Here is a 72,089-nt window from a genome sequence, read left to right as displayed (position 1 = left end):
TTAGTTTGGCCTACTAGATTGATCTTTCTTGCAATGGGAGAAGTGCTTAGCTTTGCGTTCAATCTTGCGGTGTCCTTTCCCAGTGACAATAGGGGCAGCAAGGCACGTATTGTATTGTTGCCATCGAGGATAAAAATATGGGGTTTATATCATATTGCTTGAGTTTATCCCTCTACATCATGTCATCTTGCTTAAAGTGTTACTCTGTTCTTATGAACTTAATACTCTAGATGCATGCTAGATAGTGGTCGATGTGTGGAGTAATAGTAGTAGATTCAGAATCGTTTCGGTCTACTTAACACGGACGTGATGCCTATATTCATAATCATTGCCTAGATATTCTCATAACTATGCGCTCTTCTATCAATTGCTCGGCAGTAATTTGTTCACCCATTGTAATACATGCTATCATGAGAGAAGCCACTAGTGAAACTTATGGCCCCCGGGTCTCTTTCTTATTATATTGCATCTATTTTTATTTACATCACATCTCATTTACTATTTTGCAATCTTTGCTTTCCAATCTATACAACAAAAAATACCAAAAATATTTATCTTACTATCTTTATCATATCTCACTTTCGCAAGTGACCATGAAGGGATTGACAACCCCATTATCGCTTTGGTTGCGAGGTTCTTGATTGTTTGTGCAGGTACTAGGTGACTTGCGTGTTATCTCCTACTAGATTGATACCTTGGTTCTAAAAAATTGAGGGAAATACTTATGCTACTTTGCTGCATCACCCTTTCCTCTTCATGGGAAAACCAACGCATCCTCAAGAGGTAGCAACTGACATCGGAGACAAGGACAACGAAGTAGGGGCCATGGCTGAGGCAAGGATGACCCGACGGTGGCCAACAGAAAGGGGAGCACTAGCTCATGCAGCTGGATAGTGCTCTTACCGCGTCCATCACTGCCGCTTGCACAAATCTGAGTCACCACCGTCGCTGGTGGTGAGGCTAGAGGAAGTGGCTGTCCTAGATGTAGTGGTGACCAGGGAATTGGGGGGGGGGGGTGAGGTTAGATTTGGCGTCGTGCCACCACGGGTTCCATCTCCCACCACCCCCTTGTTTTTGGGTTGCTCCCGCGCGGGCGAGATTGTGCCGCACTGAGCCTCGCTCGCTAGAAACTACCGATTTGAGTGTTTCCAGCGAGCCAGGCTCTGGGATGCTTTAAGATTCGTGCTCATGCGAGCCACCCACCCCATATGCAAACAAACACACATTTAGTGGCTCAACTTGGCCTGGTTGTCCCTAATCCGGGCAACCAAACACGCCCCTGATATTTCACAAATCGACATCCACCGAGAGAGGTTTGGGGAGTTTGGACATCCAAGATGATGGACTCCGACAACTCGAACCCACATAAAACCCCTCTGGTGCAGAGCATCCCACGGTCATCCCCATGGACCTACCTTCGTCTCCCTAAGTGCCAAGTGGACCGATGACATGAGCATGCACAAGAGCTCTCGTGAGCGAGGTGACATCTCTCCTCTGGAAACTCCCTTTCCAATCACATGAGTCATGGCTACTACCTCAAACGGAGACACTTTAAATACACATATGCCAAGGAACCAGCCATGGAGAAGCTAAGGAGCAAAGCCGAACGACAGAGGGAGAAGAAGACGAAGACAGAGAAGAAATGGAGCAAGACAGGACTTGCCCAGATGATCCGGACCGCTGCCTGGATGATCCAGACCAAGCCCGGATGATCTGGACCTCCTTCCGGACGATCCGGGTAATGTGCCCGAAGACCAAATCACGCCTTCGAATGAAGCCAGATCATCCGGACCCACCAGGACATTTGGACCCATGACTGCTGCGACGACACAGCCAAACAATCCGGAGGGCCGCCCGGATCATCCAGACCCCTGGGCCCGGTGATAACCAAAAAGTATAGGGGATCAATTGTAGCCTTTCTTGATAAGTAAGAGTGTCGAACCCAATGAGGAGCTAAAGGTAGAATTTATATTCTCTTCAAGTTCTATCGACCATCGATACAACTCTACGCACACTTAACGTTTCCTTTACCTAGAACAAGTATGAAAATATAAGTACTCTGTAGGTGTAATGCTAGAACTACTTTGCAAGAATAAAACTAGGGGTACTTTGTGAGGTAATAAAAGTTAGTTATTTAGTAGAAAGCTTTTTCTAACACGAGAGAAGGATTTTGTCCCTAGGAAATCGATAACTAGACCGGTATTCATTATTGCAATTTTATATGAGGCAGAGGCACAAGCTAACATACTTTCCGTACTTGGATCCTATGCTCTAGCAAGCATCTGCAACTACTAAAGATGATTAAGGTGAAACCCAGCCATAACATTAAGTAACAAGTCCTCTTTACCCCCATATGCAACAACCCCCTTACTCGGGGTATAAACTTCTGTCACTCTCACCACCCACTATAAGCGAATTATGAATGTATTGCAACACCCCACAATGCTAATCCCACACGCTTGCGCGATAGGGAGAGCACCATACGGCAACACCAAAATAAAACATACAACTCAAACCAATCACGATCATCAATCAACCCATAGGACAAAATGAATCTACTCAAACATCATAGGATGGCAACACATCATTGGATAATAATGTGTGGCTAAAGCACCATGTTTAAGTAGAGATTACATTGGGGAGAAGAGGTGTTACACCGCTGCATGGAGGGAGAGAGAGTTGGTGATGACAGCGGCGAAGTTGTTGGTATAGATCATCATCACGGGGAGACTGCCCTGGCGACGTTCCAACGCCACCGGGTGAGAGGGGGGAGAGCCCCCCTCCTCCTTCATCTTCCTTGGCCTCCCCCTCTAGATGGGAGGAGAGTTTACCTTCTGGTCCTTGGTCTCCATGGCTCCGAGAGGGCAGGAGCCCCTCCAAAATTGGATCTCTCTCTCTGTTCTCTTCTGTTTCACATTCCTATTTTCTGGCCCTTCAACGTTTCTTAAATTCCTTGAGATCCGTAAATCCGATTGGGATGAAATTATGAGGGGATTTTTATCTAGAAATTATATTTTCTGCGGCGAAAGAAGGGCACCAACTGCCTTACAAGGGCCCCACAAATCTGCCCGGCGTGACCAGGGTAGGGGGCGCATCGTCAGAGCTTGTGGACCCCTCGAGCATCATCTCGTGTTGATTCTTTTTCTCGAAAATCACATATATTCTAAAAAAAATCTACATAAAGTTTTATCTTGTTTGGACTTTGTTTGATATGATTTTTTGTGAAACAAAAAACATGCAACAAACAGGAACTGACACTGGGCACTGGAACAATATGTTAGTCCAAGAAAATCATATAAATTGTTACCAAAAGTATGTGAAAGTTATAGAATATTAGCATGGAATAATAAAAAATTATAGATACGACGGAGACGTATCGACATCCCCAAGCTTAATTCCTGCTCGTCCTCGAGTAGGTAAATGATAAAAAGATAATTTTTGAAGTGGAATGCTACCTAGCATAATCTTGATCATATATAATCTAATCATGTCATGAATTTTAAGATATGAGTGATTCAAAGCAACATTATATAATTTGATATAAAGACATTAATACTTGGGCATACCAATAAACAATCATGCCTTTCAAAATAAAATGCTAAAGAACGCTATCCCTAGCCCGTCATGCTCAATCCTTGATCCAGTCATGATGCACACAACATTAACTATACTCAATGCATCAGAATGACAATGGTGCTCTCAGGACTGGTGCTTTAATTGAGAAGGTGATGACTCAACAAAAAAATTAAATAACATAAACATAAACAGATAGGCCCTTCATAGAGGGAAGCATGGATTTGCAGAGGCGCTAGAGCTCGAAGCTTAAATGAGAGATGAATACATTTTGAGAGGTGTACTTTTCCTGTCAATGTCACGACTAAGGATTCTCAATATCTTTAATGCTAAACAAATTATCGATGGTTCCCAAGCGTAAAGGTAAAGTTTACTCCCCCTCAACCATTCAAACACAAGCCATGGCTAGCCGAATCCTTGGGTGCCCTCCATACAATCAACTTTCCGAGGGAGTTTTTTACATTTTTTTTCATTTTGATTACAGGACTGGGCATCCCAATTACCAGCCTCTCTCATGTAATGACAAGTGAATAAACACCCATCATGATAATAACCCACTTAGCATGGAAGATACTGACTTCCCCTGCCGCTCCATGAGCGGTACATGCACACAAAATAGATGCTTATTTTAATGGTTAGAGGTGGCACATGCAAATTTACTTGGAATGGCAGAGTAATACCACATATAGGTAGATTTGGTGGACTTATCTGGAACAACTTTGGTTAAATGGTTTGGATGCACAAGCAGCATTCCCGCTTGGTACAGGAGAAGGCTAGGAAATAGATTGAGAAGCGACCAACTAGAGAGCGACGGTCATACTCATGCATTACGAATAACTAACATTGGATACTAGCATCAGTAGGATATAATTTCATCGGATAACTAGAGACTATACGTGCATGCTCCAAGAATCACAAACCTTAACACCAATATTCTTACTAACCACAACCATTCACTAGCACCTCCCACATCACCATCTTAATATGGCAAAACTATTGCAAGGAATCAAACACATCATATTCAGTGATCTACAAGTTTTACGTAGGATTTTATGACTAACCATGTGAATGACCAATTCCTGTTGACTCTCTAAACAGATATAAGTGAAGAATGAGAGTTTAATTCTTTCTACAAAAGACCATGCTCTAATAAATATAAGTGAAGCAAAAGAGCATTCTACAAATAACGGTTTTCTACATGCAGAGAAACAAGCATCCAAACTTCAAATGATATAAGTGAAGGACATGAAGCATTCTATAAAGCCATACTCAAAGTATATAAGCGAGGTGCATAGAGCATTATGTAAATCAACCAAGGACCATCTCGTACCAACATGGCGCACTACTAAAATAAAAAGAAAAAGCACACGATGTTCCAAGAATTTACGAATATCATGTGAACAAAACAAAAACCAAAACATGACGATAATTGTTGAAGAAGAAAGATGGGATGCCTTCCTGAGCTTCCCCAAGCTTAGATGCTTGAGTCTCCTTGAATATTTACTTGGGGTGCCTTGGGAATCCCCAAGCTTGAACTCTTGACTATACTCATTCTTTTCACATCGATACCTCCTCGACCTTCGAACACTTCATCCACACAAAACTTAACCGAACTTTTTATTAGAAGGGTTAGTACATATAACACCCAATCCCATCATGTCCCATTGTAAACATTCTTGTATAATTATAATGAAACATTACCCACTATATGATATCACAATTCTATGGCTCTGGAGTCAACAGGGCTCAACAAGATTTCAAACATAAGTAAATAGCGAAACTATAACAACAATATATGAAAATAGGACAGTCTGTAAAGATGCAGATGGTACATATGCTTCTATAACTGAAAAAATTCTGAAACTTTAGGACAAAATAACAATTTGCATAACAGTAATGTGTAAAAAATTAAGAAACTTTTAACATTCCAGTAAAAAAAATGTAAATTCACGCACTACAACCAAAGTTTCTATTTTTGCACTACGCACACCGAAAAAGTAATTTAAACATCCTAAAGGTAAATCTTGGCACATTATTTTTATAATAAAATGGATTTTTACAAGGGGATAATTATTTTTATTCAAAAGTTTCTGTAATCAAGATTCACAAAGTTTCCATGGGCATGAACAATAGTTCAAGGGATGCTCCACTTTAACGGTGCTCGTCTTTCTCACTTTCACTTTTGTTTTTGAAAAAGTTTTAGGTTCCCCTCTATATTTTTTGTTTTTAAACTTTTTGAGAGAACACACTAGAATAAAATGACTCTCTAAAACTTCTGGGTTGTCTCCCTAGTAGCGCTTTCTTTAAAGCCATTAAGCTAGGCATAAAGAGCTCAAGTAATTAATCCACCCAGATCCCAAGGTATATCAAAGCCAATTTTAATTAATAATGATTTGTAATTTTGTAGTGAGCACAAAGCAACATATATCACATAACAACGGAGTCTAACTCTCTTCCTATGCATTGGCATGTCATAAAAGAATAATATATGCACACCAAATAAAACCTAATGCATAGTATAAACAGTTTCTTGCAATTTTATCATATTGGAAACACAGAGAGACAAAGATGTAGTTCCTCTCTCATAATAATTGCAAGTAGGATCAGCAGGCACATGCATATTATACTCACCAAAATCATCATGTGCAATAGTAAAATGCAACCCATCAATATAATCGTTAATAAGCGCAAACTTCTCCGATATAGTGTAGTTGGGAGAATTCAAAAAGATGGCAGGACTATCATGTGTGGGTGCAATACAACAATTTCATTCTTAACATAAGGAACCATGGCAAGTTTATATCCATAGGCATAATTCAAATTGGCATCTTGGCCACAAGCATTAATTTCATCAAAAAGGGATATTTCAAACAAATCTATGGGATCATAGCATTCATCCTTCGGTAAGTACGAAGGGAAATTAAACAATGTATGAGTTGAAGAGTTACTATCATTAGAATGTGGGCATGGGTAGCTAATCCGCTCTTCCTCCTTTTGTTCTTCACTCTCCTCATCTTTTTCATTTAATGAGCTCACAATTTCAGCAAGTTCTTCTTCTATAGAGTCTTGCAAAATGATAATCTCCTATTGGACAACATGGGCTTCCTGAATGTATTCCTTAACATAAGCATTAGAAGCATAGTTTTCATAGCAATGTTTAAGTATGGAAAAATTTCCAGTTTTGTAAAGAGTAGCGTCATACTTTTCAATCAAAGAAGCACTTTCATAGGCGCCCTTAAAGGAAATAAATTCTTCAATTTTTCAATATCATAGTAATTATAAATACCTTTGGCATAAGAAGATAAGATTCCATTATCCTCAAACTCACATTGGTGGGGAAGGTGTTTTTAGGGTCTTCAGAATAACAAGTAAAATCATATATTTCACATAATTTTCAAGCATAGCATTGCAAACAATTAATTTGATAAGAGTTCCCCTTTTGAGACAAGCGGTCTTGCACAAAATAAGCATGCCCATCTAATGATTTCCCCTCAACTAAGCTAGTTGGGTTTTCAACACAAGCACAAATGGATCGAAGATGATTCAAGTAGAAAGCTTTAGTAGTATGATAGATTTTGGGTGGTTATTCGACCACTGGGTTAGCAAGTATAGCTATTTTTTCTGATATTTTACATTTCCTACCAATAACTAAAGATAGAAAACAAGATCACAAAATAAAAAATACTTAGTGATAAAGCAAACAAGCACACACGAGAATATTCACCCCATGCTATTGCTCCCCGGCAATGGCAACAGAAAAAGATCTCAATAATCCACAAGTATAGGGGATCAATTGTAGTCTTTATCATTATGTAAGACTATCGAACCCAATGAGGAGCTAAAGGTATAATTTATACTCTCTTCAAGTTCTATCGACCACCGATACAAATCTATGCACACTTAACGTTTGCTTTACCTAGAACAAGTATGAAACTGGAAGTACTTTTGTAGGTGTAATGCTAGGACTACTTTGCAAGAATAAAACTAGGAGTACCTTGCGAGGTAATAAAATTTAGTTATTTAGTAGAAAGATTTTTGGAACACAAGTGAAGGATTTTGTCCCTAGGCAATCGATAACTAGAACGGTAATCATTATTGTAATTTTATATGAGGGAGAGGCATGATCTAACATATTTTTCATACTTGGATCATATGCACTTATGATTGGAACTCTAGCAAGCATCCACAACTATTAGAGATCATTAAGGTAAAACCCAACCATAGCATTAAGTAACATGTCCTCTTTACTCCCACACGCAACAACCCCCTTACTCGGGTATAAGCTTCTATCACTCTCGCCACCCACTATAAGAGAATTTTGAACATATTGCAACACCCTATAGCGGTAATCCCACACGCTTGCACGCCACGGAGGGCACCATAGGACATCACCAAAATAAAACATACAACTCAACCAATCACGATCATCAATCAACACATAGGACAAAATGAATCTACTCAAACATCATAGGATGGCAAAAAGTCATTTGGATAATAATATGTGGCATAAAGCACCATGTTTAAGTAGATATTACAACGGGGAGAAGAGGTGTAACACCGCTGCATAGAGGTGGAGAGAGTTGGTGATGACGGTGGCGAAGTTGTTGGTGTAGATCGCCGTCATGCGATGATTGCCCCGACGATGTTTCAGCACCACCAGGTGAGAGGGGGAGAGATAGCCCCTCCTTATTCTTCTTCCTTGGCCTCCTCCCCCCTTGATGGGATACCCTTTGGTCCTTGGTCTCCATGGCTACCGGAGGGCAGGAGCCCCTCCGAGATTGGATCTCTCTCTCTCTCTGTTCTCTTCTGTTTGGCGTTCCTATTTTCTGGCCCATCATCATTTCTTAAATTCTCGGAGATCCTAACTCTGATTGGGATGACATTTGAGGGGATTTTTATATGGAAAATATATTTCTTGCAGCAAAAGAAGGGCACCAACCACCTTAAAGTGGCCCCACAAGCCTGCCCGACGCGCCCAGGGTAGGGGGCGCACCGTCTGAGCTTGTGGGCCCCTCAAGCATCATCTCGTGTTGATTCTTTTTCCCAAAAATCACATATATTCCAAAATAAATCTCCATAAATTTTTATCGTATTTGGACTTTGTTTGATATGAATTTTCTGCAAAACAAAGAACATGCAACAAACATGAGCTGACACGGGGCACTGGATCAATATGTTTGTCCAAGAAAATCATATAAATTGTTGCCAAAAGTATGTGAAAGTTGTATAATATTGGCATGAAACAATCAAAAATTATATATACGATGGAGTCGTATCACCGGATCATCCGGACCACCTCCCGGATCATTCGGACTGTGCCTGCGTGCATGAGTTGGGCCGAGGCCCGTGTACCTTTATCTACCCCTAGACTATATATACTCCTCTAGCGACATTTTAGGGTTAGCAAATGATCAACTCAAGATAGAGACAAAGCTTTGCTCATCCACTTACCACTCCCATGGAGTTCAAGGCCTCCATGTGAGAAGATCCCATAAGTGGATTCAAGAACCCTTCATGGGAAGATCCTCCTAGGATTCAAGACCTCTCTCCTTCAAGTATTGTGATGAACTAGCTACCCTTTGCACCCTCTTGTCACTACTAGGGAAAACCTTATACATAGAGTCTTATCAGTAGCATGTGTTAAAGAGAGATGCTACTGCTAATTAGCAGTAGTGCTTTCTAGTTTCGAGCGCTGCTAGTAGGTGGTTAGCAGTAGCGCATTCTGGTGATCCGTGCTGCTGTTAGGGGCAGCCCGGGCCCAGGTGCCCATCCCCACTTAGCAGTAGCACATGTTCTGTACCGACGCTACAACTATGGACCTCAGTAGTAGTGTTGGGCCTAAACACACGCTAGTACTAAGCCCATGATGTCATTCTCCTCCGCGCCTGACCTCTCAGTCACCCCTCCTCACTCTCCATCTCCACTCTCTCCCCCACCCTCATCGGCGGCCTGCCCCCGCACTGCTCCGGCCGCCCTCCCCATGCGCCGGCCCCCCGATATGTTTCCCTTCCTCCCTCCGACCGTCCTCCCTCCCTAGCTCCGGCCCTCCTCCATCCCTCCCTCTCCCTCCCTTCCTCCCTCCTTTCCTACCACCATTGAGGTAGCTCCTCCTACCTCCTGACTCCTCCCTCCCCTTCCTTCCCGCCTCCTCCCTCCTCCCTCCCTCCTTCCTACCCCTCCTCCCTCCTTCCCTTCTCTCTCTGTTCTTGTAGAATGTTGGTAATTTAAATGTAGGTTTTAGAATGTAGACATTGTAGAATGTAAGTTTTTAATATAATTTTTAGGTCATTTGAGTAAATGTAAGTTTTTGTGACTATTTTAGGTGTTTTGAATATAATAGGAAATTTTAGGTCTTTTGATCATAAATTTTAGTAATATAAATTTTTAGTTGGTAGAATTTGAAAAAAATATCTATACTTGTTATATTCTGAACTTAGGGCATATTTTTAGGGTTTAGTAAAAAATAGTAATAGAAACTTTTAGGTATAGAACATTTACTCAAATCATAGAAATGTATTGGAATGCTATATGACAAATTTCTATGGTTCAAGAAGTAGACAGTAGGTAAAAAAATCAAGGCATTGAATATTTACTTCATTGCTTATAGGGTTTCACTAAGTCCTAAAATGAGGATAATAATGTTTTTGTTTATATCTTGTTTTTGCAGAAATCAAGGAGCCCTGCATCATCCCCGCCATCGTCACTGTCACCGACCCCCTTTGACCTCGAGCTGAGACCAGCCAAATCCCCATGTCCATGATGATGTAGATGTTTTGATAGATGTTGTACAGTAGTAGATGAGTTGTAACACCCCGGATGTAACTTGCCATATTTGTAACTCCGACTCTGCCATTTTCGGCATTAAGTTATGAGATTCCCTTCATGGTTGGGTTTTGTCTTTGTTTTGCATTTTGTTCATGTCATGCTTTTCATATCATGTCATCATGTGCATCTCATTTGCATACGTGTTCGTCTCATGCATCCGAGCATTTTCCCCGTTGTCCATTTCGTGATCCGACACTCCTACATGCACCGACGCGCCCCTCTTGCCTCTTTTCGTGAGCGGGTGTTAAACGTTCTCGGAATGGACTGAGATTTGCCAAGTGGCCTTGGTACACCACCGGTAGACCGCCTGTCAAATTTCATGTCATTTGGAGTCCGTTTGATGCTCCAACGGTTAACTGGGGAACCATAAAGGTCTCGTGTGTGTTGCAGCCCAACACCCCTCCAAAACGGCCCAATAACCCATCCAAACCACTACCATGTCCTCCGTCATCGGATCACGATCGCGTGGTCGAAAACTACACTCCATTTGGACACTCCTACCTCCTCCTAGGTATAAATATGTGCACCCCTCCAATAATCTCGCAGTCTAACCCTAGCCCTTTCCCCACTCCGCCGCTGGACATGTCCGGTCCGCACCGGACAGGAGCCCGCCGCCGCCCTCGGCTAATCCGCACGCGCCACGCCGCCCATGCCGCGCTCCACTTCGCCGCGCCGGCCCGCCGGGGCCCAGGCGGGGCCCTCCCCGGCCCGCGGCTCCCCTGCCCGTCCCCCGCACGCGCCCCTGCGCCTCTCCCCTCGCCGCGCCGCCGCGCCTCGCTACCACGCCATGCCGCCGCCGCGGAGCTCCGCCGTCACCGCCCGTGGCCTCCGCCTCCCTGCACCTTCCCGCCTCTTCTCCGGCCAGATCCGGCCGCGGGAGGGCCGGATCCGGCGAGTAGCAAGCTCCGGCGACCTCCCTCCTCTTCTCCGGCAAGTCCCACGCGCCAACATATGCCTCATCTTCGGCGCAAGTCCGGCGAACATCGGTTCACGTGCCGTGGTCTAACCCTAGATCTATTCTTCAGAGTGGTTGTTTTTTGGTAAGTCCCTAACATTTTGTGGCCCTGTTCTTCATGCCATAACTCCATGACCATAGCTCCATTTCATGCGCATGATATATCAAAATGTTCATTGGGAGATTCTCTTCATTTCATTCCATTGTGGAATGCTTGTTTGAGTCCATCTTGATTCCCAAATCATTAATGAAAGAGTGCTATAAATTGTTAGGTGTTGTTACTTATCAGAGTATGAGGTTTTGGCATTTTTGTCACATTTGTTGTGTGCATCATATGGGCATGAGCTCTACATGTGTTTTGATCTATGCCATGCTATCTTTACAGGGGTGCTAGCCATGTATTTTTTTGATCAATGTTGTGACTAGCACAAGCATGCAAAGTAACCTTCATGATATTTCTGATTTCAGGGACTTAGGATTTTGCCAAGTCCTTGGTCTGCTGTTATTTTTATGCCATGTAAACTAGATGCTATAGTGAGATACATGCTTGTATTGAGTTGCTTCAGTAAGGATGATTTGGGAATATGCTTATGATCTATCCATCCATTCCCCTGTTTGAAATTATGGAGTGACCTAGCATGTCTTAATATTGCTCTAGTTTTGCTATAAAATGTTCCTGGCAGATTGTTTACATGTTAATCAATTTTGCCATGGTTGTTGTAGTTGATCCATGAATGCATTGAACTTGCCCTTGCCATGGTTAGCTTCATGAACATGTATTCTTGCTGATTCTATGCTTATCTTGTCATGCAATGCCTTGTGGTGAGTGATTTGAGCTCGCAAAGATGCCTTCATAACTCTGTTTATGCCATGCTCAGTTTTCTGCTAAGTCTGAATCTGTTTATAAAACTTGCTATGTTTAGATGGGTGCCGTCATATCTTCTGTGCCTTTTTGGCTCATGATCAGTAAGGGACTTTTGTTCTATGAATTTAGTAGATTCATTCCATGCCTTTGTTAGCTATGATATGTTTCTTGTTGCATTCTAGATGGCATCGTGCTATTAATCGCAGAATTATGCCATTCTTGTTTTGCTTGCCATTTGCAAACCGTGCATCCGATTCCGGTGATCTTTATATCGATTTCGACCGAAATCATCTCATCTTTCCAGCGGCATGCTTGGTTTGCCAAGTTGATGCATGGTTCAATATTTCCCTTCCGAAGCATGCATATGCATTGCATATCACATTCCGCATGTCATGCCATGTTTTGCATCATGTTGTTTGTGCATTGCACCGTGATTGATTGTTGGTCCTTTGCTTGTGTTCTTGCTTTGGGTAGATCCAGGAGACGTGTATGTGATTGAGGAACCTGTTGAGTACGCTAACGAGGATCAAGCTTTCGTCAACTCTGAGAACATTGCAGGCAAGATGACCATACCCTAGAAATCACTTCTATCTTTGCTTGCTAGTTGTTCGCTCTATTGCTGTGCCGCGATACCTACCACTTGCTATATAATGCCTCCCATATTGCCATGTCAAGCCTCTAACCCACCTTTCCTAGCAAACCGTTGTTTGGCTATGTTACCGCTTTGCTCAGCCCCTCTTATAGCGTTCCTAGTTGCAGGTGAAGATGAAGTTTGTTCCATGTTGGAACATGGATATTGTTGGGATATCGTTATTATATCTTGTTTACTTTAATGCATCTATATACTTGGTAAAGGGTGGAAGGCTCGGCCTTATGCCTGGTGTTTTGTTCCACTCTTGCCGCCCTAGTTTCCGTCATACCGGTGTTATGTTCCTTGATTTTGCGTTCCTTACGCGGTTGGGTGTTATGGGAACCCCTTGACAGTTTGCCTTGAATAAAACTCCTCCAGTAAGGCCCAACCTTGGTTTACCATTTGCCTACCTACCACCATATACCTTCCCTTGGGTTTTGTAGACCCAAGGGTCATCTTTATTTTAACCCCCCCCCCCGGGCCAGTGCTCCTCTGAGTGTTGGTCCGAACTAGAGTCCTTTGCAGCACCACCTCAGGGAAACTCAAGGGTTGGTTTTAGTTGTATGGAGTGCTCATCTGGTGTGCCCCGAGAACGAGATACGTGCGACTCCTATCGGGATTTGTCGGCACATCGGGCGGCTTTGCTGGTCTTGTTTTACCATTGTCGAAATGTCTTGTAACCGGGATTCCGAGACTGATCGGGTCTTGCCGCGAGAAGGAATATCCTTCATTGACCGTGAGAGCTTGTGATGGGCTAAGTTGGGACACCCCTGCAGGGTTTTGAACTTTCAAAATCCATGCCTGCGGTTATGGGCAGATGGGAATTTGTTAATATCCGGTTGTAGATAATTTGACACTTAACTTAATTAAAATGTATCAACCGCGTGTGTAGCCGTGATGGTCTCTTTTCGGCGGGGTCCGGGAAGAGAACACGGTCTCGTGTTATGCTTGAACGTAAGTAGCTTCAGGATCACTTCTTGATCAATATTAGCTTCTCGACCGTGCTTTGCTTCTCTTCTCGCTCTCTTTTGCGTAAGTTAGCCACCATATATGCTAGTGCTTGCTGCAGCTCCACCTCACTACCTTTTCCTACCCCTTAAGCTTAAATAGTCTAGATCTCGCGGGTGTGAGATTCCTGAGTCCCCATGACTCAGATACTTCCAAACATATGCAGGTGCCGATGATGCCAGTGCAGGGGACGCTACCGAACTCAAGTGGGAATTCGACGAGGATTCGGGCCATTTCTATGTTTCTTTTCCGGATGATCAGTAGCGGAGCCCAGTTGGGGCGATCGGGGATCTAGCATTTGGGGTTGCCTTTCTTTATTTTGGTTCCATAGTCGAACCTTGATTGTATTCTGGATGATGTATGATATATTGAAGTATTATGTGAAGTGGCGATTGTAAGCCAACTCTTTATCCCATTCTTATTCAGTACATGGGATGTGTAAAGATTACCCCTCTTGCGACATGCCTACCATGCAGCTATGCCTCTAAGTTGTGCCCCGACAAGTTGGAGATATAGCCGCATTGTGGGTGTTACAAGTTGGTAATCAGAGCCTTCCCCGACTTAGGAGCCCCCTGCTTGATCGAATCGTTGACGTTGTTGAGTCTAGAAGGAAATGTTTTGAGTCTTAGGATTATATATATCGAGAGTAGGATTCTTTTTACTCCTCAGTCCCTTCGTCGCTCTGGTGAGGCCCCCTGACGTAGAGTTTTGACTCTTCTCTCCTCAAATTTCACGATTTTTTTAGGATCACGCGGGTATCTTGGAATCGTTCTGATGGTTTTGTGATGAGAACATTGTTCTTGGTGCCTCCTGACATTTAGGGGTTGTGGCAGTGTCCCAGGGAGTTGAGCTCCGAGGTGTTGTCGTCACAATTTTATCGTTGCAGTTCTGGAAAACCTGAGTTCGCCGACATCGAAAATCTCTTTTATGCAATTGTTGGTGAGATAACCTCGACGCCACCTAGTACTGGGGCGGGAGTTCGGGAGTATTGCCATAACTCGTATAACGGATGCTTTTCGAAGGTTGAGGTAAATGATTTCCGAAGGTTTCTTGGTTATGTGTTGAAGGATGGATACAGCTGCATGTAGGATTTGCTAGTTATGGGTGAGGTATTATGCTTCCCCTGTATCCCCAACACCTGATTGCATAACCATAAAGTTTCGGGAGTTTTATAGGTGGGAATTCATGTAGCTCTAGTATTTCTTCCCGCAGATACTTGGTTTGTGATTGGGTAATCCTTACTAATTATTCGTTCATATCCGTACCTTGTTGATTTATTTATCTACCTTTATCCAAGTGGTTTCTCAACTTTATGGAAGTGTGATGATTTAGTTTGGAATTCATTCGTTCATTCTTGTTCGAATGTTAAGGCTTTATGTTGCAATTTCAATCTATTGATTCAGCTTGAATATATGTCTTTTAAGATGCTAATGGATGTCAACCTCTTCAGGATGGCTCCTCCAACGCGTCTGAATCTGGACCGCAATGATGGGGAACAGTCGAACCCTCCGCCACCACCTCCACCTCTGGAGGCATGGCAAGCTGTCATGGCAGCCACCAACACCAACACTCAGATGCTTTTGCAACTCTTGCAAGAGCGCAACCAAGGGCAAGGCAACCAATGAAATCAAGGCCAAGGCAGCAATCAGCCTCAGTTTGCTACCCTCAATAAGTTCCTCGCAAACTAGCCGAAGTCCTTCAGTAACTGTGTCGAGGCCACAGACGCCGATGATTGGCTCGTGGATATCTGCAAACATTTTGAGTGTAGCAATGTCAGGCCTGAGGATTTTGTCAAGTTTTCTTCGTTTCAACTCAAAGACCAAGCTGCTGAGTGGTATCAACAATACAGAGATTCCAGAGGAGGTCGTGTGATTACCTGGGATGATTTCCGTCAAGACTTTAAAGCTCACCATATTCCACAAAGTGTTGCTGAGAGTAAGCACGAGGAGTTCCGCAATCTCAAGCAAGGCAGCATGTCTGTTTACTAATACAATATCCTGTTTCAGAGGCTCGCTCGCTTCGCTAAACAAGACGTCCCTGATGAAAAGAGCATGATTTATCAATTCAGATGTGGCCTTAGAGAAGATATGCAATTAGCTCTCGTGCTTCTTGAGCCGACTAAGTATGATGAATTCTACAACATGGCACTAAAGCAAGAGGCTGCTCAGCTCGTGTGATGCTTCTAAGAAGAGAGTCAGGGATGCAGCTCAATCCTCTTCAACTCAAGTAGCAGCTAAGCAATAGAAGTTCTAGTTGCCTCCTCCTCCTCCGTTTCGTCAGTCTTACCAGCAGAAGAGTAAATGTGGTAATGGATCTTCCCACCCACGCAACCCAGGCTATCAGAGCAAAGTGCAGACTCATACTCCAAGGTCAAGTGCTCCTTATCACCATCCGCTCTCAGAGGTTACTTGCAACAAGTGTCAGCAAAAAGGGCACTATGCAAACAAATGCTTCAACCAAAGGCGCCTTCCGCCTCCTCCTCCCGTGAGATCTGCCAGCAATGCAGTGGTCAAGCATAATCCCAAGCATGCTAAGGTCAACATGATGAACGCAGCTCAGGCAGAGGATTCTTCAGAAGTGATCATGGGTAACCTTCCAGTTAACTCCATTCCTGCTAAAGTCTTATTTGATACTGGTGCATTGCATTGTTTCATTTCAAAACCTTTTGCATCAAAGTATGAGTGGGGTTATCAAGAATTGCCTAGAACTTTATCAATTGCGTCCCCAGGTAAGCAAATGTCAGCTAATAATTGCATCCCGGATGTTTCTATCAAGATGGGCGACTACAAATTTCTAGCTTCTCCCATTGTTCTTGGCGACTCTGATATTGATCTAATTCTCGAGATGGACTGGCTTTCTAAACACAAGGCTCTGCTTGATTGTGCTGCCAGAGAAATTCAATTGACACACTCTTCTGAGGAAGTGATCATCTATGCCGCTCGTGATGAAACCATTCAGTTGTTTTCTCTCAATGAGAAGGGCGAGTTGAATGCCATCTCTCAGATTCTAGTCATTTGTGAATATCAAGATGTCTTTCCAGAAGAGCTTCCAGGAATGCCTCCTCACCGTCCAGTTGAATTCGTTATCGATCTTGAGCCTGGCACGGAACCTGTTTGCAAACGTCCTTACAAGCTTGGACCAAAGGAATTGAAGAAACAACTCGATGAACAAGAACATCTGGGTCTGATCAGACTGAGTTCTTCTCCATGGGGGTGTGGTGTTCTTTTTGTGCAGAAGAAGGATGACACGGACCGACTTTGTGTCAACTACCTCCCATTGAACAAGAAGACAATAAAGAACAAGTACCCACTTCCCAACATCAATGAGCTTTTTGAGCAACTTAAGGGTGCTCAAGTTTTCTCCAAGCTTGACCTCCGTATGGTTTATCATCAGATTTGCATTCGTGAACAAGATATCCCCAAGACAGCTTTCAGAACAAGCTATGGTTCTTATGAATATACTGTCATGTCTTTTGGCCTTGTCAATGCTCCTCCAACGTTCTCTCGCATGATGAACTTCATCTTCATCCCTTACACAAATGATTTCATCCTGGTGTATCTCGATGATATTTTGGTCTTTTCCAAGAATAAGGAGGATCATGCCAAGCATTTGAGATTGGTACTCGACAAACTCAGAGAACATCAATTCTATGCGGAGTTTTCCAAGTGTGAGTTCTGGCTTGATGAGGTTCTCTACCTTGGACATATCATCTCCGCCAAGGGCATTGCTGTTAATCCCGAGAAGGTTTCTGCAATTGTGAATTGGGAGCCTCCTCAGAATGTGAAGCAGCTCCGCAGTTTTCTTGGGCTTGCAAGATATTGTTGAATATTCGTTGAGAATTTCTCTAAGATTGCAAAGCCTCTTTCCAACCTCCTCAAGAAACATGTCAAGTATGTTTGGACGCCTGAATGTGACGTGGCTTTCAACACCGTGAAAGAGAAGCTAGTTACAACTCATGTTTTGACTCCTCCTGATGAATCCAAACCATTCGAAGTTTTCTGTGATGCCTCCCTGCAAGGTCTCGGTGCTGTGTTAATGCAAGAGAAGAAAGTTGTGGCCTATACCTCTCGCCAGTCAAATCCCAACGAAAAGAACTACCCCACTCATGACCTCGAGTTAGCGGCAGACTACAGAAAGGCAAATGTGGATGCACTAGAGAAAGCCCGGTTTGGCGACACCTGACCAACTTAATGACAGAATTTATCCCCCAAAATATAACTGTGGTAACTGATACTCCGATATCAACTATTAAACTATAATCCAATTCATAGCAATATCCAACAAATAATCCAAACATAATATCATCATCTCAAAATACCCCAAGGGTAGCACAACACTACTGTCATGATGAATCCAAAAACAATACTCCTACTACTCCAATAACAAGAATAAAACTATTCAGCTAAGATCCACATGTAAACATCGTTTCCGAAAATAATACTCCAAGCAACAGAACATCAACTAGCATCATGAAAATAATCATACTAACCACTAATAATCCAAAGGCAGCATGATACCCAAACCAATACTCCAAAATATAATAACAGGTATCATCATGAAAATAATCATACTAACCACTAATAATCCAAAGGCAGCATGACATCCAAAGTAATACTCCAAAATATATTAACACATATCATCATGAAAATAATCATACTAACCACTAATAATCCAAAGGCAGCATGATATCCAAAGTAACACTCCAAAATATATTAACAGATATCGTCATGAAAATAATCATACTAACCACTAATAATCCAAAGGCAGCATGATATCCAAAGTAATACTCCAAAATATATTAACAAATATCATCATGAAAATAATCATACTAACCACTAATAATCCAAAGGCAGCATGATATCCAAAGTAATACTCCAAAATATATTAACAGATATCAACATGAAAATAATCATACTAACCACTAATAATCCAAAGGCAACATGATATCCAAAGTAATACTCCAAAATATATTAACAGATATCATCATAAAAATAATCATAACATAAGCCACTAATAATCCAATGGCAACATGTCAACCACATAAGCTGCAAAATATAAGTCCTAGAACTCCAAGCAACATCATGGCAATAACAAGATCAAAATACAACTGCGAGAAATTGCCATGCACAAAGTCATGTAGCTAAAGCAATATTTTAAACAAGTTCAAATAATTTAAACCATGTCACTGCATTGCAATCATGCAAATGGAGGGTGTGGCTTTCCTGGGGTGGAAGAAATCACCGGGACAAAGTGCGAGAAACTCGCGGAAATGATCGCCGGAAAACGTTCATTCTCGGAGGGGGCTGATTAAGCTCAAGGGCAAAATGGTCATTTTCAGAATGTTGAAACATGGTGAAAATGATACCAACAGAATGGGCTCGACGAAACGAAGAAGTGGGCTTTGGATTCACCTCATTTGGATTTGGGAGTAAAACGATATAGCCCGACAAAGTTCAGGGACTAATCTATAAAGATTTCTCCACAAACATGTCCCTGGACTGAAAAACAGAAAATGTATTTCAGACAATACACTTTCAGAACAGGAAAGCGTATTCTTGGCCGCAACAGAGGGAAATACGCCTTCCTTAAGAGAAAACGCATTTCTGTTAGAAGCAAAGCAAAAATACGTTTATGGGCAAAGGAAGACGTATCTAGTGGAATACGCTTCCACTTACCACGTGGCCAGGGGTGGGGTCAACGGCTGTGCGGCTGCCAGGTGGGGTCCGTGGGGCCTACAGCCAGCTGAAAGGGCGACCCGGTCGTCTCCTTGTCCATCGCGCTCGCCGCGAGACAGAGGGAGGCCGCCGGCGTCAGGCGGCGATTGCCCGCGCCACAGAGGGCCTCCATTGTCGCTCCGCCTACCGACGAGTTCAGGGCGACGAGGCGCTCCTGCCTGGGCCCTTCACTCTTGCCGAGGTGCACCAGAGAGAGAGCAGCTTTGGCCAGGGTGGACGGGGCTCTACGGGCTCCAGCGAACTCGTGGCCAGAGGCCACCAGAGAAGGAATGGGGCACTGGGGTGGATCTAGCGTGGATGAGGAGGCCTCTGGTGATGCTATAACGGAGGGAGAGAGCTCGACTCCCTCGGATTTAGGCCGGAGGGTGGCGGCGGCCATGGCGGCGATGGAGACTCCAGAGAGCTCCTTGGGCTCGAGGGGATGGCTAGGCGGGGTTCTCAGAGTGGAGTGAGGCTGCTAGTGAGGAGAAAAGCACCCGAGACGGGCTTATATAGCCGCGGGGCGAGGAGGCCGAGCTGGCGTCACCGCGGACGCGTGCCTGCGTGCATGAACTTGGGGGGTAGATGACGGAGAGGAGCAGCGGGCATGCTCACGGGACGGAGGAGGCCAAGGGGGCGCTGGGAGGAAGAAGACGGCGAAGAACCGCGCCAAAATGCCACGGTGCGCTCATGGGCACGCGGCGGCTTGCGTCGGTGAGGAAGCTGTCGGAGGGGGAGCGGGGTCCAGGTGATCAGCAACGATGAGAGGAAGACAATGGACATGCTCACGCGCGCTAAGACGACGAGGGGGATGGGGCCCAAGCAAGAATCCATCCTGGGCGCGGCCAATGATAGCAGAGCGTGCCCACAGGCTTGCCATTAACGCGGCCACCGTGTGCACTGGCATGTAGCCGGGGTGATGGGCTTGGACATGTTGTCTAGTGGGTAGTTCATCTAAGGTAGGTCTCAACTATGGTGGTAGTTCGGTTAAAAGTGTTCTAGTTAAACGGTGAGAACCCTTTGAAGTTTACTGCAGTAAACTTGGGTGAGCACTAGTGATCAACAGGAAGGGTTTTGGATCCAATGGATTTGTCTGCGAGGTTGAGGTAAAGAAGGACTTTCATCCTGGTAACTTGGAGAAGAATTGGCTCAAGATAAATCATAGTTTCTTTGCAACTAACCAAAATGGTCCAGAAACTTGATCAGGATGGTGCACTCAAATGGGGTCGCCACTTGAGCTCAAGTTTGGCAAGGCTTCATGATTTGATCATATAAAGATGTTGTATAAGTTTCATACCAATTGGATTCACCAAAATGGTACTTTCTTCACAAACATCCTTGCTGACCAGAAACTTGCAAAAATTCTAGAGGAAAAGTGGCTTGATGAAACATGCCCAAAATGGGTTGAGGTAGGTTATATGGATAATAGAAGGCCTAGAAAAATTGGCAGCCATAATGGAGCAAGATAAAGTATACTTGCTTCACAAGCTGAAAGTTTGGGCAGAATCAAAGAATTGAAGATGATCTCACATGGAGGCATAACATGAACTCTACTTTGGTGGAGGGCTATTATATGATGATATGAGGGATCATGCAAAATGGAAACTCATTTGGATATGCCTAGCTTGTACTTCCTTCACAACTAGTTCCCACAGACATGAACTTTGGAAAATCATAATTAAATAATTACTAGGCAAACGAGGTTGCATTTTGGCATGTGGCAATGATATGGACAGAGAAAGGTGTCCAAGGAGTTTGAGGTCAATTGGGAAAAGATAAATGGCACTTGCTTCACATTCTACCATTTAGGGAAGAATAGGAAATGAATTATTTGAGCAAGATGATAAACATGACAAATGAAATATTTTGCCATATTAGAGAAAGATATGACCCAAACAATTTATGAGAATAATTTGGGAATTTTAGGAGTGATGGAAATAAAGGTTGCTTCACAACCTAGGGCAGACAGGGTTATTCCTTTAATAGAAAAAAGAATATTCCCGAGAAAAAGAATTTAGGGTTTGGTCAAGCAGTGAAGTGACAAGATCTTGGTAGGGTTTTGAGAATGATGAGCCACTTGGGAAGGAAAAAGAGGATGATTTCCCAGGTGGCAAGGCCACAGAATCACTCCAAAAAGAAAAATAGAGAAAAACAAATAAATCAAAAAGAAAAAAGAAAAGAGCCAAAATCCAGGCTGTTACAACTCTTCCCCCTTAAAGAAATCTCGTCCTTGAGATTTAGTTGCTCTGGGAACAAGTATGACTTGATGATACCATTTCCAACTCGGGCATCCTTTTTCCTTTATTTATTGTTCCCCCAAGAATTTCAGATGATCAACTTACCTTGCTCTGGGGTGGCTTTTCCCAAATTTTGATGGGCCTTTGCTCATATACCAAATCCTTTTGCTGACGTTAATTTTATCATATCTGCGGTGATGTCCGATGGATCTGATCATAAATTTCTTTTTGGTCATGAAAACCTTTTTATTTCTGTCATGGGGTTGCTGCAAATAAATGCAAGCCTTCTGGGTTCAATAAATACTTAGAATTAATCATGGCCATCTTCTGACGGGGTCTGACTGCTCAAAGGTGGTACTGATTTTGATTTATTTCTTTGGCTCGAGCATGAGATATGTACCAAAGATCTAACTGCCTTTTGTCAGGAGCAATATAACAGTGTATGGAGTTATAGTTATGTCATACCCCAAACATTTACATTTGGAGACTTTGCCGGACAGGGGCTGACGGACAAATGCTTTTCCTGACAGACTGACCGGGTACTTGATTTCATCGGCGAGTACACCGAGTCAAAGCTGATTATTCGGCTTTTGACTTTCTCATTTTATCGGTATACCCATTTTTGGAAATACGCGGTGGTATGGTTTAACATTGCCGCTGAGGTCAAACTGTTGAGGTTGCAAAGGAATATTGGATCTGACATAACAGTCTTGGATATTCCACACTAACCATGTCAAGCAGGTCAGTGGGATATGAAAATCCTTGTAAATAGAGTAGGCCGCTGAAGATGTATGTCTGTGTGGATCCATATGGAATTATGGCCTCCAACTGACTTGGGGTATCCGGACCCTGATGGTCGTGCAAAATCATCATACCTTTGTTGTCAGTCTCACCCTTTAATGGTCATGATTTTCTTTGTCAGGATACCTTACTGAAATAACTTGGCCACACATGTCCTTGATTCTTCGTATGACCCTGACTGTGGCTAGTGCAATATTGTTGGCATTATTCCTTCTGCTTATTTTCTGACCTGTGTTCGCACATATATGACATATACTCGGGGTTTGTAGCTGTACGGAGCTCATTGCTTCCTTAGGTATATCTGCTGGATCAGTGTCGTATCCCGTATAAGTGACCGATCTGACCTGGGATACATGCGTACCATATGTATAATTATCGTATGCAACTGAATACCATATTATTGCGGCAGGCATATGTTTTGACTAAATTGTTCCTCTGGCAAAATTATTGCAAATTTGATCCTTGAGAGGTACTGCCATATACTGCCAACTCATCATGTAATCTCTGAGGACGGTGCATAGTATGGTACTGACATGGACTGGGTGGCTTACAAGGGAAGCCATCCAAGTAGCTTGCTGAGGAAGACTCTTAGATTCTGCTCGAGGCTTTTGTCTAGGTAGCATGCAAAATAAATCTCTATAACTTACACACGAAGCTTGGTCGGATTATTGTGCTGGAGAAACTTGAGTTCCGTACTTGAGAAGCTTCCCCTCGGGTTTGCTTGTTGAGAAAATTCATTTTCGTCTGTCATAAGCTTTTACCGAGGTATCTTGTTGAGAAAGACCAGTTACCCTGGGCCGGAAAATTTTCACATATCATGCTGAGGAAAAATTTGAGGAGCCTTGCCACATAAATTTCTTCTGATAGCATGTGGAATAATGTTGGGTTTCTTATGTCCAAAACTTCATACTGATATGCAGACTGAAATCCATGCACACTTCCATAATATTTTGCGGCTGATTATTTGCATGAGAAACTTTGTTTGACTGTCTTCCTTGAACATATCACATCCCGACTTCCTCTTGGAGTATAACATATTTCAAGTATCATTGATTGCTGAGCCAAAACTTTGCCTATGATCCATACCTTTGACTAAAAAGTATACCGTTGGTATTGCATCTGACTTGTCTTTCTGCTAGCTGTAACATTACTGCTGTAGAATTGATGCGGATAATCAACCCAAGACACAATTGGCATTCTGAGCAGATATTCCTTATATCATGCGGTTGACTAAGAAGGCCATAATTTTTAGCTAAGTTTCTTCCAAATATTTGAAATACTTATTACTTCTTAGAGTCCGGTGTCAGTTGATGAGCAACTCTTTATAGGGGAAAATAATGTAACACCGGGGCCCAAAAAGGAAGAAGCAAAAGAAAAATCAACTAAACAAAAACACACAACAACAATCCATTCACACAGAATCAATGTCACATATCACTGCTAGTCACACAATATGCATGCCTACTTAAGCACACAAATTTCATGGGATCTCTGGTTCTACGATCTAGCATGTTGTGACGATGTGCACGAGGATGAATAAATGTGTGGAAAAGTTGGTGTAAACAGCGCTACACCAAGTGCTAGCTTAGCCAGGTAGCAACTTGGACTTGCTCAGAGGCGAGGACGCATTCGGCAATCATGTAGTAGGACACAAAGGTCGAAACCACAATATTTTAAAGCGGACGGGAAAAGATCCGTACTCGTCCAAGAAATAGGATAGCGGGGAAAAACTGAGGCTGCTGACATTGCCCTTTCTTGATAACTATGATCATTAAGGGTTGCCAAAATGACAAGAAGAAGGACGTTCCGTGATCAAGGTTGGAAAAAGCGGTAGGCGTAAGCGAGGCGGTTGGCCTTCGCCTAGTGCCTAGGCGGTGCAATATGTTTAGGGCATATAAATATATATTAGTTTAGGGCATATAAATAAGTTAATTACCATCTACTGCCATTGGAATATGACCCATTTGGCACATCAGTGCAGTATGTGGCATGATTTCTTGCTTGGGTAGGCAATTCCTTGCTTGCCCTGCATAGACCTCCATTTATGCCCTAGGCGAGGCGTTTGGCCATTGCCTAGCGCCTAGGCGTGCCTAAGCGCCTCCTAGGCACTGCCTTTTCCAATAGAGGCGGCAGTTGTCTATGCATTATTAACGTGGAGACATCTCTTGTTGGGAAGGAAAGTGGACATCTTCACTGATCATAAGAGCCTCAAGTACATCTTCACTTAGCCCAACCTCAACCTCAGGTAGACTCGTTGGGTCGAAATGATTCAAGAATACAACCCGAGTATCGAATATACTCTAGGCAAGGCCAATGCCATTGCAGATGCTTTGAGCAGGAAGGCTTACTGCAACAGCTTAATTCTCAAGCCCTTCCAACCGGACCTTTGTGAAGCTTTCCGCAAACTTAGTCTCCAAGTTGTTCCTCAAGGCTTCCTTACCAACCTCCAAGTCTCTCCTACTTTGGAAGATCAAATTCATGAGGCACAACTTCTTGATGCCATGGTGAAGAAGGTGAAAAATGGGATTGCCAAGAGCCAACCCAAGTACAAGTGTTATTGCCTTGATGACAAAGACACTCTATTCTTCGAGGATCGAATTGTGGTTCCTAAAGGCAATATAAGGAAAGTCATTATGAACGAGGCTCACAATTCCCTTCTATCCATTCATCCTGGAAGTACGAAGATGTACCATGACCTCAAGCAGTCGTATTGGTGGACTCGAATGAAGCGAGAAATTGCTCAATTCACGAATGAATATGATGTCTGCAGAAGGGTGAAAGCAGAACACCAACGGCCAGCTGGTCTCCTTCAACCTCTTGCTATTCTAGAATGGAAGTTTGACCATATTGAAATGGACTTTGTCACTGGATTTCCCAAGTCCAAATGTGGAAATGATGCTATCTTCGTTGTCATCGACAAGCTTACTAAAGTGGCTCATTTCCTTCCAATCAAGGAATCTATCACAGCAGCTCAGCTGGCGGAGCTATACACCTCCAGGATTGTCTCCTTGCACGGCATTCCGCAATTGATATCTTCATATCGTGGAAGCATCTTTACTTCTAAGTTCTGGGACTCCTTCCAGAAGGCCATGGGCACCAACATTCGCTTCAGCACAACCTTCCATCCTCAAACTAGTGGACAAGTCGAGCGAGTCAATCAAATCCTTGAAGATATGCTCAGGGCTTGTGTCATTTCCTTCTGTATGAAGTGGGAAGATTGTCTTCCATATGCCGAGTTCTCCTACAACAACAGCTTCCAAGCGAGTTCAGGCAAGGCCCCATTCAAGATTCTCTATGGCAGAAAGTGCCGTACTCCTCTTAATTGGTCAGAGACTGGTGAACGCCAACTTATTGGCAATGACTTGATCACAGAGGCTGAAGAAATGTGTAAAGTCATCCGTGAAAATCTCAAAGCTGCGCAATCGTGCCAGAAGAGTTACTATGATAGCAAGCACCGTGACTGGGCTTTCGAGATCGGAGACCATGTCTACCTCCGCGTCTCTCCAATGAAAGGCACTCGTCGCTTCGGTATCAAAGGGAAGCTTGCCCCTAGATACGTCGGTCCTTTCAAGATCATTGGCAAAAGAGGCGATCTCGCTTATCAACTTGAGCTTCCGTCCAACTTCACAAATGTGCACGACGTGTTTCACGTGTCACAGCTTCACAAGTGCTTCAAGACTCCTGAGCGAACCATCAACTTCGAAGAGATTGATCTCCAAGAAGACCTGTCTTATCATGAGCATCCCGTTGCTATTCTTGAAGAAACCGAGCACAAGACTCGCAACAACTCTATCAAATTCCTGAAAGTGAAGTGGTCACATCATTCCGACCGAGAAGACACCTGGGAATGCAAGGATCACCTCCGTTCCGAATATCCGGAGTTCTTTCAGTCCTAGATCTCGAGATGAGATCCTTTCGTAGTGGTGGAGTGTTGTAACACCCCGGATGTAACTTGCCATATCTGTAACTCCGACTATGCCATTTTCGGCATTAAGTTATGAGATTCCCTTCATGGTTGGTTTTTTGTCTTCGTTTTGCACTTTGTTCATGTCATGCTTTTCAAATCATGTCATCATGTGCATCTCATTTGCATACGTTTTCGTCTCATGCATCCGAGCATTATCCCCGTTGTCTGTTTCGCTATCCGACACTCCTACATGCACCGGCGCGCCCCTCTTGCCTCTTTTCCTGAGCGGGTGTTAAACGTTCTCAGAATGAACCAAGATTTTCCAAGTGGCCTTGGTAAACCACCGGTAGACCGCTTGTCAAATTTCGTGTCATTTGGAGTTTGTTTGATGCTCCAACGGTAAACCGGGGAACCGTAAAGGCCGTGTGTGTGTTGCAGCCCAACACCCCACCAAAACAGCCCAATAACCCATCCAAACCACTCCCATGTCCTTCGTCGTCGGATCACGATCGCGTGGTCGAAAACTACACTCCATTTGGACACTCCTACCTCCTCCTAGGTATAAATATGTGCACCCTAGCCCTTTCCCCACTCCGCCGTCGGACATGTCCGGTCCGCACCGGACAGGAGCCCGCCGCCGCCCGCGGCCAATCCGCACGCGCCACGTCGCCCATGCCGCGCCCCACTTCGCCGCGTCGGCCCGCCGGGGCCCAGGCCGGGCCCTCCCCGGCCCGCGGCTCCTCCGCCCGTCCGCCGCCCGCGCCCCAGCGCCTCTCCCCTCGCCGCGCCTCGCCACCGCGCCACACCGCCACCGCAGAGCTCCGCCGCCGCCGCCGCTCGTGGCCTCCGCCTCCCCGCACCTTCCGCCTCTTCTCTGGCCATATCCGGCCGCAGGAGGGCCGGATCCGGCGAGTAGCAAGCTCCGGCGACCTCCCTCCTCTTCTCCGGCAAGTCCCATGCGCCAATGTCTCCCTCGTCTCTGGCGCAAGTCCGGCGAACATTGGTTCGCGTGCCGCGGTCTAACCCTAGATCTATTCTTCAGAGAGGTTGTTTTCTGCTAAGTCCCTAACATTTTGTGTCCCTGTTCTTCATGCCATAACTCCATGACCGTAGCTCCATTTCATGCGCATGATATATCAAAATGTTCAATGGGAGATGCTCTTCATTTCATTCCATTGTGGAATGCTTGTTTGAGTCCATCTTGATGCCCAAATCATTGATGAAAGATTTATATAAATTGTTAGGTGTTGTTACTTATCAGAGTATGAGGTTTTGGCATTTTTGTCACATTTATTGTGTGCATCATATGGGCATGAGATCTACATGTGTTTTGATCTATGACATGCTATCTTTACAGGGGTGCTAGCCATGTATTTTTTTGATCAATGTGGTGACTAGCACAAGCATGCAAAGTTGCCTTCATGATATTGCTGATTTGAGGGACTTCGGATTTTGCCAAGTCCTTGGTCTGCTGTTATTTTTATGCCATGTAAACTAGATGCTATAGTGAGATACATGCTTGTATTGAGTTGCTTCAGTAAGGATGATTTGGGAATATGCTTATGATCTATCCATCCATTCCCCTGTTTGAAATTATGGAGTGACCTAGCATGTCTTAATATTGCTCTAGTTTTGCTATAAAATGTTCCTGGCAGATTGTTTACATGTTAATCAATTTTGCCATGGTTGTTGTAGTTGATCCATGAATGCATTGAACTTGCCCTTGCCATGGTTAGCTTCATGAACATGTATTCTTGCTGATTCTATGCTTATCTTGTCATGCAATGCCTTGTGGTGAGTGATTTGAGCTCGCAAAGATGCCTTCATAACTCTGTTTATGCCATGCTCAGTTTTCTGCTAAGTCTGAATCTGTTTATAAAACTTGCTATGTTTAGATGGGTGCCGTCATATCTTATGTGCCTTTTTGGCTCATGATCAGTAAGGCACTTTTGTTCTATGCATTTTGTAGATTCATTCCATGCCTTTGATTTCTATGATATGTTTCTGTAGTATGCTGTTCGCTTGCTCTAAACATTACTTCCTGATTTTATTCCTGGCATGTTAGTATTTTCACTAAGTCTGTGAAGCTGATATCTTTTGCACTTTTTCCATGCTTGTTTGAACCTGCTCTTCTGTGATTTAGCCATAGTACAGTGTTCATGTTTTGTCAAGCATCTTAAGTAGATTACTGCCATGTGCTTTATTGCTATGTTGGAGTGCAGTAGCGTAGTTTCTTGTTGCATTCTAGATGGCATCGTGCTGTTAATCACAGAATTATGCCATTCTTGTTTTGCTTGCCATTTGCAAACCGTGCATCCGATTCTGGTGATCTTTATATCGATTTCGACCGGAATCATCTCATCTTTCCAGCGGCATTCTTGGTTTGCCAAGTTGATGCCTGGTTCAATCTTTCCCTTTCGAAGCACGCATTTGCATTGCATATCACATTCCGCATGTCATGCCATGTTTTGCATCATGTTGTTTGTGCATTGCACCGTGATTGATTGTTGGTCCTTTGCTTGTGTTCTTGCTTTGGGTAGAGCCGGGAGATGAGTACATGATTGAGGAACCTGTTGAGTACGCTAATGAGGATCAAGCTTTCATCAACTCTGAGTACATTGCATGCAAGATGACCATACCCTCGAAATCACTTCTATCTTTGCTTGCTAGTTGTTCGCTCTATTGTTGTGCCGTGATACCTACCACTGGTGAAAGTGCAACTATCCCTAGGTGGTTTTTGTAATTCCTAACAACATATAGCTCATTGAGCTAATGCTATTCCAAGATTAATATTTCAGGAAAAGCTCAATGAATGGCATGGCATGGATGAGGAATGCGGACCCCTCAAAATACCAAGGACAAAAAGATTGGCTCAAGCTCAAAGCTCAAGACTCTACATTTTATATTTTAGTGATCCAAGATCACATTGAGTCTATAGGAAAAGCCAATACTATCAAGGACGGATGAGGTGTTGTTTAATGAGGTTCTTGCTTCATAGTGCTTAGTGATATGCTCCAAAACCCTCAACAACGTTCCCACATCCACATATGACCTAAAACCAAAGTCAAACTTGGCCCCACCGATTCTTTCTATCCGGCGCCACCGAGTTCAAATGTCATAGCCACAGCCACAAACCCTAGGCAAATCGGTCTCACCGATAGGGATTTCGGTCACACCGAGATGGGGTTGTAATCTCTCCGTTTCCCTTCGTAATGTTTCGGTCCTACCGAGATGAGCGATCGGTCCCACCGAGATTGCAATGTAAACTCTCTGTTTTCCCTTTGTAACGTTTCGGTCTCACCCAAATGAGCGATCGGTCCCACCGAGTTTACCTGACCAACTCTCTGGTTATCTTATTACCAAAATCGGTCCCACCGAGTTTGTGTAATCGGTCACACCGAGATTACGTTATGCCCTAACCCTAACCATATCGGTCCTACCGAATTGCATCTTAGTCCCACCAAAAATCCTAACAGTCACTAGGTTTGCTAAATCGGTCCGACCGAGTTTCTCAATTCGGTCTCACCGAGATTGGTAAATTGTGTGTAACGGTTAGTTTTTGTGTGGAGGCTATATATACCCCTCCACCCACTCTTCATTCGTGGATAGAGCCATCAGAACATACCTACACTTCCAATACACATTTTCTGAGAGAGAACCACCTACTCATGTGTTGAGACCAAGATATTCCATTCCTACCATATGAATCTTGATCTCTAGCCTTCCCAAGTTGCTTTCCACTCAAATCTTCTTTCCACCAAATTCATATCCTATGAGAGAGAGTTGAGTGTTGGGGAGACTATCATTTGAAGCACAAGAGCAAGGAGTTCATCATCAACACACCATTTGTTACTTCTTGGAGAGTGGTGTCTTCTAGATTGGCTAGGTGTCACTTGGGAGCCTCCAACAAAGATTGTGGAGTTGAACCAAGGAGTTGGTAAGGGCAAGGAGATCGCCTACTTCGTGAAGATCTACCGCTAGTGAGGCAAGTCCTTCGTGGGCGATGGCCATGATGGGATAGTCAAGGTTGCTTCTTCGTGGACCGTTCGTGGGTGGAGCCCTCCGTGGACTCGCACAACCGTTACCCTCCGTGGGTTGAAGTCTCCATCAACGTGGATGTACGATAGCACCACCTATCAGAACCACGACAAAAACATCCGTGTCTCCAATTGCGTTTGAATTCTCCAAACCCTTCCCTTTACATTCTTACAAGTTGCATGCTTTACTTTCCGCTGATCATAGACTCTTTGCATGCTTGCTTGAATTGTGTTAAGATTGCTTGACTTGTGCTAAGATAGCTAAAATCTGCCAAAGACTAAAATTGGGAAAAGGATAGATTTTTATTTGGTCAAGTAGTCTAATCACCCCTCCTCTAGACATACTTCGATCCTACAAGTGGTATCAGAGCTTTGGTCTCCATTTGCTTTGAATTCCATAGCTTTTGGTGGTCATAGCCTTGGTTTCACAACCTAGGAGAGTATGGCATCTAGCGAGGGAAATTATCACCGTAGAGGTCCTTACTTTGATGGTACTAATTTTGCTAGTTGGAAGCATAAGATGAAAATGCATATTCTTGGACATAACCCCGCCGTTTGGGCTATTGTGTGTGTTGGCTTGCAAGGTGAATTCTTTGATGGGAAAGAACCGAATCGTGAAGCTACCGCGGATGAGTTGAAGATGCTACAATACAATGCTCAAGCTTATGATATCCTCTTAATGGATTGTGCCCCGAAGAATTCAACAAAATCAGCCATCTTAAGAATGCAAAGGAAATTTGGGATACTTTGATTGATATGCACGAAAGTACCGACTCCGTCAAGGAATCCAAGTTGGATGTGCTTCAAAGTCAACTTGAGAAGTTCAAAATGAAGGATGGTGAAGGTGTCACTGAAATGTACTCTAGGCTTGCTCTTATCACAAATGAGATTGCCGGCTTAGGAAGTGAAGAGATGATCGACAAATTCATCATCAAGAAGATCCTAAGAGCCTTGGTTGGAAAATACGATACCATATGCACATTGATCCAAATGATGCCAAATTACAAAGATCTCAAGCCTACAGAAGTCATTGGAAGAATTGTTGCTCATTATATGTCACTCAAGGATAAGGAGGAGCTCCATAACAAGTCAAGTGGTGCTTACAAAGCCTCATGTGAAGCCCCCACATCATCAAGTGAGAAACAAACCTTCAATGAAGAATTGAGCCTAATGGTGAAGAACTTCAACAAGTTCTACAAGAGTAGAAGCAAGGAGAGAAGTTCCAAGCCAAGGTCCTACAATGACAAAAGATCTTCTAGTCGAGAGCGAAACTGCTACAATTGTGGAAGACCCGGACACTACTCCAATGAGTGTACGGCTCCCCACAAGAGAAGAGAAGATTCTCCCAAAAGAAGAAGTATAAGAGAAGAATCACCATCAAGGGAGAGAAGGAGTAGGGATGATTGATATGAACGAAGACTGAGGGAGTCCTGGATTAAGGGGTCTCCGGACAGCCGGACTATATCCTTTGGCCGGACTGTTAGACTATGAAGATACAAGATTGAAGACTTCGTCTCGTGTCCGGATGAGACTCTACTTGGCGTGGAAGGCAAGCTAGGCAATACAGATATGTATATCTCCTCCTTTGTAACCAACCTTGTGTAACCCTAGCCCTTTCCGGTGTCTATATAAACCGGAGGGTTTTAGTCCGTAGGACAATGTACAATCATACCATAGGCTAGCTTCTAGGGTTTAGCCTCTCTGATCTCGTGGTAGATCTACTCTTGTACTACCCATATCATCAATATTAATCAAGCAGGACGTAGGGTTTTACCTCCATCAAGAGGGCGCAAACCTGGGTAAAACATCATGCTCCCTGCTTCCTGTTACCATCCGCCTTAGACGCACAGTTCGGGACCCCCTACCCGAGATCCGCCGGTTTTGACACCGACATTGGTGCTTTCATTGAGAGTTCTTCTATGCCGCCGCTAGAAGGAAGGATGTCTCGTCTCGTCTTTAAAGATGGTACCACTATTGGGGGAGCTTTGGCTGTCGGCCCAACTCTCCGGCTAGGCGGTTTCATCATGACCGCCTGTTCGGGCGCCGTGCCGATGATGACTTCTCGGGTCATCGAAAACAGCCTCCACGTCAAATCGGCACTCGCTGAACAGACGGATCCAATGGAACTCGCCTCCTTAAACGATCTCTTGGATCGCATTGCCGCCTTGGGAGTCGCTACAGACTATGATCGGATTGGGCTTAAACCTGATCAAAGGGAGATTAACTCTCCACCGGTCACCCATCATATTGCAGTGGTGGAGGAATAATGCGGCAACCTTTCCTCTATCTTGAGGACCAACTATGTTCGGATTCCCGAGCTCTCTGAGCCGGACGCCCATTCATGGGAGGACAACATCCAATCCCTGAACTTAGAGTCAGGCAGCGGGCCAGGATTATCGGGTAGCACCCCGGAACCGGAACTTCCAAAATTGGAAACTCCTCGGCCCCTGGATCTCAGATCGGGTAAGGGTTCAGATTCAATTCCACCCACCCACCCAAACATAAACGATCTTTTCCACATCAGGCAAGAGCCCCATGAAACAGTACATCATTACTGGGCCAGATTCCTCCTTGTATTGAACAAGGTTAAGGACTATCACGAGGAAGATGCGGTCTGACTTTTTTGCAATAATTGCACGAACAAGGGAATCCTTAATGCCCTAAGTCACCGTGACATATCACGCTTCGCTGACTTGGCGTCCATAGTACGAAAGTACTGTGCGATGGAAAGCGCCTGGAAAACCGAAACAAAATTTTGGGATAATCAGGCTCTGAATATACACCCAGTCCGAAGTAAAAGGGTGCACTATCGTAAGACACCCAAGCCAGTTGTAAAGAAACAAAAACCCTCTACAGGGCATGGAACCGTACTGGAGGGATGGCTCAACGGACCCTGCAAAATTCATAGCACAGCGGATATAATACCAACGCACAGCCTTAGAGCATGTTGGATACTCCGGCAGGTGGCCAAAAGTGGTGAGGATCTTCTTATCCCAAATACCACAGAGCACCATCCTGTGGATAACAATACGGTGTTAACAGTGTTTGAGACCTTCGCGTCAAATAATAGGCGCAAGCGAACACTCCGCAGCATGGCCGAAATCTGCCACGTAGCAGCAATAAATCCATGGAGTGACACGGCTATTACCTTCAATGCCAGTGACGAACCTAAATTCCGAACAGCCCGAGCACCAGCCGCACTGGTCCTCAGTCCAATCGTGGACGGCTTTCGACTCACCAAAGTACTCATGGACGGCGGCAGCGGACTATACCTCATCTATGAGGAAACTCTTCAAAAGATGGAAATAGACTGGAACCGCATCGAGCAAAGTAGCACAACCTTCAGAGGAATTATCCCCAGTCGGGAAGCACGCTATGCTGGGAAAATCACACTAGATGTGGTATTTGGCACGCCGGACAATTACAGGTCCGGAGTAATTACATTCCAAGTGGCCCCGTTAAGCAGTGGCTATCACGCTCTTTTAGGACGGGAGGCGTTTACAATCATCCAAGCCGTACCCCATTACGGGTACATGAAGCTTAAAATGCCCGGGCCCAACAGAATCATCACTCTCGCCAGTGATCCGGACACAGCACTCCGTGCCGAAAACAAAGCAGCCTCATTGGCCCTCGAGGCATTATCCAAAGCCCTCTCGGTCGAGGAATTAACCATGCTACGCTCCACAGTGGACAGGGACGACGTGATACTCGACAAGAGATCCAAATCCACCTCTTTTAAACCAGCGGATGAAATAGTCAAATTCCAAGTCCACCCAACGGACCCTACAAAGACAGCCTCCATCGGGGCACAGTTAAACCCCGCTACGGATGCTGCACTACGAGAGTTCCTGCGCGAGAATTGGTACATATTCGCCTGGCATCCCTCAGACATGCCAGGAATCCCACGCAGGCTGGCCGAGCATAGCCTCAATATCCTAAAGGGATTCAAGCTGGTCAAGCAAGCTCTTCGGCGTTTCTCCGAACCTAAGAGACATGCCATGGGAGAAGAACTAGCCAAGTTATTGGAGGCCAGATTCATCAGAGAAATAAAACATCCGGACTGGCTAGCAAACCTGGTGATGGTACCAAAGAAGGACAAATCATGGCATCTTTGTGTCAATTTCAAAGACCTCAATAAAGCTTGCCCAAAGGATCCCTTCCCCCTCCCACACATCGATCAAATCATTGATGCTACCGCAGGACATGAGTCATTGTGTTTCCTCGATGCATACTCCGGTTACCACCAAATCAAGATGGCGGAGTCCGACCAAGCCGCAACGGCATTCATCACACCATACGGTCCCTTCTGTTTTAACACAATGCCTTTTGGGCTCAAAAATGCCGGCGCAACATATCAGCGCATGATTCAGACATGTCTAGAGAAACAAATCGGCAAAATAGTAGAGGCATACGTAGACGATGTGGTTGTCAAAACCAAACACGTCGACTCTTTGATAGACGACTTGAGGCTCACATTCGACAACCTCCGAACATACGACATCAAGCTCAATCCGGAAAAATGCGTTTTCGGCGTACCAGCCGGAAAGCTCCTGGGTTTCATTGTCTCCAGTAGAGGTATTGAAGCTAATCCGGCCAAAATCCGAGCTTTGTCACAGTTGGCTACCCCAACAGACCTCAAACAAATCCAGAAGTTAACTGGATGCGTGGCGGCTCTAAGCCGCTTTATCTCCCGCTTAGGAGAAAAGGCGTTACCCCTTTATCGCCTCCTTCGGCGCACCGAACACTTCGAGTGGACGGACGCGGCCACAGCCGGATTGGAAGAAATAAAGGCCATCTTGGCAACCAACCCAATCCTGGCTGCGCCAAACATCGGCGAACCAATGCTGTTGTACATTGCGGCAACTCATCAAGTTGTAAGCGCGGTGCTCGTTGTCGAACGGGAAGCGGACGGACATAAATTCCCTCTTCAACAGCCGGTATACTATGTATCCACTGTCCTCACTCCATGCAAATCACGGTACCCGCATTACCAAAAGATAGCATATGCGGTATTCATGGCATCGCGGAAGCTGCAACACTACTTTCAGGAGTGTTCGATTACAGTAGCCTCGGAAGTGCCACTTAATGATATCATAAACAACCGCGCCGCTACGGGCCGGATTGCCAAATGGGCAATTGAGCTCCTCCCGTTCGACATAACATACAAACCTCGACGAGCCATTAAGTCGCAAGTATTGACCGACTTCATCGCGGAATGGACGGAGGCTGAACTCCCTAAAGAGTACGGCGCATACTCTAATTGGATCATGCACTTCGACGGTTCTAAAATGCTGGCCGGTCTAGGGGCTGGCGTCATCCTGACGTCCCCAACCGGAGATACCGTTCGGTACGTACTGCAAATATTGTATACAGACTCCAACAATGCAGCCGAATACGAAGCTCTGTTGCATGGTCTTCGGATGGCAGTCTCCATGGGCATTCAACGCCTGGAGGTACGTGGGGTTTCAATCCTCGCAATATCCCAAATAAATGGAGACTTTGACGCCAAGGATCCGAAAATGGCGGCCTATCAAAACGCCATCCTAAAAATGTCAGCTTGGTTCGAGGGGCTCGAATTTCACCATGTGGCTCGGGAAAACAATCAGGCGCCAGATATCCTCGCCCGCATCGGTGCAAAACGTGATGCGGTCCCCCCAACATAATTTTGGAAAGGCTGTTCAAGCCATCCGTAGTATGGGAAGGGGACACCGGTAATAATAGTCCAGACCCGGCCACAATACCTGATACCGAACTCTCTGACACAATCGGAGGCTCCCCCACCGAAATAACACCTTCCGCCCACGAAATAATGGCTATTATTGCCCCGTGGACAGAACCATTCCTAGCCTACCTAACTAGACAGGAACTTCCGGAGGACCAGAATGAGGCACGCTGCATAGTGCAGCGATCCAAGGCCTACAGGGTCCATGAGGGAGAATTGTACAAAAAAAGCACTACCGGAGTCCTTCAAAGGTGCATCTCCGAAGAGGAAGGGCGGAACCTTCTGGCAGAAATTCACGCCGGACTCGGCGGTCATCACGCCGCAGCCCGGGCTCTTGTAAGCAAGGCCTTCCGTACATGATTCTATTGGCCAATGTCCCGGGCAGATGCACAGGACTTGGTCCAACATTGCGTCGGTTGCCAGCTCTTTGCAAATCAAAGCCACATGCCACCCACCGCCGTCCAAACAATCCCCATTACATGGCCCTTTGCGGTCTGGGGGCTTGACATGGTTGGACCCCTTAAAGGGGGAACCCACAAGAAAAAATACTTATTGGTCATGATGGATAAATTCACCAAATGGATAGAGGCCAAACCTGTTAAAATAGCCGAATCTGGACCGGTGATAGACTTCATATCCGGGGTTGTACACCGTTATGGCGTCCCCCACAGCATCATCACTGATAATGGCACGAACTTCACGGCCGATGAGGTAAAACTCTGGTGCAGCAAAATGGGCATCAAGCTCGATTATGCTTCAATCTATCACCCACAAACCAATGGTCAAGTCGAGCGAGCAAACGGTCTTATAATGAGCAGCATCAAACCCAGATTAGTGCGCTCCTTAATAGAGTCTAACATGCACTGGGTAGAGGAGCTCGACTCCGTACTCTGGGGGCTGCGGACCACGCCGAATCGTAGTACCGGATATACACCCTTCTTTATGGTGTACGGTGCAGAGGCAGTCTTGCCCTGTGACATAATTCATGACTCACCTCGAGTGCGCCTGTACGAAGAAAGAGAAGCCGAGCTCGATCGGCAGGACAGTCCTGACACCCTGGAGGAGGAGCGCGACGTAGCCAAAGCCCGTTCCACATTTTATCAGCAACAGGCTCGCAGATACCAAAGCAGAGAAGTACGGGCCAAAACTTATAACGTTGGCAAACTAGTTCTACGCCTGCCGGATAAGAAAAAGAACAAGCTCGAGCCCAAATGGGAAGGTCCCTTCATTATTGACCAAGTTCTGACCGGTGGAGCGTACCGACTGCGGGATGCATCGACTAGTTGACTCGAGCCGAACCCATGGAACGCGGCCAGACTCCGAAGATTCTACGCCTAGCACCAGACTCTATGTTAGTCCCGTCCCTTTGTCCATTTTTCCATATATATTATCTGTCTTGTTTCTCTTTCTTTCTTTTTTTCTTTTATTATTTCTCTAGGCCTTCAAGGGTCACCTTGTGCCTTGCTCGTGCATTACAGATGCGCTAGCCTCACTCTTCATACCTGGGGGCTTCTTTCACAGAAGCTTAAATTATTTATCTGGGCCTCATGCCCAACACATGTGTTATACTTCCGCATGTACCTTTTTTCACCATTATATGCATCGATATGACTTAAGTTTTGGCCAAGCTGGGTTGCCTAGCTCTTGTATTTATGCCCTACGATCCCGTTAATTCGGCTAGGGCATAAGGGGAGCACCTCTGCGATTGGTACTGCCGGGTCAGCCGGATGTGTACCTCAGACTGGGTGAAGCCGAAAGCTAGCGTTCTTAAGGGAATATTCGGCCGGTGAACAAAAGATGATTTTTATTTATTGTCCATATCTGCCCCTAGATGTTTTTCCTGCATTTCCTATCGTAGTCCGGACATGCATTTTAGGGCATGCTTACCCAGGGAAAGGAACCCTTAACGAAACTATTCTCCCTGGAAGATGTTTCTTACTACCCATGTAATATAACATAACTAGTTGGGCACTTGTATGATAAAGCACTAAGGACCCCTACGCCTGGTCTCCATGCATACCCCGGTTCTTATATAACTGAGCGGGTATTCGGATACACTCCGGACTATTGGGCCCGGAGGTTGAAGCGAAAAGGTCCGCAACGACAAATGATCTACAATCCGGCTAGAAGGAATTATACATGTCACTTTAATTACATAGTCATGCAGACTGGCTAAATTCCTCTTCTATACCATCCAACAGGCGGTCTAGCTTACAATACTGTTGGGAATACTTTGCGGCTAATTCTACTTGCCCATAAACTAAGCTAACGGGGATCTCTTTTCCGTCGGGCCCCACAGGTCCGACCTCGGCCATGTGATTGGGGTCTGCCTTGGTATAACATGTCTTCACCATGGCCTAGGCTTCTCTGGCACCCTGTCGGCAGGCTAATATCTTCCATAATCGGAAGCGCCGCTGTGCTCCCTTGAGCTTCTCCGCAAGCTCCGCAACGCCCTCTGGCAGGGAGACGGACGGCCACAAAGCCTGGGCAACACCCTGCATCACCTGCCGAACTTGTTCGTGCAGTTGTGACAGCTCGGATAGAAGATCACCCGCAGACCCGGGCATTTCCTCCGTGGGACGACTCGTCAACATACCTACAGACATAACGCTATTAGTTGGCTTCTTCGCCGAACTCCTTTAAAAGGATTCGTTCAAGCACTTACTGAAAATGCCGTGCCGAAGCCGCTTATTCTCCTTCTTGGAGTCTGCAAGCTGGCCCCGAACGTCTTTTAGTTCCACGTTCAGCTTTATATTGGCGTCTTGGAGATTGTTTTTCTCCCGCCTAACCTCAGTCAGCACGCGTTTTCCAGCCTCTAGCTATCGCATAGCATGCTGGTCCCCCAGATTTTCTCCGGATTCATCTACAAAATCTATTGTTAGATCTGCAGCCACGCCGCACACTATATGGTAACCATCATTCTTTAAAGTAAGTGTTACCAGCGGGAGGCTTTTTCTGTTCCTGCAATGCGGCAACAGCGGCCCGCAGTTGGGTCTTGCATTCCTCCAGCTCCTGGGACAGCCTAGTATTCTTCTCTGTAAGAACCTGCACAATAAAGATGATCCTTAAATCAGTTCTGCTAACTGTTTCAAGTCTGAGGGGCTACTGATACATATAACTCGTCAGATTTACTCACCCGTACATCCTTTACATACTGATCCGTGGCTCTGGCTAGACCATCTTGAGTAGCACGGAGGTACGCTTCTCCAGAATTGAAGGTGTCAAATGCCTCTGGTGAGAAACAAGCGTCACGGAGTACGACCCGACGGCGCCTATGATTCATGGCGCTTTCCACTTCTGAGTTTGTAGCAGATAATCTATCCGCATCCTCTGTCGGGGGATTATCCGGCGCCTGCTCCATATTGGCTTCTGCCTCCATGTCCGGTCCTGGCGCCCGACTGGTGGAAGCGTGATTGGTAATATCGCCAGACATATTCCGGCGAGTGTTTTTCCTGTTAAAGAAATGCGGACGTCATTACATTTTGAGAAAGACGACAACCACGGAGCGGGGTTTTTCTTATACCTTTGCACTGGCGTCTCCGTCCTGACCGCCTTCCTTTTTGGCCTACCCGGCCTCGATGCCTCTTGTTGGCGAGTTGTTGCGGGATCAGCTGGGCGTCCCAAATGCCTTCCCTGTAAAAGATGCCATGTGTATATGGTGGGTGAAGTGCCTAAAAAGGAGATCCTATTTGGGAGTTGGGATTTTTGGTTTTTTCTTACTTGCGATGCAGGGAGCAGTCCGGGATAGTCGGCCGTAATGGCCACCATGGCATCATCGCAGCTTAACTGATAGAACTGCCGGTCTATCAGCTCCACGAATATAATCGAATCTTCTACAAGTCCGGAGTCGAGGGCCCGGTCAGGGTCCTCTGGTTGTGGAGAAGGGCTGCTGACCTCCTTTATGGCTTTTCGCAGTTCCTGCTGCAAAGTGTCAAGGTGAATACTTACGACAAAGAGTGCGGGAAAATGGGAGCAGGGAGATATAACTTACCCAGCTTGGAGGATTGTACATGGAGAATCCATCCCGTGGCTTGATGCGGGTAAACTCCTCTTCCTCACCTTTGAACAATTCGGACAGAATCTTTGCTAAAGCGGCAACATTGTCCGGACCCTTACGCCCGTAGCGGGTGGCGTCATCTGCCCCGTTATAACACCACAAGGGGTGCCTACGGTATTGAAGTGTTGCACTCCCCGCATTATGCAAATCGACATGACTTCGATTATTGTCAATCCTGATTGAGCCAGTGCTTTGTCCGGTTCATCAGATAGAGGACTTCTCTGTTGTCTTCCGCCTGGGGGCTCCGTGGGCGCCAACTTCGGTGCTTCTTCAGAGGAGCATTGTTGAACTCAGGAAGACCCCACCGAACAGGGTCCGAAAGAGGAACGTCCTCCATGTAAAACCATTCTGAAGGCCAGTCTTTAGACGACTTCTTCGGGGTACCGGACAAGTATCTGGTATCGGCGATGCGCCATATTTTGGCTCCGCCCACTTGATAAAGTGATCTCCCCTGAATGCGAGGGACGAGGCAAAATAGCCTTTTCCATAGCTCGAAGTGAGCCTCGCAGCCCCGGAACAACTCGCAGAGAGGAACATAGCCGGTGATATGTAGAATGGAGGCAGGGGTGAGATTGTGTAATTGGAGGCCGTAGAACTCCAGGAGCCCGCGAAGGAACAGATGAATTGGAAATCTGAGTCCCCTTAGTAAATAAGGAACAAGGCAGACCCGTTCCCCCATGGAGGGACAGGGAAAGCTCTCAGCTTGCTCCCGCCATTATAGGTGGCAAGCCCGGCTCGAACGGGCACCATATACGCCGGAGGGAGAAATCCCTTAGTCTCAGTTCGACCAATCGACTGTGCAGGACTGAACACCTCTCCCAATCACCAGGCTTAGAGCTACGGCAGCGAGAGGAGGAGCTGCAGAGGTCGGCCATGCTAGAATGGATCTTTCCGAAATGCGCTCTAATGGACTCTCGTTGGGGGAGGATGGTATGGATCGGATCTAAGAATCCCCATCCCTTCAATAGACAATTTATTTATCTGGCTAGGGGGGCGAATGTAAAAACGCCCTGGCGCCTCGTATTCATTCGACGCGTGGGAGAAAGCCCTTATTGGGCACAGAAGCCAAGAGGTTCAACATTTATGGAGCCGGACACTGCTTACGAACACTTGAAGATTGGAGAAGAACCCGCCTTGCAATGCCGAAGACAACACTGCACGCCAGACTCATCATCATTGAAGCTTGGTTCGGGGGCTACTGAGGGAGTCCTGGATTAGGGGGTCTTCGGACAGCCGGACTATATCCTTTGGCCGGACTGTTAGACTATGAAGATACAAGATTGAAGACATCGTCTCATGTCCGGATGAGACTCTACTTGGCGTGGAAGGCAAGCTAGGCAATACGGATATGTATATCTCCTCCTTTGTAACCGACCTTGTGTAACCCTAGCCCTTTCCGGTGTCTATATAAACCGGAGGGTTTTAGTCCGTAGGACAACGTACAATCATACCATAGGCTAGCTTCTAGGGTTTAGCCTCTCTGATCTAGTGGTAGATCTACTCTTGCACTACCCATATCATCAATATTAATCAAGCAGGACGTAGGGTTTTACCTCCATCAAGAGGGCCCAAACCTGGGTAAAACATCATGTTCCCTGCTTCCTGTTACCATCCGCCTTAGATGCACAGTTCGGGACCCCCTACTTGATATCCGTCGGTTTTGACACCGACAAGGACCCTCACGGAGAAGCAAGGATTCGGAAAGGAAGGACAAGTCATCAAGGAGCTACACAAAACGAAGACATCAAGCTCATGTTGGTGAATGGGTATCCGGCTCCGACTCCGACAATGACTCTGAGAGAAGCTATCACTCCGACTCCAAATATACTCAACATGAAGGTGTTGCCAGACTAGCACTTGTGTCAACCAACTCCTACGACATATTTGATTCACCAAATGAAGGAATTGGAAGATGCTTCATGGCCAAAGGTCCAAAGGTATCACACCCCGAGTATGTTGATTTCAATAGTGATGAAGATGACTTGTTAGGTGATGATGAGTTACTTGTTGACAATATAGTGAAGAATACTATAATGAAACGAATGACAATGATAAGGAGAATATTGAGTCTCTAACTAAAGAACTAAACACTCTTAAGTTAGCTCATGAAACTATCTTAGGAGATCATCGAGAACTTTTAAGGACTCATGAGAAATTACGTTTTGAGAAGCTCAATCTTGAGCAAGGGCATGAGTTCTTAAAGGCAATCAATGATGATCTTTGCAAGAAAAGTTCTTCTTACATTGCCAAGCATTTACTCTTATCCACTTATATGCCTCAAGTCAAGTCTAGTAACAAGAACAAGAAGGATTCTTCTTCTAGTAGTAACAATAATCATGCTAAATCCAATATTGTTGCTTCTAGTAGTTCTCTTGATTCCACTAATGATTCTCTTAGCCAAGTTACACTTGAGCAAGAAAATAGCTTATTTAAGGGAATTATGGAGAAAGGTGTTTACAAGAGCCTTGCCGGGAGTAAGCAATTCGAGGAAATTGTACGCAAGCAAGGAAGGCACCGGAAGAATCAAGGTGTTGGTTTTGAACGAAAGTTCAACGCCAATGGAGTTGAGTGGGAAGAAGATCAATACCCCAAGACGAAGTTTGTTCCTCAAAAAGAGAAGTATGATCCTACTTCTTCCAAAAGGACACAAGCTCAAGATGATCTTCCACCACAAGACCACAAGCAAAAAGGCAAGGACAAGCTTCAAGAGGAAATTGACGCATTTGAAGAAGCTCCTAAGGCCTTGGTCAAGTGGGTTCCCAAGACTACATCAAGTTCCACTTCATCAAGTACAACTGCAACTCCGAGGATTCCCATCAAGATGGTGTGGATCCCGAAGAAGAAGAACTAGAGAGTTCTTGAGGGTGACTCCACCAACATACTTCACTATTATCATTTTGGCAAGAACAAGTGCAATCAACTTCCACATCTTGCACTAGTTCAAGGAGTCACAAACCCTCTTGTTGGCAAGACAAGGGACAAGGTAACCTAAAGCTTTCATAGACATCATCTTGTGTGTGCATCACTCTATGTCTATGGATATCCTTGTTTGTTCCTTGTGGGACTAACCCGTGTAGGTATTGAAAGTGCAACTCACTCCAAAGGATAGCTCCAAATGATCTACATCAACATAGAGCATCCACATCTTCAACACCTACCTGAAGTCATCATCGACAAAACCCAAGGTTAGTTTATCCCTCTTAGGGGGGATCTCACATCTAGGGGAGCTTTACTCTAACAATTGAGTTAAAGCAACTCTAATGGTGTGAACACAACAATGCTTTATGTAAAAGTGGTAACCCCACTTGTGCTTAAACGATGAGTATGACCTATAATCAAATGTTCTCATTTGACTCATAAGTCAATATACTCATATATAGATGACCTAGTCACCGCCAATTGCTTGATAGATGCTAGAATTGTTTGTGCATGCTTTGCCACATATTTCAATTGCCATTTTGTTGTGTGAGCATGTTGGTTGCATAATTTACTCATTCGAGGACATCCACTTGTTGTTTTGATTGATTGGTTTCCTTTTCTTTTGGCCAAGTGGATGGACAAGAATGCCTAAGAACCTTCTCTAGCTATCTATGCTTTTGTCGTCTCAAACTCTATTCATGATGCATCACAAAATTTGATCAAGTCAGATTCGAACCACTCTGTGTGAGGAGCACTCGGAGTCCCCAATTCGTCATAGACTTAAACTTCCAAAACTTCTTTGTGCATTTTGGTCTGACTGATTCACCCATTTCGGTCATACCGAGATCACTAAGTCGATCTAGGTTTTCAATCTCGGTGCAACCAATTTGAACTTTTCGATCACACCGAGTTGCAGTAACTGCTTGCAGTTATGCATCTCGGTGCCACCGAGTTGTTCCACTCGGTCACACCGACAGGGTCGGGCTATATATATCCACGGGTCATATTTTGGAAAACTTTCTGAACCTCCTCGACCCGCGCTTAGCCCGCTCTGCCTCCAGGGTCTCCGGATCCTCCTCCTCGTCGCCAGCCGCCTCCTGCCACTGGTCTCCGCCGCCGTCAACGGGAATCAACCCCGCCGTTGCCGCCGTAGCGAGTTCATCGCCGAACTAGGGTATGAACTCAATCACTATGCTATCCTTATCTGATTCCTAGCACATTGTGTTCGCCATGTATCTTGCCACGATTGAGATCATTCTTATCCAGTCAAAACACTCCGTAGTTTAGTCGTGAATTGAAAATTTAGGGTTAGGTTTCCGCCGAAACCATCTCAGACCCACCGAGTTGTGGAACTCGGTACCACCGATTCGGCTCAGGCCATTTCACATGTGATTCTCGGTCTGACCGAGAATTGCAAATCGGTGTGACCGAGTTCAGGACTTTGTGAAACCCTAGCAGTCCCGGTGCCACCAAACTATGACTCGGTCTGACCGAGTCCACTAGTTTAGGTTCCAACAGCTGCTTCGGTATCACCGAGTTTACAAATCGGTAGATCCGAAATTCTTTCTGTGGAAAACTAAAACTAAGTTTTTGACTCATTCTTTTGCAAAAACCTCTGCATTTTGTGATGCTTATCCACTCTATCTCATCTATATCTATTCACAGGGCCTGCTGTCAGTGTTTGCAATATGTCTGATCAGAGTGACAGCCAGAACATGTTCACTTGAGTGAGGGCACTAGTCCCTCTATAAGCTCAGATGATGGCAGCAGGAGCACACCAAGCAATCTGCCAAAGGCTACCACCAGGGCCAGCAAGAAAAGAACTTCATAGTCAAAGGATGAGGACTATGTGGCTGAGGAAGAAGAAACCACCTCAAAGAGAAAAGTCCTGAAGAAGGAATATGGCACAACTGCTGCCACCAAGCCAAGCATGAAGCAAAAGGTTCCTGCCAAGAGAATTCCAATGTCTAAGGCCAGAGCATCTACTCAAGAGACTTTGGGATCTGCACCCAAAGAGCAGGTTGTGGCAGAGAAGAAGAGGAAAGAGAGGGTCAAGAAGACCACTGCCAAAGTGCTTGGGTGATCCTCAATCATGAGAGATTCTGAAGAGGAAGAGGAAGAAGATGCTGCACCAGCACCCAAAGCTCAGAAGCTTATGGGTGATGCCATCAGGGCAGGGGCTGTTCCATCTAAGCCTAAGACTGCTCCAAAGGCTGCTGCTCCAGCTCCAAAGCCAAAACCAAAGAGGAGCGCCAGGAACATCCCTGATGAGGAAAAGAACAAGGACCCAGTGCCTGAAGCTAAAATGGAAGAAGAAGATGATGAGTCACATGTCTTGAGGAAGTTGAAGCCAAAAATTCCAGATCACAATGATGCTCATGCAGTTGCAGAGAACATGAAGATCAGGAAGGACTCAGGTCTGAGGCTATGGAGAGAGTCTGATCCATATGCCACCAGGAGAAGGACTGCTGTGGACTACATGTTCCATACAAAGGAACATCAGGACTTCTATGAGACAGTCTTGCTTGACAAGAAGCCCATAGTGTGTGACATGAGATGGGTCGACTAGGACTACATCAAGGAAAATGAGGATCACTATCCAGGTGTATATGACAGTTTCAAGGCTTGTGGAGTTGATCAGTTTGTGGCTCAGAACCTCACAAAATGGAATGATGAGCTTATCATGCATTTCTACTCCACAGCTCACTTCTACCCAGATGGAAGGATTGTCTGGATGTCTGAAGGTACTAGGTAACAGTCCACAGTTGCTGAATGGGCGAAGTTGATCAATGCTCCAAAAGAGAGTGAAGATGACTTGGATGTCTATGCCAACAAGAAGAAGGATCACAACTCCATGGAACACATGTACAAGGAGATCCCAGATGCTGCTCTTGAGACATAAAAGTTTGGATCTGTACATTACCTGCTGTCAAGACTGCCTACTATCAACTGGATCCTCAGGCACACTCTCTTGCCAAATTCAGGTGATCACAAGATGATCAGAGGCCATGCGATAAACTTGCTGCACATTTTTGATGTCCCACAGAAGTTCAAAGTCATGAGCCTTATAGTTGAAACTATCAAGAGGACAGCTGCAGATCAGAAGAGGAGTTGTGGGTATGCCCCACAGATCCAGGAGCTGATTAACTCCAAGATGGGCACTGGTACATATCTGCAGGACAAGGCGCACATGCCTATCTACCCAGAATTTGAGGACAACACTGTGATGATGGATGAAAATGAACCATCTTCTGTGCACGCACAAGCCAAGAAGGAGAAGGCAAAGGCTGAAAAGGCTGCAAGGATGCCAACTACTGAAGAAGCATCTCAGTATCTTCTGAAGAGCAAGCAAGATCAGCTTGGCTACTTGATTGCATCCACTCTAAGGATTGAGAAAGGGCTGGCCACCCTGACTCAAAACCAGGAGAGCTTGGAAAGGATCGTAGAGCAAAAGTTCTATGACTTGGATGTGAAGGTAACTGAGATTGAGTCTGCTGTGAAGCAACTTCAGGATGATATGCAGGAGAGGAAGGGCAAGACAACCACTGATGCATTTGCTAGAGTGCCTAGAGCTCAGAGATCTGCTGTAGTGCCAGTTCCAGACACCAGAGCCACTTCATTTGCACCAGCTACAGCTTCAGTGCCACCAGCTTCAGCACCTACTCCATCAGCTCCATCTACTTCGACTGAAGCCTTCATTCTTGGAGTTATCCGGACACCACCACCTGAAGACCAAGCCTAAGAGACGATTTAGTGCTATGCATTTTCTAGGAACTTTTTGGTAACTTGTTGCCAAAGGGGGAGAAAAATGTATAGATCATAGGCTTCGAGAGAGAGCGTTGCTTTTTATTCTCTCTTGCTTTGGTGGTTGAACTTTATTCGCTTTGCTTGTTTGAGATACTTTCTGTCTGTGTGATTCTTGGATGATCATGTGTTTGATCATATGCTACTTTAATGCTTGTTGGATGACATTATCATTTTATCCCTATATGATCATTCACTTTGCTTGGTGATGAGTGCATGTATTTAATTATTATCATTTTGAGCGCTCCACCAAGATGTATGTGACATGGAAGAGTAACCCATGAGCCAAACTCTTTGTGCATTTGCAGTCCAACGCAAATCATAAACTATGCACAAATTTAGGGGGAGCTCTTGTTTTTCACATACTTCTCAAAGTGACAATGTTTTTCACTCTTATTATCATTTGTCGAAGCTTTGATCTATATGTTGTCATCAATTACCAAAAAGGGGGAGATTGAAAGTGCAACTATCCCTAGGTGGTTTTGGTAATTCCTAACAACATATAGCTCATTGAGCTAATGCTATTCCAAGATTAATATTTCAGGAAAAGCTCAATGAATGGCATGGCATGGATGAGGAATGTGGACCCCTCAAAATACTAAGGACAAAAAGATTGGCTCAAGCTCAAAGCTCAAGACTCTACATTTTATATTTTAGTGATCCAAGATCACATTGAGTCTATAGGAAAAGCCAATACTATCAAGGAGGGATGAGGTGTTGTTTAATGAGGTTCTTTCTTCATAGTTCTTAGTGATATGCTCCAAAACCCTCAACTACCTTCCCACATCCACATATGACCTAAACGCAAAGTCAAACTCGGCCCCACCGATTCTTTCTATCCGGCGCCATCGAGTTCAAATGTCTTAGCCACAACCACAAACCCTAGGCAAATCGGTCTCACCGATAGGGATTTCGGTCACACCGAGATGGGGTTGTAATCTCTCTGTTTCCCTTCGTAACGTTTCGGTTCTACCGAGATGAGTGATCGGTCCCACTGAGATTGCAATGTAAATTCTCTGTTTTCCCTTCGTAACGTTTCAGTCTCACCGAAATGAGCGACCGGTCCCACCGAGTTTACCTGACCAACTCTCTCGTTATCTTATTACCAAAATTGGTCCCACCGAGTTTGTGTAATCGGTCACACCGAGATTATGTTATGCCCTAACCCTAACCATATCGGTCCTACAGAATTGCATCTTAGTCCCACCGAAAAACCTAACGGTCACTAGGTTTGCTAAATCGGTCCGACCGAGTTTCTCTATTCGGTCTCACCGAGATTGGTAAATTGTGTGTAACGGTTAGTTTTTGTGTGGAGGCTGTATATACCCCTCCACCCACTCTTCATTCATGGATAGAGCCGTCAGAACATACCTACACTTCCAATACACATTTTCTGAGAGAGAACCACCTACTCATGTGTTGAGGCCAAGATATTCCATTCCTACCATATGAATCTTGATCTCTAGCCTTCTCAAGTGCTTTCCACTCAAATCTTCTTTCCACCAAATGCATATCCTGTGAGAGAGAGTTGAGTGTTGGGGAGACTATCATTTGAAGCACAAGAGCAAGGAGTTCATCATCAACACACCATTTGTTACTTCTTGGAGAGCGGTGTCTCCTAGATTGGCTAGGTGTCACTTGGGAGCCTCCGACAAAGATTGTGGAGTTGAACCAAGGAGTTTGTAAGGGCAAGGAGATCGCCTACTTCGTGAAGATCTACCGCTAGTGAGGCAAGTCCTTCGTGGGCGATGGCCATGATGGGATAGACAAGGTTGCTTCTTCGTGGACCCCTCGTGGGTGGAGCCCTCCTTGGACTCGCGCAACCGTTACCCTCCGTGGGTTGAAGTCTCCATCAACGTGGATGTACGATAGCACCACCTATCGGAACCACGACAAAAACATCTGTGTCTCCAATTGCATTTGAATTCTCCAAACCCTTCCCTTTACAGTCTTGCAAGTTGCATGCTTTACTTTCCGCTGCTCATAGACTCTTTGCATGCTTGCTTGAATTCTGTTAACATTGCTTGACTTGTGCTAAGATAGCTAAAATCTACCAAAGACTAAAATTGGGAAAAGGATAGATTTTTATTTGGTCAAGTAGTCTAATCACCCCCCTCTAGACATACTTTCGATCCTACAACTTGCTATATCATGCCTCCCATATTGCCATGTCAAGCCTCTAACCCACCTTTCCTAGCAAACCGTTGTTTGGCTATGTTACCGCTTTGCTCAGCCCCTCTTATAGCGTTCCTAGTTGCAGTCGAAGATGAAGTTTGTTCCATGTTGGAACATGGATATTGTTGGGATATCATTATTATATCTTGTTTACTTTAATGCATCTATATACTTGGTAAAGGGTGGAAGGCTCGGCCTTATGCCTGGTGTTTTGTTCCACTCTTGCCTCCCTAGTTTCCGTCATACCGGTGTTATGTTCCTTGATTTTGCGTTCCTTACGCGGTTGGGTGTTATGGGAACCCCTTGACAGTTCGCCTTGAATAAAACTCCTCCAGCAAGGCCCAACCTTGGTTTTACCATTTGCCTACCTACCACCATATACCTTCCCTTGGGTTCTGCAGACCCAAGAGTCATCTTTATTTTAAACCCCCCCAGCCAATGCTCCTCTGAGTGTTGGTCCGAACTAGTGTCCTTTGCAGCGCCACCTTGGGGAAACTCGAGGGTTGATTTTAGTTGTACGGAGTGCTCATCTGGTGTGCCCTGAGAACAAGATATGTGCGACTCCTATCGGGATTTGTCGGCACATTGGGCAGCTTTGCTGGTCTTGTTTTACCATTGTCGAAATGTCTTGTAACCGGGATTCCGAGACTGATCGGGTCTTGCCGCGAGAAGGAATATCCTTCGTTGACCGTGAGAGCTTGTGATGGACTAAGTTGGGACACCCTACAGGGTTTTGAACTTTCGAAAGCCCTGCCCGCGGTTATGAGCAGATGGGAATTTGTTAATATCCGGTTGTAGAGAACGTGACACTTAACTTAATTAAAATGTATCAACCGCATGTGTAGCCGTGATGGTCTGTTTTCGGCGGGGTCCGGGAAGAGAACATGGTCTCGTGTTATGCTTGAATGTAAGTAGCTTCAGGATCACTTCTTGATCACTATTAGCTTCTCGACCATGCTTTGCTTCTCTTCTCTCTCTCTTTTGCGTAAGTTAGCCAACATATATGCTAGTGCTTGCTGCAGCTCCACCTCACTACCTTTTCCTACCCCCTAAGCTTAAATAGTCTTGATCTCGCGGGTGTGAGATTGCTGAGTCCCCATGACTCACAGATACTTCCAAACAGATGCAGGTGCCGATGATGCCAGTGTAGGGGACGCTACTGAACTCAAGTGGGAGTTCGACGAGGATTCGGGCCGGATGATCAGTAGTGGAGCCCACTTGGGGCGATCGGGGATCTAGCATTTGGGGTTGCCTTTCTTTATATTGGTTCTGTAGTCGGACCTTGATTATATTCTGGATGATGTATGATATATTTATGTATTGTGTGAAGTGGTGATTGTAAGCCAACTCTTTATCCTGTTCTTATTCAGTACATGGGATGTGTAAAGATTACCCCTCTCGCGACATGCCTACCATGCGGATATGCCTCTAAGTCGTGCCCCGACATGTGGGAGATATAGTTGCATTGTGGGTGTTACAGAGTAGCTGTGACAATTTCCATGGAATAGAAAATTTTCAATGTAGGTCTTTCAAATATGATGGATATTTAGACATGTGATATGTAGTGTTGTGTACTACTAGTGCTGAAGGAAATAGGCCCTAGAGGCAATAATAAAGTTGTTATTTATATTTCCTTATATCATGATAAATGTTTATTATTCATGCTAGAATTGTATTAACCGGAAACTTAGTACATGTGTGAATACATAGACAAACATAGTGTCCCTAGTATGCCTCTACTAGACTAGCTCGTTAATCAAAGATGGTTAAGTTTCCTAACCATAGACATGTGTTGTCATTTGATGAACGGGATCACATCATTAGAGAATGATGTGATGGACAAGACCCATCCATTATCTTAGCATAATGATCGTTTAGTTTTATTGCTATTGCTTTCATCATGACTTATACATGTTCCTCTGACTATGAGATTATGCAACTCCCGAATACCGGATGAAAACTTTGTGTGCTAGCAAATGTCACAACGTAAATGGGTGATTATAAAGATGCTCTACAGGAGTCTCCGATGGTGTTTGTTGAGTTGGCATAAATCGAGATTAGGATTTGTCACTCCGTGTATCAGAGGGGTATCTCCGGACCCTCTCGGTAATGCACATCACTATGAGCCTTGCAAGCAATGTGACTAATGAGTTAGTTACGTGATGATGCATTATGGAACGAGTAAAGAGACTTGCCGGTGACGAGATTAAACTAGGTATGATGATACTGACGATTGAATCTCAGGCAAGTAACATACCGATGACAAAGGGAACAACGTATGCTGTTATGCGGTTTGACCGATAGAGATCTTCGTAGAATATGTAGGAACCAATATGAGCATCCAGGTTCCGCTATTGGTTATTGACCGGATAAGTGTCTCGGTCATGTCTACATAGTTCTCGAACCCGTAGGGTCTGCACGCTTAATGTTCGATGACGATTTGTATTATGAGCTATGTGATTTGATGATCGAAGTTTGTTCGGAGTCCCGGATGAGATCACAGACATGACGAGGAGTCACGAAATGGTAGAGAGGTAAAGATCGATATATTGGAAGGTTATATCCAGACATCGGAATGGTCCTGAAGTGTTTCGGGTAATTTTCAGAGTACCGGGAGGTTACCGGAACCCCCCGGGGAAGTAGTGGGCCTTAATGGGCTTTAGTGGAAGGGACAGAAGGGCCTCAAGGGGTGGCCGCGTGCCCCCCATGGCTGGTCCGAATTGGACTAGGAGGGGGCGGTGCCCCCCTCTTCCCTTCTCCCCTCTTCCTCCTTACTTCCTTCCCCTTGTTGGAATAGGAATGGGGCGGGGGGCGAATCGTACTTGGGCCGGGAGTCCAAGTAGGACTCCTGCGCTTGGCGCGCCCCCCTTGGGCCGACCTGATCTTCCCCCTCCTTTATATACGTGGGAGGGGGGCACCCCAAAGTCACACCAAGTCTTCTCTTAGCCGTGTGAGGTGCCCCCCTCCACAGTTACACACCTCGATCATATCGTCGTAGTGCTTAGGCGAAGCCCTGTGCTGGTAACTTCATCATCACCATCGCCACGCCATCATGCTGACGGAACTGTTCCTCGTCCTCAAATGGATCAAGAGCTCAAGGGACGTCATCATGCTGAACGTGTGCAGAACACGGAGGTGCCGTACGTTCGGTACTTGGATCGGTTGGATCATGAAGACATTTGACTACATCAACCGCGTTACTAAACGCTTCCGCTTTCGGTCTAAATCTATTGAGACGACACCATATGAACTATGGTTTGGCAAGAAACCTAAGCTGTCGTTTCTTAGAGTTTGGGGCTGCGATGCTTATGTGAAAAAGCTTCAACCTCATAAGCTCGAACCCAAATCGGAGAAATGTGTCTTCATAGGATACCCAAAGGAAACTGTTGGGTCCACCTTCTATCACAGATCTGAAGGCAAGATATTCGTTGCTAAGAATGGATCCTTTCTAGAGAAGGAGTTTCTCTCGAAATAAGTGAGTGGGAGGAAAGTAGAACTTGATGAGGTAATTGTACCTTCTCCCAAATTGGAAAGTAGTTCATCACAGAGATCAGTTCCAGTGATTTCTACACCAATCAGTGAGGAAGCTAATGATGATGACCATGAAACTTCAGATCAAGTTACTACTAAACCTCGTAGGTCAACCAGAGTACGATCCACACCAGATTGGTACGGTAATCCGGTTCAGGAGGTCATGTTACTTGACCATGACGAACCTACGAACTATGAGGAAGCGATGATGAGCCCAGATTCCGCGAAATGGCTTGAGGCCATGAAATCTGAGATGGGATCCATGCATGAGAAGAAAATTTGGACTTTGGTTGACTTGCCCGATGATCGGCAAGCCATAGAGAATAAATGGATCTTCAAGAACAAGACTGACGCCGATGGTAATGTTACTGTCTACAAAGCTCGACTTGTTGCGAAAGGTTTTTGAAAAGTTCAAGGAGTTGACTATGATGAGACCTTCTCACCCGTAGCGATGCTTAAGTCTGTCCAAATCATGTTAGCAATTGACACATTTTATGATTATGAAATTTGGAAAATGGATGTCAAAACTGCATTCCTTAATGTATATCTTAAAGGAGAGTTGTATATGATGCAACCAGAATGTTTTTCGATCCAAAAGGTGCTAACAAAGTGTGCAAGCTCCATCGATCCATTTATGGACTGGTGCAAGCCTCTCGGAGTTGGAGTATACGCTTTGATAGTGTGATCAAAGCATATGGTTTATACAAACTTCTGGAGAAGCCTGTATTTACAAGAAAGTGAGTGGGAGCTCTGCAGCATTTCTAATATTATATGTGGATGACATATTGTTGATTAGAAATAATACCAAATTTCTGGATAGCATAAACAGATACTTGAATAAGAATTTTTCAATGAAAGACCTCAGTGAAGCTGCTTATATATTGGGCATCAAGATCTATAGAGATAGATCAAGACGCTTAATTGGACTTTCACAAAGCACATACCTTGATAAAGTTTTGCAGAAGTTCAAAATGGATCAGTCAAAGAAAGGGTTCCTGACTATGTTACAAGGTGTGAAGTTGAGTCAGAATCAATGCCCGACCACTGCAGAAGTTAGAGAGAAAACGAAAGTCATTCCCTATGCCTCAGCCATAGGTTCTATCATGTATGCAATGCTGTGTACCGGACCTGATGTGTGCCTTGCTATAAGTTTAGCAGGGAGGTACCAAAGTAATCCAGGAGTGGATCACTGGACAGTAGTCAAGAACATCCTGAAATACCTGAAAAGGACTAAGGATATGTTTCTTGTTTATGGAGGTGACAAAGAGCTCGTCGTAAATGGTTACGTCGATGCAAGCTTTGACACTGATCCGGATGACTCTAAGTCACAAACCGGGTACGTATTTATATTGAATGGTGGTGCTGTCAGTTGTGCAGTTCCAAGCAGAGCGACGTGGCAGGATCTACATGTGAAGCGGAGTACATAGCTGCTTCAGAAGCAGCAAATGAAGGAGTCTGAATGATGGAGTTCATATCCGATCTAGGTGTCATACCTAGTGCATCGGGTCTAATGAAAATCTTTTCTGACAATACTGGAGCAATTGCCTTGGCGAAGGAATCTAGATTTCACAAGAGAACCATACACATCAAGAGACACTTCATTTCCATCCGCGATCAAGTCAAGGAGGGAGACATAGAGATTTGCAAGATACATATGGATTTGAATATTGCAGACCGGTTGACTAAGCATCTCTCATGAGCAAAACATGATCCGCACCAAGACTCCATGGGTGTTAGAATCATTACTATGCAATCTAGATTATTGACTCTAGTACAAGTGGGAGACTGAAGGAAATATTCCCTAGAGGCAATAATAAAGTTGTTATTTATATTTCCTTATATCATGATAAATGTTTATTATTCATGCTAGAATTGTATTAACCGGAAACTTAGTACATGTGTGAATACATAGACAAACATAGTGTCCCTAGTATGCCTCTACTAGACTAGCTCGTTAATCAAAGATGGTTAAGTTTCCTAACCATAGACATGTGTTGTCATTTGATGAACAGGGTCACATAATTAGAGAATGATGTGATGGACAAGACCCATCCGCTAGCTTAGCATAATGATCGTTTAGTTTTATTGCTATTGCTTTCATCATGACTTATACATGTTCCTCTGACTATGGGATTATGCAACTCCCGAATACCGGAGGAACACTTTGTGTTCTATCAAACGTCACAACATAAATGGGTGATTATAAAGATGCTCTACAGGTGTCTACGATGGTGTTTGTTGAGTTGGCATAGGTCAAGATTAGGACTTGTCACTCCGTGTATCGGAGGGGTATATCTAGGCCCTCTCGGTAATGCACATCACTATGAGCCTTGCAAGCAATGTGACTAATGAGTTAGTTACGGGATGATGCATTACGGAATGAGTAAAGAGACTTGCCGGTGACGAGACTGAACTAGGTATGATGATACCGACGATCGAATCTCGGGAAAGCACTACAGTAGGTTGCTGCTAATGCGACACTACGATCAGAGACCCTTCGACGAAACTCTGTGTGATGCCATAATCTCAAACGGTGGTGTAAAAAACCAGTCAAAAAAGGTGCAAAACATTTGCGATGGAGGATGCATCAAACACGGCTCAGATTTTAGTTGCGTGTGCGATGCAGGGCATACGGTTCAACTCAATTAACTGTTTGCGATGAGGAGGAACCAAAGAAACGGGCAGCCAGATGAAGGTGTGTGCGATGTACAACATACAGTTCACTCGGATGAACTATTTGTGATTAGGCAACACAAAAGAAACGGTCAACCAGATCAAAGGTGTGTGCGATATACGACATGCGGTTCACTCGGATGAACTGTTTGCGTTGAGACATGAGAGCGGAAACGGTTCAAGTGAACAAGATGTGTGTGATACGAGGCAAACAGGTCTGTAACTGGAAACGTGTGCGAAGACCGATAACAACACAGACGATTACTGCTAACAAGCTGCGTGTGTTGTGAGCAAATGATTGCTGGTATATAATTGTGAGTGATTGATGAAAACATCACCGACGGGTTCCATTGTTTAGTCCGTGTGCGATGTGATTTTCTTTGTCCGCACAACATCTACGCTCTGTGTCACACCCTAGCTAGTTCATGCATTAGAGTGTTGCATCATGTCTACTCTTCCAGAAAACTGAAATGGGGATGATAGAACCCCCAGCATCCCCTGGAAATAACTAGGGTTTACTAAAATCTTTTTCAATGAACCTGACATGCCCTTCTAAAAAGTCCACCTTTTTTGTTTTGGGTTAGAACCTCTGACAAAATGGGTTCACATTTTTTCCAGGACACATAAGGTCATTGGATTAAATCATTACTATTTGCATTTTGGGCAATTTAAATCCTATAAATATTTTAAAATGCCCAAATAATATTGAAGGTATTTTTAGGCTGTTGAGAATAATTTCAAATGTGCCTCTGAATATTTTCAGGTTTTTCCTAAATGGAATAGTATTTTTACGATTTCAAAACACAGAACAGGAACAAAGAAAAAAGAAAAACAAAAGCAGAGAGTAGAGGACTTACCTGGCGCTCACCTAGCAGGCCCACCTAGCCGGCCCAGCCCAGCAACCGCTCTAGCGAGCTGCTTGACTCGGCCAGGCAGGCAAGCAGGTGCTCAACTCCGGCACCAGTGCGCGCCACGCAGCTGCCTGCCGCCCTGCTTCCTCCCCTCGCTGTTTTGCTGGCCTAGGTGGATCACCCATTCCTCCCCCGAGCTCACAGACACACTCCTTCCTCCCCACCTCCTCTCCCTCGCTCTCCCGCACCATGGCCGACACTGCCGCGCCCACGCCACCGTGAAACCCGGGTCCGCCGTCATCCCTGTGCCGAGCTACCGTGTCCGTTCGCTCTGCAGTCATCGTCCACGTCGAGCAGGCCGAGCCCCAAGCGCTCACCCGCTCTAGAGTCGCCCCTGACCCCATCTTCCCCAACTTCGGCCGCCGAGATCGCCATCATCGCCCCGCTCAGCTCCGGCCTTCCCCGAGCCCGCTTCGACGCTTACTACGGTCGCCATGAGCCCTGCTCCGTCCTCCCCCTCTCCGTTACCTCTCTCATGCACCGTGTGCACCGCACCATGCTCACCCGCACCCGCCACTGCCGAGCTCGTCGCCGACGTGACTCCGGCCACCCACCGGCCACACCACTGTGACCAACACACTCACCGCACTCGCAGGAACCCGTAGCACTACTCCACACGCCTCGCCGTGTCTCGTAGCCGCGGGTTTGACCACACCCGAGCTCCGGCAGCCGCACAGCTCATCGCCGGCGACGTTTCCGGCCACCCCGAGCTCCACCACTGCCACCAAACAACGCGGCTTGCTCCTAGCTACGTGTAGATGCTCTCCGCCACCCATTTGGTCGCCAGAGCACGAAACCCGCACCGCTCCGCCGCGTCTGGCCTCGCCGGCGGCTAAACGCTGGCAAGTTTGACCTCGTTTGACCCTGGTTGACCCCGTGTGGGCCCAGGTTGACTCCCCCAGAGTCTATGACAAGTGGGACCGCTTTGCTAATTAACTTAGATTAGCACTAACTAAATTTAGTTACTTAATTAACTACTGACATGCGGGTCCCACTAGTCAGGTTTGACCTGGACCTGCTCCATTGACCACTGACGTCACCCTGACGCAATGCTGACGCATTAATTCAATTACTGGAATTATTCTTATACAGGAAATTCCAGAAAATACTACAAACTTAAAAAATTCATAACTTTTAATCTGTAACTCCAAATGCAAAGATTTATATATGAAATTTGATCAAAAAAATTCAATCTTTCCATCTGTAATGGTTTCATGCATGAAAAAAACACTTTAACCTTGATGTTTAGGTGAAAAAAGAAAATGCACTTATATGACTTAATAACATAAGCTTCCATTTGAACCTTTGATTCAAATGGACTCAAACCAACTTGTTTCACAATGCATTAGCCAGGACACCTCATATTGCCATGTCATAGCATGCATCATATTGTTGCATATTCCCATGTGATGATTGTGTTCTGTGATGTCTTTTGTGGTAGGTTCTGCCTCCGAGGATATTCTTGAGTATCCAACTGAAAGGCAGTACCCTACTACTACTCCATCAGGCAAGCAACCCCATTGATCATATCGATACAATCCCATGTTCTTGCTCCTGCTCTCATTTACTTCATTAAGACAACAATGTTTCAAACTGCTGTGTGCTGTGGTAGTTGAACACTTATCCTCTGCATGACCTGTCATTGCCACAGTAACTAGATGAAACCCACTAGCATGTGTAGGAGTTGATTGAGCCATGTATGTGTTTCCTACCTTGCTATGCCTACTATGCTTAGAGTTGTGTCAGGTCTGGTTCATCTGGGTGATGGGCTAGAGTGAAATGATTACGTCGGTAATGTGAGGGATGTGTTGAACATGTTTTGGTAAAGGTATCGATGAGAGGCCATGTAGGAGTATATGGTGGGTTGTTTCACTGAGGCCGTCCTTAAGAACTGAGATCTGTATGTGTGATTTAAGAATCAGTTACTACCATGCATTGGGATCCTTAATTGACCCTCTCGGCTTCTTAACCACCCTAGTACTCTGTCCAGGAGCTGCAACTAGTTTCTGGTGTTTGTAGGTTATGTTTTGGCGGTCGTGCGTAGCACTGACCCTAGGGGTGGGCTATGATGCGGTAGATACACCATGGCACGATGTACCGAGTCAACCGTTTGGTGTCTCGGGAACCCTGTTCACATCGTTCGGGGCCGTATGTGGAAACCTCGGCCGGACTCCCCGCGGATGGAACCTGAATAGGTGATAAACCTGGACTAGAGACTTGAGTGTTTAGGTAGGCCGTGGCGAACACCCTTGTTGGGCTTCCACTTGAAGGTTGCGGAGTACATGTTATGTAAACGACGGTAAGTGGTGAGAGCGTGTATGAAGAAGTACACCCCTGCAGGGTTAACATCATCTATTCGAATAGCCGCCTACGCGGTAAAGGACTACTTGGTTGCCTATACAGTTCATAGACAAGTTAATGGTTACTACTAAAAGACTCAAGATAAGTGTGAGTATCGCGGATGGCCCTCTCATAGGATGACGAGGGAGGATCCACAGTGGAGTATTGTGTTGGTGATTAGTGGAATCATGTGCGAAACTATTTTACAAGTGGTGTCTCGTAGGATAGCTTAGCCAAGAGTCAAAGCTGGCTTGCTGCAACAACTCCACCACCTTCTTGAGAATGAGCATGTATAGTAGGATCTGTTGTAAGACTTGCTGAGTACCTTTGTACTCATGTTGCTTTAATTACCGTTTTCAGACGACAACACCGCCCCCTCCGACGGGTTTTACGTAGACCTCGACGTCGATGAGTGACTTGCCACCCAGGTGGTGATTCTGGCCATGGAGGGCCCTATGTAGATAGACAGGCTTCGTCAAGCCTTCTTTCTTTCTAGTGTCTGTACTCAGACTAGTTTGCTTCCGCATGTGCTTGTATGCTTGTATGACTTGAGTGTCGGGTCATGTGACCCCTACCTGTATGAACATGTTATGTATGGCTCTCTGGAGCCTTTAAATAAAGTACTTTGAGTTGTAGAATTTTGTTGTGATGCCATGTTGTATTTACACATATCAAGCATATTATGTGTATGATTGAAATACTTGGTATGTGTGGGATCCGACAATCTAGTTGTTTATCCTTGGCAGCCTCTCTTATGGGGAAATGTATTCTAGTGCTTCCATGAGCCATAGTAGTCCGCTACAGCCCGGTTCACCGAAGTCCTGCTTGCCCAGCACTACTGCTCAGGACACTTGACTGGTCAGCATGTGTTTCAGTTCGTTCCTGTGTCTGTCCCTTCGGGGAAATGTCACGTGGTGACATCCAGAGTCCTGCCTAGCCTACTACAGCCCGGGTTCCCAGAGTCCTGTTAGCCCAGTGCTACAGCCCGGATTCACACGCTGCTGATCGACATGCTCGATGTGATTCATGTATGCCTGTCCCCATAGGTTAGTGCCGCTTTGGGTTCACGACTAGCCATGTTGGCACGGGTTCTCTGTCATATGGATGCTAGCGACACTATCATATACGTGAGCCAAAAGGCGCAAATGGTCCCGAGCCATGGTAAGGCGACACCCGTGGGAATACCGTGCGTGAGGCCGCAAAGTGATATGAAGTGTTACAGGCTAGATCGTTGTGACTTGGAATCGGGGTCCTGACACTCTGTCTACACAGCATCAACATATATACTTAAAAATACAGCATTGCATAACCAAATTAAGCTTACAATTACACAAGTTACTACACACATAACATTTCCACACACCAAAGTAAGCAATTACATGCATACTGAAGTAGGAGAAACGAGGATCTAATCATCTACTTATTGTTGCGACGACGCCTGCCATTGCTCTGCTTCCGGCTGGATCCCTGGTCGTTTTGGGGAAGGAGGCACTTCCTCATGTCAATGATCCGCCTGTACATGTCGTAGCTCGTGTACGCCTCCTTGGCCGCGTACACGACGTGAGCTTTGTCGAGTTTCTCCATCCAGGCCAAGTGCCAGGCACGCTTGTCCATGTTGCACGGATCCTTCATGTCTCTGTAGTAGGGGTCGATGATGGCCTCGGCGAGGTGAACCAGTGAGTCCTTCTCATGCTCCTTGCTGCCCCAGATCTTGTATTGGCCCTGGATGTCGACAAAATTCTGGCAGGCGATGCCCGAATTCTCGAGCGCCTTTACATCATTGGTGATGTCCATCGTAGCGAACATGTAGTGGGGGCTGTTGACAAACCTGGCGAAATGCTCTCAAGGCCTTGTGGCCAGGCAGTAGTGGTAGACAAGGACATGGTGGCGCATGCACGTCTGGGCGACGGTGACCTTGGGACGAGACCTGGCACGAGCACGGGTGTACTCGAGGTCGAACCCGACCACCTTGTACTTTTCCGCGGCAAGCAATAGCTCCATGATGTGGATGGAGTGCTCCACCCAGACCAGGTCGTTGGTGTACACCACCGAGAGGTCCATGAACCTTCTATGCGTGTCCACCATGACACGCCTGGTGAACTGCTGCTCGTCGTCGGTAGCCGCTCAAAGCGCCATTGGAGCTGCCAGGATACCCTCTAAGAATTTCTCGTGGTGGGTGTGCTTCTTGCAATGGTGGGGCATGATCAAAAGGTTGAAGAGACACAAGGGTTAAATGGCTACTGTAAAAAATGGGAGCCGGCCGGCCTGTAGTAGTCACGTCTTGTCATGGCGTTCATAGCGGAGGATTGCAGAGCACGCTTGACAATACCGCACCGCACGCGTGGGCTCTAGGAGGCGCCAAATGTATCGTCGGTGAGCCTGTTCCCGCGCTACTGTGCTGTTTACCATGCAAGCTTCCCATCCAGCTAGTTTGGCCACGCGTCGGCTAGAAGAGGGACAAATCATGGGCGTTTATTAGCAAAAAGTTTTGTAAAAACGAAGTGTGTGGAATGACTTCGATCATAAGTTTACCCGTGGGTGATGAGGTCAAAGTTACACAGAAGGGTGATGATGGACACTCGAGTGTGATAATTAATTCTACGCTCTACAATGCACACAGTGGAAGAAACCAACTGTGTGCAATAATGTCGAAGACTGCAGTCGATTTAGCGATACAGATTGTGTGCTGTGAGATCAACAAGGTAAACTGATTCGAGAATGGTTAATAAAATCTAAGTCCATTTCATACTAAGGTCAAAATAGTGTTAGAAATATACGAGTCTCATACGATGCAATTTCAACGATTGTACCACAAAATCTTGAAATGTTACAAGGTTCAAATTCCAGAGTTATATGGCTCAAATTCGAAGATTACAAGGTTCAAACTGATATTAGAAGTGAAATTCAGCTCATCAGCTACAAACGCTCGCGCTGATTTGCTGAACATGGATATCAGAGAGGTTCAAACTAATATCACCGCTTCTATGTCTGGTTTCGAAACCTCACAATTTTTGCAAAGGGGTCAGCCATTGAGGAGTCATGTATGGGGTTGACACGATGACTACCGATTACTCTGTCATCTGAAGTTCCAAAATGAGATTTAGCATTTTTGGAGCCTACTCCATTCTGCCGCAGGTGCCGGCGCTGATCAACAAACCATTCATTTTTGCGAAATAAATGTAGGGCAAACCTCATTTCCTTCAGCACCCTTGCTCTGAGAACAAAGAACTTGGCGAATATAATCTCCGGTAAGGCCCCCCGGTAGGAGTTGAAAGTAATTTCTGAGAGATGCAGATCTAGGCATTCGACATGATTGTTATATTGTATCACATTATCCACCACTGGGCCTAATCTTATCTGCAAAAGAAGAAAACGTGTTAGTGCCTACATGCAGTTTTGAACATTACTACATGCCTATTTGGTTTGCAGGATTTGTAAAATGCACTAACATGCCATCTTTGATCTGACATAATTAACATGGGCATTTGATTACATTCTAGAAAAATGTAGCCTTCTTCATAAGAGATTGGAGTGGATGAAAAGTTCCCTAAGAAAACTTGAACTCCCTTATGGTTAACAGTTAACAGGAAAGGAACATCACCTCGATATATAGCTTCTCCAGGCACAAAAAGCATCTCAGGAAACTAACAACTTGCTCCAGGTTGGGGCCGATAGATTCTAGTGCCAAGACCTTCATTGCGCGCAGTTTCGGGGTCAAGTTTGTCGGAATCATTTTATGAATGACAAACGAACAAACATATTAAAAATTAGAAATAATGTTAATTTGTAGAAGGAGAGGTAGAAGGCGGCTGTTGTACCTGAACAGGTGTGGACCCAATAACAAGTTCGGAGTATTTGTGAGATGAGTAGCCCACCACTGTCAATTACGGCGCAGAAATGACATTGATTTTTGTTGGACCTTCTTGATCAACTATAAGTAATCTCTCAAGTGCAGGTGTGTCCTCAATGACCATACCGTGGTACACATCTTGTGATGTCTTCCTGCCGCACTAGCAACACACATAAATAGTACGGAGAGTCATGGAGGTGACGTGGAAGGTACTCAACCCATTGATCGCCTGAAGACGAAGGTACTCGCGTGTAGTATAGCTACAGAGCAGGTGCTCCATGTCACCGTTTGAGAGGCAGACGGCGACGAGCTCGCGGTGCTTCAGTCGTGGTAGAATAAGAGCGGGCGCGCCATTAAGGGGGTATGACAGTTCCTGAACTTGGCGACGCGCAGCGTGGGCGCAAGGCGGAGTGCGGACATTGGCAACGACCGCATATGCCCATCATCAAAAGTGAGCTCCTCGAGATGATTTAGGGCGGGGGATCAGAACCAGTCGCCAAGCTTGGCTCGGTCCTTGCCTTTGGAATGGAATTTGCCCATTCTAAGGCCTTTGGTTGGGCCAAGGTGACTGCCGAGGACTTGGAGAACACATCCAAGCTTTTGCGATAGCCATGGTAGAGCTCGTGGGTGTCGATGAGGTCTAGAGGGCTGGAGTTCCGTAGGGGGTGGCACCGCCGGGAAAGGACCGTTGTCCGCGCCCCATATTTGATTGGGAGGAGGGAGATGATGACTCTCAACATATCATCGGGGAGGCTGCTGATGAAGTCTAGGCCTGCTGGAGTCGCTTGCGGTTCTAGCTCGCCCCGCCTCCGCTTGTTGGCAGTCCCGTTCTCCACCTCCAGAGTCTCCTTGTCAGCAGCGCTTTCTGATAGAAATGGGAGTACACATAATATTTAGTGAAAACATGGCAATAGAAAAGTGTATTGGTAACTAGAAGTTATTAGGTAGGAATATAGTAAGAAAAGGGAATAACAATTGGTTGCTTAAATACTACACAATTCATTTGACATTGCTGGGTAAGTCAACATGCAGATAGTTGAAAAGAAAACTTACTTCGGACAAAGTTTGGACAGATGATTTTGTCGGGGAAGTTAGCATATATCTCATAACCAGGCCCTTTTATGTGCAGTGCAATTTTATGCCAGCTTTCAGTACATAAAACTTTGCAATTTCTTTCCAAAAGCCTGTGCCAAAATAGGAGTCACCATGTTCATAAAGTCTTATAGTAGCAACGGTTGTAAATCCATGGTTTGTGTGCAGTATGACATTCGTGGAGCCTTCATCTATGTAAAGGGAAAAATTGTGCACTACATAATCTGTTGCATAGCAAGGGATGTTCTGCAGAAAATGGTAGGATTGTTAAAGAAAATATGGTAACATGCAAATATGGGCCCAAATTGAAAGAACTGTACAACAGTTGAAATTGAAGGACAAAAATCTATAATTAAACAGATAGGGTAAACATGATGTCATGGAAATATGAGAGTAATCGAAAGAACAATACATCATTAATTTGCCTAATATAGAAAAAAGTGGGGAAAAAATCCCCTTTGACGTATATGGTGCATGTGGCACCTTTTATCCAAATGTAGCAATATTTAGAATATGTTCAGGAAAGTAGGCCATGCCAACCGATTTAGGGTGAGATTGAACATACCATGCGCGTCCTCAAGTTATCTGGTACGGTGAGATGGAATCTCTGGCGGAGGTCGCAAAGGCCTGAAGTTTTGGGGCATTTTACATTCTATGAATGAAAGAAAACCCTCAAATCAGCTTGAATAAAAACGAATTCACGGCGATTTCCGCCAGTTGATTAAAGGAGGCAGAGGAACTGGGATAAGAGATGAGATAATATCTCGTTAAATTAGTTTCCTTATCGTCCTTGAGAAAGAATCCTCAGTACGGTAGATTCCCCAATCGAGCGGAGCTGGGTCGACCGCGAGCAGCGTCGAGAAAGTCGATGGCGATAGGCGGCGGCAAGCGAAAGTGGCGAAATGCGGTGGGCTTTGCTGGTAGCCTAGCGAAGGCTGCATGCCTCATGCTAAGTGTTTAACGCCGCGATAGGCGGTGCCATGGCATAGACGCGGAGGAGCTTGTGCAGGTGTGAACGGGGAATGTACCAGAGGGGGAAAGGGGGTGGCGGGTGGGGTGAGGGTTTTTGTGACGTGGGGATGGTGAGGGTTTTCTTTTTCTTTTTTGAATTGGGTGGTGAGGGTTTTTTGTCCCACAAAGAATTTTGGGGGTGACGGTTTGCTAGAGTGAATCGTGTGTGATTGACGCAACAGGCAAAATGAAAGTCATTGCACACGGTTCCAATTTTGGGAACTGTGTGTGATTGACGTACTACCTCCATCCTGGTTTATTGGTCCCCCTTTGTAATTTTTACCAAATTCTGAACAAATATTTGACATACTCAGACATAGATAATGAGCGTACACGTACATAAGCATAGTTCAACCATAAGTACATAGTTCAACCGCATTAAGCAAACTCAAGCGTACATAGTTCGATCCATCCCACATCTCATCTCACATGCGGCCGACACGATCCTGAAGCTTCTCTAGGTACTCAGCGTACGCACCATGCGCCACCCTGCGAGAATACTTCTGCTTGAAGGAGCCAACGACCCGTCCTCTTGCATGTGCCAGAGCACTTAGATACGCGTCATGAAGCTTCTGGTTGCAAAATGGGCATCCGTAGCCGCCGTTCCAGGTCCTAATACTCCTGTTATGCATTCCCGCATAAAGCTCCCTTAGGATTTGCCTCTTGTGCCTCCCATGGCCATCTTCATCCTCGCTATCTACATTGTCAGACATCACCTATACAAATAGTAAAACAAATTTGGCATCAAATCAATGATTACATACCATGAAGTAGGATTAGGAATTTATGGCTATTTATTAATACATATCCAGAGATTATGGTGCGATTTTTAAGCACAATCCTCTATGTACAGATGAATCTTGAAGAAAATAATGGCACAAACATATGTAGGTCATTCAAAATCAATTTTCAGCCCTGGCTAGGAATTATTAGCACGAACAATAAGCCTAGCAGAAATCATTTGCACAGATGAAACAACTGATCACTTATCACCTGTACCATTCAAACAATTAATATACAACACGGATCTAACGAAACTTACTCAGATTTCATGCATTGGGAGAACATAACCATAGGATTTCTATTCCAAAAAGGGGGAGGCAGGAGTAACCAGAGAAACCCTATAATCTATTTGACACATAAATGGGTATAGATGACTAACCAGCTATCCGTCATCGTCGTCGGAGTGGTCGTCGAAGTCGTCGCTGGAGTGGTCGTTGGAGTCCGTGTGGAACTCCGCCTCCGGCTGTGGAAGCTCGACGCTGTCGACGATGTCAGGGTGCAGCGATAACTCGCCGGTGGTGACGGAAAGCTCTGTCTCCATCTCCACGTCGTGCTTCGGTGCTTTAGCAGCCCCCACGTTGCCACTCCCTCCGATGGGGCGCTTTGGCGCATCCTCATACACTGACGGCTTTGAGGACTGAGAGTGGCATCGAGGATGCAAGCGGAGAGAGAGGATTGTGTGTGTAGCAAGGATGGGGGTGCGGCCGCTCGGGCACACCATTAATACGGAGTAGTGGGAGTTGTGGGAGAGAGGCGGGCGACGGTGAAACTGATGGCTTGCCTCCCGGTGAGCCTGCGCACCGGACTTCTGGCATGCCTACCAAAGTTTCATACAGCTACTCGCACGCCTCTCGATGACACTGCGCAGCGAGCACGCCTCCAGCAATTCACACACCTGCACGCACGCCTCCCTGTCTACCTGCGCGGCGGACTGGTCGCATGCATCCCTTCAACTCACGCCTGCTCACACGACACACGGGTCGTGCGGCAGCACATATATTGTTTTTCTATTTGGATGATTAATGCTTCCGCTTTATTGTTTAACCGAAGCATGGCACGCATCCATTGTTGGTCTAATGCTCACGGTTCGAATAAATAATCCATTTGGGATATTGGTTCCCAATTATTAATAATCTCCCGTCTGTAATTAGATAAAGATTACATAAAAAATGGTCTCAAATTTGACAAAAAAAGTACAATGCCACTTTGTATCGGTGTCCATATGACAATACGATAAGTTTCATGAACTTCAAATAAGTTTTGGATGTACTAGAATTTAAAAATCAAGATTCTCAATGTTTGAAATTTGTTGCACGGGGAGTAAACATGCACCCAGTGAGACACATGTGTTTTTCCAATCCATTTAGGTGCACTGTCACGTGTGCATGTAGCTCAAATTTGATTTTTTGCACATTATACCCGTAGAAAATCAATCAATCAATGTACTAAAATGTCTTAATGATGTCTGTGATTTTTTTTGAAATTAAAACGTCCCTCCTTTGGTAACATATATGTTCACCGGGGGATAATTAATTTAACATGCATCGTAGTTGCGGTGGATTCGCAGTGTGTGTGTGTGTGTGTGTGTGTGTGTGTGTGTGGGTGTGTGTGCGTCTGGGGGTGGCGGGTGGTTCGCAGTAAACTACAAGTTGTGAGCCACTGTGTGGGTTGGCCGTTTTGTTAGGCAGGCCAGTGCCACATCAGAGTCGTGAAATCGTTATTTAAAACATTACACAACAATTTCATACATAAATGTTTTGGCCACATGCAGTCGATGGTTGTCCTACACGACACTCGATACTCGCGTGTGACGCTTTCTGTGGGCCCGCGAGGTCGTCGTCCATCACTTTGATGAACAACCGACAATGAGGTTAATTTGACCAGCAAGGTAGAATCTTTTTGGTTTGTGTTATGGTGGTATATAGTTCGCGTCAAAGAGGTGGGAGGGGACTAGCATATATACTATATGTACGCGTCCGTGAACAAGTACACCTCACTCAGTGTCGGGACTTTTTGGTTTCCGAGGCACGTGTTGTCGGATTTCGGGTTCCGGCAAAACCCTTGAAGTTCGAACACTAGGGTGCGCATGAAGATCTCCCCCCTCTCTAGTTCGCACACTCAATGATCTCTCGACCTAGCTTGATGGACCCAAAGAACATGAGACACAAGATTTATACCGGTTCGGGCCACCATTGTGGTGTAATACCCTACTCCACTGTGGTGTGGTGGATTGCCTCTTGGGCTGAGGATGAACAGTTACAATGGAAGAACAACCTCCTGAGGAGAGGTGTTCTTGTGCTGGTGAACTGGTGTGAGGCTAAGGATGGAATGGCTCCGATCCAAGATCTGATCAGATCCTCCCATCCCCTAGCTATGGTGGTGGTTAGTCCTATTTATAGAGGCCCTGGTCCTCTTCCCAAATATTGAGAGAGAAGGGATCCCACAATGGCCAATTTGAAGGGGGACAACTAGTACAAGCTATCCTGACAAAAGCAGTCTTCGCCTGCCACAGGCTTTGGTGGTGACGCCGTCTTGGACTCCACGGTGACCTCCATCCTGCTGTCCTACTAGTCTTGGTCTTGTTGCACCGATATGGAAACCTTTTCCTAATGCCTCGGAACTCCTCGCCTGCGCTTGCCCCTTTAGCACCAAAGAGGAAACGAGGACACTGTGCTCGCTGGCGCTCGCCTGGTCTTGATTGTCATGGCTTACGTCATTGGAACCTCGCGAGGTCTGCCTTGCCTTGATCTCTCCGCCCCTCGCGAGCCAGCCTGGTGAGGCCACCCCTGAGGAGGTCTTGCATCGTCTGACTCGCGAGGCTTGGCCCCTCGCGAGGGTCTTGGGTGTTTGCTGGTGAAGATGGGCCGTACAGGCCGCCGGTGGAGCCATGCTGCGGGCCGCAGGTAGGCAAGTCTGGGGACCCCCGTTCCCAGAATGCCGACAGTAGCCCCCGGGCCCAAGGCATGCTCGGGCTTGGCTTCGAGGCGAAGCAAAAGGGCAAGTGCGGAGTGCCACGGGCCCCAACAGCCTGCGGCCTTGGTTGACGCATGGCGAGTGACGGGACGATGGCGGCCCCGCTTCCCCACGCAGCCTTGAAATCCACCTGGCTAGGCGGCCACGGCATCCTACACAGTTATCTCCCCATTGCCGGCAACGCACTCACCGACTTCTTCGCTTCCTCATACCTTCGCTTCCTCTTCCAATCCAACTTGAGCTCTGCCCTAATTTCCATGGCGCCGAACCGGACGGAGAAAGGGAAGAAGCCCATGTCCTCAGCCAACTCAGTTCCGGCCATCGAGCCTGACATCGGCCGATCGTGGGTGCTCAATCAGGAGGCCATGGATATGGTCCGCCTTGCGCTTGCTACCAGCTTCAATGAATGGGGAGGGACAGTGGCCTGGCCCGTGTCCCAAGCCTCCATCGATAGGACGGCCACCGAGGTCCCATTCTTCATCGACGCTCTATGGGCTAGCCTGGTTCCTTCCTTCTCTACATTCTTCGATGCCGTGCTTTCTCATTACCAGATCCATATGCTGCACCTTGATCCCCAATCTATTGCTCTTATCACCGTCTTAGCCTTTGTCTGCGAGGCCATGGTGGGCATTCCCCCTTCTATGGCCCTCTTGCACCATTTCTTCTTGCTGCACCTGAGCAACCCCCGGCAGTGCTCAGGGTGCCTGAGCTTCCAGGCCGTGGTGGCGACGTCCGGCTCGGGGATTGACTTTGATCTCCCACCGTCCACAAGCGAGTTTCGGATGCGGTGGGTCTATGTTGATGTCGGAGTACTCAACCCCTGCTCTCGCCTCCGTCGTCGCCCGCCGTCCCCAGCTCCGACTGGGGTCACGAGGAGCTCGCGGGCTCCCGTCTCGCCTTCGTCTTGCTCCGACTGAGGAGGCTGAAGGATCTCAATGTGACTGCGCCCAAGGTGATGAAGGAGTTCCTCCGACACCGCATCGCCCCACTCCAGCGCCATTCCCAGCCGATGTGGGCCCTGACCGGCGACCAGGATCGCATGAGGCTTCAGGGTCGGGGCTTCCGGCCGAGGCACGAAGGACGGTGCTCAAGGTCTTGGTCGGTGACCCCTCGCCGGGTGAGCTGCCGCAAGTGGGTTGTTGCTTGTATAGCTGCTCGAACAGGGTGGAGTTCGCGGGGCAGATGCCCTCCTTCAATGAATGGGGGTTGCATCTAGTTGGCCTTGTGGGGCCCTGCGAGAACCCCGTCATTGTGGTTCCTCTCCTTGTCACCAGCGCCGAGCTTGCCCCAGGAGTGGACGCAGGGAGGCAAGCACCGCTGGAAGCCGGAGGCGCGGGTGCCGGTGTGTCGTGCTACCTGGGGCTCCCGAGGTGTCGTCCTCGGGAACCCGTGATTCCCGCCCTAGGGCAGCAGTTGAAGGGGCGACGCAGTCCGTTGTTCCTGAGGCCTCAGTGGGTCGTTGCGAGGCGGAGTCCGATAGCTTTCCTCAGCATGGCATTCCTGAGGTCGTCTCCTTGGGTGCTTCACCAGGCGCGCTCCGCGCTGGTCGCCATGTGCAACGCTTGGGCCGGTTCCGCATGGACTTCGCTGCGCTCCGTAAGAGGAAGGGGTCTCCAAGCTACAGCAGTGGCACCGTCCGGCCGTTGAAACATAGGAAGTACATTGTCGTAGATGAGTAAGTACCTTATCTCTGTAATTCCTCGAGTACCGCTTCCCTTCCTGAAGGTGGTTATCCAGGATCCCATCTGCCAAGGCCGTGAGGCCCCTGGTGACGCAACCTCCTCCTGCCTCGAGTCTTCCGCTGGCCTTGAGCGTCCCAAGTCGGCACGCTGCCCCCGGCGCGAGGCCGGCTGGAGAGGCGGACGCGCCGGCTTGGCGCCTCGAACCCGTGCTCCTGCCGTCTCTTCTTCGTGGCCTCGCCGGGGGTGCGACAAGCATGCCAAGGGCTCCTTATGTGGTTGTAGACGGTGGCTGGATGGCTCAGATCTTGGCTTCTACTTCAGGTGTTGGACCTTCCTCCGTCCAGGCCTCTGCCATAGCCCAGATGATGACTGGGGAAATATCAGCCCCCTGGTGAGAGGGAGAGAGCCGCTTCAGGCCCCTTCAGCGACCTCTGCTGCGGAGGACGGAATCGGCCGCACGTTCAAGTCCATGCGCGAACGGAGTGTCGTCCGCCAAGAGCTCTTACAGGAGGCGATGGGCGTGATGAGCTGGCTTGGCGGAGAACTCGTGGATGTGGATGCACGCATTGAGGCTGAGGGTCTTCGATTGACTGAGGAGTGGCACAAACTAAAGGTGGCCATCAACCTCGGGCGGCATCAGCATGAACTTGACTACGTGGAGGCCGAGGCATCTCTTGTGGCCTCGCGAGAAGCCTGCGCCTGAGCCTTGGAAGAAGCCCGGGAAGCCGATCGTCATCGCGAGATCGCAGAAAAATGCGTGTGGGAGCTCTAGGCCTGGAGCGCTTCCTTGGAGCAGTAAGTGGAGGCGCGCAGGGCCGCCCTAGCGTCAATGAGGGGGACACCTGCCGAAGAGGCAGAGATCCTGAGGCGCAAGGAAGTGATGGCGCTAGAGGCCTCGGAGCACAACCTTGAGCTTGAGTGGTTGGAGACGAGGGAGCGCTAGGTCGCCCAAGCGGAGGATGCTGTTGGCGCGCGCGAGGCCAGGGGTCAGGAGGAGATCGACCGCCGGGTGGCCAAGGCTCGCGCGGATCTTGAGGGAGCCAGAGCCGTGGGCAGGACCACTTTCCTCATGTCGGGGTTGGCTGAGGCGGAGCTCCCTGAGAAGGCCGTCGTGGCCGCCCTGACCTCAGTGCAAGAAGAGCTGGCATCTGCCCGTGCCGAGCTATCTTCTCTTCGGCAGCGGGTCACCAGCGCCGAGTCCTCCGCGCAGGAGGGCAGGGAGGAGACACTCCGGCGGCGGACGTTGGAGCGCGAGGATGCCCCTATGCTCCAAAGTCTCCGGATCAGGGCCAACGCGGCGCTGGGCGCCATTTGCAATGAAGAGGCCCCTCTTCCCCACTCGAGTGACTACGCCAGTCACCTTCTTTTCCTCACTGACGTGGTGACACGCCTGGAGAACCGATCCGAGAGGGCTCACATGCTTGTCGAAGAGAGGAGCCATGGCCTACTCCGGCGCGCGTTCTCTCGTGTCTTCAACTATCTCCAGAACACCTACCCCAACTTCGATTTCGACGCCACCATTGCTCCTGTGCCCGAGGCCATCCAGGGTGACCTGGCACATTGGGTGGAAGACAACGTGGACGCCCTAGTCAGGGCCTTCACCTCCAAGGATGACGCGGTGGTGGTCGCTGCGGATGAAGGCGACGTGGTGGACGATGGCGAGGGCGGCGCCGACGATGGTGGCGACGATGCCGGTGACAATGACGGAGACGTCGGTGATGGTGACAGGGACGCCAGTGATGCGTCCGAGGGCGACCTGGAGGACGCGGTGAGCGATATGTCCGATTGAACCCGCGCTTCCTTGTCGTTGACCCTGCATATGAAAGCTCGGGCACGGCCCTGAAGGTTGTAAGAGCATTTTCGGAGGGGAAGCCCCTTGTGTAAATAGATTATTGCTTTTGTTCTTTAGGCTAGGCGAAAGATGTGTTTTCATAAATCCGCGAGTCCTGCCATGAGCATACTGCTGTAGTTTACCTTTGTCCGGGCAAGTTTCGGACCGGGCCACGAGGTCTT

Source organism: Triticum dicoccoides, chromosome 3A (assembly GCF_002162155.2).
Source record: "Triticum dicoccoides isolate Atlit2015 ecotype Zavitan chromosome 3A, WEW_v2.0, whole genome shotgun sequence".
NCBI classification, from domain to species: Eukaryota; Viridiplantae; Streptophyta; class Magnoliopsida; order Poales; family Poaceae; genus Triticum; species Triticum dicoccoides.
Note: the sequence above shows the minus strand (reverse complement) of the source record.